Genomic DNA, 58,262 nt, shown 5'->3' on the forward strand with positions numbered 1-58,262 from the left:
TTTGATGCCGCACCCATGTTGGATTCTCCAAAAATACACTACTTTTGGCGAATCCAACACGCACCGTTGACATTTTTGAAGAGTCCAAGCAACATACCTCATATGTCTTACAGGTTAAGTATGATTTGATACTAGTTACCTTGAAGCTCTTCTTAACTCTGATTCTCTAGTTCATTCCCAGAGAATGCCTTACGACGATCACACCTAATGAGCAAAGGATGAACAGTGATACCTTCTAATTGATGTTAGTGCAAATCATTCTTATGTAAAATTCTGCAAAACATAAATAGCAAATCTATAGCAGAACAGAGACAGTAAGGTAAAATATTCCTCTTTTCAAGTTATCTTGCATGAACCTTCCCAGCTAAATTGGTACTGCTGCGGCAGGATTTTATGGAAGAAAACATTGAAAGATTATAAATCACTTATGCTTGAAACAAAATGACATTTCTTCCTATGGATAAGAAAGGTATTTACCAAATTAGCGACAAAGCAAGAAGCAGGGTGAGGAGGCCTACACCAAACTACAAGAAACCTGTAATCAAGCATCATCTTTAAAGAACAAAATACAATGCTCCAACTCTCTAACCACTCAATATCAATGTAATACATTATTACTAGTAAAAACTGTTCAAAATCGAGACAATAACATCATCCACAAACATCTGATCAACATTTACAGACATCATGCTCAACTCTCATAACCCATACATGTCTCCAAAACAGTCAACAAGAAGGTTTCAAATGTGTCATCAGTACTTACCAGAAAAGATAGTTAACACAGGGTGAATTAGCTCAACAAGATTATGTGGCTGCCTTCTATATATTACACAAGCTAAAAGCCATCAGAAAAAGAAGATTCTTCTACATACCCCTTTGTGTAGGAGAAGCCTAAAAATGTAATGTGAAAACTCATCAACGCAGCAAACTTCTTCCACGCAGTATGCTGCAAGTACAAGTATTGAGGAACTAAAGTGTAGAAACATCTATCTTCTCAACAAAATCAAGGACCAGCATCTTATTTGCTAAGAGAGAAGCCTACATGAATTACATACTCAAATGAAAAAAAAAACAATTTACGTACATGATCGTTTTTTAGTGCTAGTATTCCACAGAGAAGAAAAACAAACAAGATAGGAACCTTATTGAAAGAAGAACTAGAACTGAACTCACCCAACTAATCTGCAATAAAAACTCAACATTTACCTAAAGCCATATAGCTAATGTTACAAGTGAGGCAATCCCTCAAACAACGACCATAAGTTACAAAATATCATCATAGGCAACGATTTCCCTACCCTTGTAAGGCTCAACCAGCCTTGTACTAACATGTGCACGAACATTACCGCCAGCATTATCATTATCCTCATCTCTGGGGTTCACAATTGCTGATCCCAGTCGATTACTTCTTCCGTGCCTACTTAGTGGCACTTCTGCTTTAACTAGCTTTGATGCAACCGTTGATGTGGATAGTTCATCCTTTCTCATCACACCTTCTTTCCACTGCGATGCATGGTCAGTTGCCCATATTACCTGAACCTGTCATCCCCAACAAAAGTAATGCCGCAATACATGAGCTCTTAATTTTACTTTAAAAAATACATCTTGGATGGAATTTAACATGCTACAATGTGTTACTCTACCTTGATTGTGCAAAAATTATATAGATTGTCTGTGTATACATGCTACAACCTTACATTGCCCATCTATATAATTTAAATCAATTATACCAGCTAAAGTAACACCCACATGCCAAAATTCTTGGCCGAGCTATGACCAAGAATTTAGCTAGCGTTTGACCATAGATTTTGGGACTAGTTTTTGAAATTTTATCTTCAAATATCCGTTTGATCATGAAACTATAATCTAATCTTCAACTATTTCAAGTTCCCAAATTTTTGAATTTTTGAGACTTCCACTCACATAACTTCAATTTTTTCCCAAGAAAATTATGTCCAAATTCAATTTCAAATTCCAAAAATGACAACTTTTTTATGACCGTGATATCCGGCTGACTAATTTCACACGGGATACTTGCCACCTCCCATTAGCAACTTTCACATGGGATACGTGCCACCTTCCACTAGTAACTTTCACACGGGATACGTGCCACCTTCCACTAGCAACTTTCATACGGATACTTGTCACTTCCCACTACCAACTTTCATACGGATACTTGTCACTTCCCACTACTAGGTAACTTTGTCCACCAAAGCTAGGACTGATGGAAACAATCACTACTACCGGTTAACTCTGCTCACCAAAGCTAGGACGATGAACCAACCACCTAGTTTTTATTATCTCCATGCTGAGATTTGAACCTAAGATCTCACCGCTCTCAACTACATTAATGACCACTAGGCACACCCTAAGATGCCAATAAATAACAAATTCAAAAACTCAAATTTGCAAACAAAGACTCAATTTTGCAAACATCTAACAGACCCAGGTGAAATTAACACAAAAAGAAGCAAACTTGACACAAATTTCCACAATTAGAAGATATTAGAAAAAAAGAGGAGAAAGGGACGTACAGGCTTGGAGTGGAGAGTAATGGGAAAAGATGAATCTTCGGCAGCTTCAACAGCAGATTGAGCAAAATCATTAGAACGGTAAGTGATATGAGCAAGACCATTAGGGTCCATACGAGTTCGAGAGATGGATCCGTAAATCTCAAAACGAGATTTAATGTCGAGCACAGAGCATTCAGAAGGAACACCAATAACCACCACAGTAGCCGGCTGTTGCTTGTTGGTCGATGAGTTGTCTTCCGGCACCGGCAATGGATCGTCGGTGATCGGTGTTGGACGGCGGCGCTTGGGGAAGGAGTACGGTGCGTGGCGATTGAAGTGGCTTCTCTCTCTCTTGCGGCCCATGATTTTGGGTTCTAATCGCTTTTGGAGTCTTCGACTATTTATTCTTTCGTACGATTCGTAAATCATATTAAAGATGTAAATTGTATTAAATAAGCTTGTCGAGTTTTTTTGAAATAAATTAAAAAGGAAATTACGTTAGAAACCTAAAAAATGCTGAAATAGTATAGATTTATTTAGATTCATGGAATATTTGATTATTTATGGTAAAAGTTGTGTATAACTATAAAGGTTATTTTAAATAAAGATATATTATTAACAGTTGAAGTTCATTTGTTTTTATTGAGATTATTAAATTTAAATTTTAAATATAAATTTATACATTAAGAAAATTTAGATACATATTTAAATCTTAAAAAGAATGTATTTAAGATTTGAATTTGACTAATTAAGATGATTTGTGTTTCTTTTTTTAACATTTTAAGTGTTCTTGAGTTTTGGTTGGTGAGATTTTTTAAAATTAACAAAAATTATATTCGCGTGATAAATTCATTCATTTTCAACTAAATATTTTGAATTTGAGTTATAAATACAAAGTTATTTTTTAAAAAAGACCTACATCAACTTGAATTTTTTTTAAAAGTAAATTCAAATTTAATATAATCACAACATGAATATATATAAACTTAATAGATAAATAATATACATACTCCTAAAATCATTCTTCTTCTTCATAGACAAAAAAAAAAATAGGTGTATCTCATAGGGGAGACACTCATCTAGTATAACCCTTTACTTAAAAAATTTTGTACTAATTGTTTCTTCAATAATTGTTGATGTTAGCTTATTAGGGGGCACAAAAATGAGTTGACTACTAGACTCTAAATCAATATATACATTACATAGATTATCAAGTAGATTTATGTAAACTCTTTTGTCCTAATGAATATCATGTGAACATCCAAAAAAAAATATTAAAATAATTAAATTAATTGAGCGACTTTTTAAAATATTAATTCCGTAAAAAAAAAAATCGATTGTACATAGTTTACTCCCCCCTAATGATATTTCCTATGCTTAAAATCTTCAAAACCCTATCAAAATACCAAATCCTAAATTCTCCTCCTTTTGTTCATTATTCACCATGAAAATGCACCTCAATAGTGTAAAGAAATGAGCTAAAATCTCTGTATTTTACACTTTACAGTACATTTTTCATCCCAAAATGGCTATTTCTTTATCCCACTCTCCACAGCTATGGACTTTCTCTTATAGAAACACTAACCCATCTTTCTCATTCCCCAAGATTCATTCTTTCTTGCATCAAAATCCAAAAATTCAATTAAAGACTCAATCTTTTCCAATATTACAAACTTTTAGCCATCTGGGTCGTGTTCAAAGGTTAATTAGAGCTTCTTCTTCTGATAGTTTTCTTGAAGTAATTGAAGAAGAAGAGGGTTTACTGGCTAATGATGAAAAACCATTGAAATTCTTGTTTTGGGTGTTGTTATGGGCGTCTGTGTCTGTTGGTTTGTTTGCAGTTTCTGGGGATGCTAAAGCTGCTGCTGCTGACTCTATTCGGGCTTCAGGTTTTGGTGTAAAAGTTGCTAATGCTTTGAGGAGTTCAGGATGGCCTGATGAGGCTGTTGTGTTTGCTTTAGCTACACTTCCTGTTATTGAGCTTCGTGGGGCAATTCCTGTTGGTTATTGGTTACAACTTAAGCCTAGTGTGTTGACTGTTTTATCTGTTCTTGGGTAAGTTTTTCAGTTTCTCTTTAAATTCAGTAATTTGAATGGAAGATTGCATTTTGCTACAGTCCTTGAATTGAATGTTTTGTTTCATCCTCGGAAGTATTCTTTTACTTGCTGTTCTGTAGTTTGAATTAGACATAATAAACATACGCTCGAACTTGGTCTCAACTGGCAAGTAGCACTCCAATTTTGAAAGTGCATATATAGTCTCGACTGATAACTAAACAATCCAACTCGTTCCCATTGTGTCTTGTGGACAATCGATGTTGATGTGGCACGTACATATTGGAGGTGTATAGATGGTCATTTTGTATGTTGGAGTATTCGATTGAGGGTGGAAACGAATTGAGGTGTCTAGATGTCTATACTGAAAGTTGGAGTATTTACTTGCTAACTCAGGCCAAGTTCAAGTGTGTTTTATGAACTATGCAGCATGAAATATGTTGCTTGCAATTAAAAGGAGTATTGTCGTGCTGTAACTTTGAATATGGCTACTGGTACTTCAGATGTTATTTAAAAATGTATATACAAGCAAGATCGAGTTGTTATTTACTGGTAATTGGAGTATCAATTACTGTGAAAATGATGTCTATTAATGATTGTTTTTTGGTAGTTTAGACTTCAGAAGCTATAATCTTTATATGAGAGTGAAAGGTAGTGTTTTGATGAGTAGCTAATTCTTGAAAAGAGATGTAACTTTAGTTCCTTGAGACTTGTTGGTCAATCCTGTTTTCTATAGGGACAGTTGACAATTGAATCCGATTTGACTATTGTCACCTGATAATCAAGTTGTTGTTGCATTGACGAGAACATAATTTTTGGAAGTTTGATGCCTGTGAAAAACATGAAGGTGAAGAATGTGTCCCAATGACTGAGGGGTCGTTTGGTAGGATGTATTAGAGAAAACAATACCTGTATTAGTTGTGGGGTGTATAACATGTATTAGTTATACATCCCATCCACATATCCAGTATTATAGGGTGTATAACTAATACATAGTAAATCATGATATTAGCAATACAAGAGTTACTAATTCATGGTTATGTATGGTTAAAGACAAAACTTCAATCAATACACCGATAAGAAATAATCTCAGCATTACTAATTATACTCTATGAATACTCGTCTATACATTCTACCAAACAAACCCTAAGTAACTATCAAACAAGCTCTATAGCCATTGTTTTACATTAGTTAGACTTCAGAAGCTATACTGACCATGTTAACCTGACATGAGTGGAAATGGTAGCACTTGGAGTGTGTCTTATTTTCTGTTTGCTAATGATCAAGAACTGGTGCTCAATCTGTAGGAACATGGTTCCGGTCCCCTTCATTGTGCTCTACTTAAAGAAGTTAGCAATTTTCCTTGCTGGAACGAACAAATCTGCATCGAAGCTTTTGGATTTGTTATTTGAGAGGGCCAAAGACAAGGCAGGTCCTGTGAAAGAGTTTCAATGGCTTGGTTTAATGCTCTTTGTGGCAGTTCCGTTTCCTGGAACCGGAGCTTGGACAGGAGCCATTATAGCTTCTGTGCTCGACATGCCTTTCTGGTCTGCTGTTTCAGCAAACTTTGTTGGTGTTGTCTTGGCTGGCCTTCTAGTGAACTTGTTGGTGAATCTTGGACTCAAGTATGCCATTATAACCGGCATAATACTATTCATTATTTCGACGTTCATGTGGAGTATCCTTAGAAGTCTTAAAAACTCTATGAGCTCATCAAGCTGATATCAAATTCTGTTGAAGTTTTGAGGCGATCAGTACAACCCGTTATGGATAGAACAGAAATGGAGAAGAGAAAGAGAAGTCCTTTTTCTTTCTTTGCACCTCGACTAATTCCACGGGGTACCTGGCACCTCCCACTAACAACATGTACCAGGTAACTCTGTCCACCAAGGCTAGGACAGGACGGATTTAGTACAACAATTTTCCTTCACATACTGTTATTATTTGTATTGGGATCCATCATATCATCTCTTCAATGAAAAATGGCTCAACAAGTCAAATTAAGTTGTCTCACCCAATTCTTCTGGTTATGGTTTTTCCTCTTTACTTTCTATATACATTGATAATGATGTATTCACTACACAAAAAAATCATCTTTAGCGGCATTAATCAACGGTAATAATAGTTCAATTGCCGCTGAATATGTTTTTTAGAAGCAATTACTAGTGACAACTACATGTTAACACTCTTCGTAAATGTAAGCCTAGTGGCATAACAAATCAAGGACCTGATACCAACCACCTGATGTTTCTAATTTTGTGTGTTGAGTGTTTGAGACTATGTTGCTCTAGAGTTTTCAAAACTGTTGTCGAATCTGTGTTGGACCCTTCGAAAATGCACTACAAAATACACAATCCAAAAAGCTTCCCCCACATAAAACTTTTCTTGTTGTAACATATATGTGAGTCCAAATAAACACATGAGTCCAATGTCCATCCAATTTTATTAGACACCTTACAATAGTTTATTTAGTCAAGAAAAGAAAAGGGAAGTTTAGAACCAAAATGATATAAAGCAGGATAATATTAAACTCTTTTGTTAATCTAATCTATAATTGAAGATAATTTGCTTTTAGAATTTCGTTTTATTCTTAATAAAGTGATTTATAATCACTCGTCAAGAAATATCTTAAATCGCAAATTTCAAAACTCTTTCGAGGCGTTTGGCTATAAGTTTGTTTTTACATTACTCCAAGAAATACAGTTTGGTTATTCGGTTGGTTGATAAAAAAAATTAAGGTACTTATGTATTGATTACGACCCTTGATAGATAGAAAAAAATAAGTTATTCGTGTATACAAATAATACGAATCGTATTATATGATATATTGTTGACAATTTAAAAATCAGCTATCAAATAACTTTGATGTATAGAATGTTTTCTTTCTTTGTGACATGTCGTACGCACGTGGGTAGTGGTGTCCTTAGAGATGGCAATGGGAGCGGATTGAGCTCGACCCGCAAAATCTTTACCCTGTTCCGCAATACTTTTTTAATATTTTCCTTTTTTAAAAATTATGTTTAATACTTCAAAGAAAATTAATAAAAGTAGATTCATATTCACATTAAGATGTATTAATCTAATAGATAATGACTTAAAATTTTATTTTTTAGAGGTCAATCGGGAAGCATGTAAGAAACTATATAAGTTTTGATTAAACCATTTTTATCTACTGCCTTGAATATTTTAGTAACTTTAAATAAACTATCTTAATAGATAATTCTCTACTATTCTTGTAACATGTAAAAAGTTAAAATTAAGTTTGAACCTACGTGGATCCACAATCTGCCCTGCACCGCATTAGTTTCTAAAAATATCACTTCAACCCACCCCACATCCCTCCCCGTCCCGCACGACCTTAAAACCTCCCCTCCTCACATTACTTTAAACCCATTCTACATCTGTTCCGCCCCATTGTCATTCCTAGGTGTCCCACGAAAACGACCTTATACGTGTCACATCACACACACTTCCTGAATAAAAATAGGCCCTTCCACTTTTGGACACTTCCCCAATTTTGTCAAAACAAAAGCCCAATTTCTTCATCAATTATGGGCCCCCAATTACATGCTTATCCACATAGCCTTTGTAAAGTAATAATTGAAAGCGACTTATTGGGCCCAAATGGGCCCACTATCTCCATGTGTTCCCCGCCACGTTGCTCGGCCCATCAACATCAACTTATTGGCATCTTGTGATGGGCCCATTGGGCTTTCATTTATTTATGTGGCATCTGACTGAGGAGAAAGACACGTGTAACATCCTGTTTCCTACTTGTCGATATTTTACTTGTCGATATATAATGTATACAGATATTTTTGGTTTTCCCTGTTCATTTTTATTTGTCATATATTTTGCTAATTTAACTCTATGAGATAGTGATAAGGTTTGTATATATTTTATCCTTTCAGATTTTACTGAGTATTTTATTGTCATATTGTTTTGTTTACAAGAATCCGTTTAACTAAATTTTTAAATTTATTTAATTTAATATAAACATAACAAGTAAAAGTGAGCGCTTGAATCCTCTGTCTTCTACTCCTTCCGTTTAATAATAATTACTATTCTATTTTGGGATGTCGAACAATACTTATTCAATTTATAAAATTAATAGATAATTTTACACTTGATTTCTAATTTATCTTCATCACTAATTATAATTATTTTTTAAGTTATTGCATTTTTTATATTCAAAAAATGATATAGTAAAATTATTTTTTGAATCTATAATTTTTTTTTTGAAAAAATATGTAAAATCAATAGTAAATAACTATTATCGGATTTAAGAATATCAAAGTCTTAATACATAAAGTTCTAGAAACTAATTTTAAAATTCACTTTTGATTCATGTCCTTAAGTCTATGACTCGAAACACGTGTAATTTTTTTTTTATATAACTAACTTCAAAAATATATATTCAGCTTAATATTTTAAAATTAAAGATATCTTTTCTATTTGGAGCTAAATTCTAGCTACTAATGCAACACAAAGTTATATTTATATATTCAAAATATTTACTGGATATATATAAATAATAATTAAATTAATTTGTTATTTAATCAATATCTTATCTCTTACTTTACGTAGTATTATTTGATCTAAGATTGATATTTTAAAACTTGTGATCTAAAATAAATCTTAAATATTTGTGTGACTATAAATCATTTTATTAAGAATAAAATAGAAACCTAATGTTAAGTTTTCTCTAATTATGGAAAGATCACATTCTTTTAATCATTATGCTATTTGATAAAGTTTATCATTTCAGGTGCAGTTTTTTTCCGAACCCTGCTAACATGAAATGCTCTTATATATTGGCTCACGCAAATACATATACATTCAATGAATCGAGTCATCATCTTAAAATAAATCACATACAATTTATTTAAACTTCTAAAGTTATCATTTAGTTACGATCCTTTTTCAAACCCGACTGATATTAATTTTAGTTTCCCTCATAATTCCACATGTTAGAAGTTCTTTGAACATGAAGCCAAAAGGGCCATTTCATGATATTCTTTAAGTTACGCAAGCTCTTAAATAAGCAAATTAGTACAAAGTTGTTCCTCATCCACAAAACTTGCATCAACAAAGAAAGATAACTTGTTGATTTGAAGTAAACAAATGCAATTAAAAGATGTCTTAATTTGCTTAATCAATTAAGTAACTTAAGAGCCACATATTTGAATAAAAACAATGACATATCATAAAAGTATATAGATATGATATATGCCTAATGCAAGTAGTCATCATGAGTTGCAACTATTTCTCTATCATATTTAAAATCACAAATCTCTTCTAATGTATCACTCTTTTACTTTTTACGGAGAGTCAAAATTTTAATCTAAAAATTTATATTTTTATTAATTTTTTGAATTTTATTTATTGATAACACAATATCTTAATCTAGTTAGCACATATGAAAATTTTGTCACGTAACAAGCATTTTGTATTTTTCATTCCAACTTAAATAGTCTTATCAAAATTTATTTAAACTATTTGTAATGACGCTAAATTTAATTTCCTTTCATATCGAGTGTTAGTGAAAATTTACAAAATAACAAAATCAACATCGAATCTGATTAATCATGTTAAATATTTTATTAAAAAGACAGGGGAAAATAAATATAAAGAGGACTACACAAAGTACTGATCAAATCTTAAAAGACTACTAAATATTATCATGTAGTTTGTCTCTAAGTTATTGGTTTATCTAAAAAGTAAACTTGATTCCTCAAGAATTTAATAATTAACACTACAAGCTTAGTGTTTGGTTAGTTTCTAAATAGAGGCCTTAAAAATTAGCTTATAAAAATATAGCTCGATGGATAAATAGTTGATTTTCTATTTATTTGATATGTTATTTAGTGTTATAATAGAGAAAAAAAGTTTTATTAGATATAAACACAATTATAAAAAAATTAAAACACAATAATTAAACAAGTTGAATTCTGATCAGTATTTTAGCTCAAATAACCTTTTGGCGAATCAATAACCTATTCATTTTTATCCTCTCAAGTTTAATCCAACACATTCATATTTTACCATTTAAGTTTAACTCAATCCATCTACTTACGCCTCGAATTCATTTGATTTTAACAAAAAAGATAATGAACTTGAGAATATAAATATTTCATTTGATTTGTTCCTTCGAAGCAACATGATTTCTATCTTTTTTTTAAAAAAAAAATATTAAAATAAACACCATGATTAAATTTTAGCAATTAAAATATATTATAACAATTTTTTTTTTGAAAAAGTCAATAGTACAAATTACACATGTTAACATGTAACAAGAAATACATCATCAAAGATATTCATGTTTTAAAAAATGGTTGATTCCTTTAATTAAAAAATATTAAACTTATGGGGTGTGTGACAACGTCCATTTTATAAAGTTAATTAAAGTAAAAGAGATTGTCAACAAAAAAGTCATTGCCTATATTAAAATACACTTTTGAATCCAATCATCCACAAAATTTGACTTTACAAGGGTATTATCTTGTCTTTTACTTTTTTTTAAGCTATAATACGTGAGATAAAAATAATAATTTTAATATAGTTTTTTTGAAATATTGATTAATTTTAAAATTATTTTATTTATTATCGCAAAATATTCTTATTTTATCTTGTTTTGCGGTTAGTTTTAACTTCTTTTTGGTGTTTTCCGTTTCTAGAAATTAAATAATATATATATGCTTGGAAGGTTTAGGGAGAAAATAAAATACTAATATTTTCTGTTTCATTGTTTATGAATATAATTTTTTTGTTATAGTTTATTTAATACTGATGTCTTTTTGTAATTATTTTGTATAGTCCAATTGATTTCATTATAATTATAAATTACGAAATAAAATTACATATACAAACACCTATTAAATATTTTCAAATTCAAAAAAATACAATCATTAAAGTGTGTACGTACTTATTCAATATTATATAAATTTAAGCAGATTTAAAAGTGTCTACTTAAATATATATTCAAAATTGAATGTCAGATATAACAGAATTAAACATACATATATACACAAATATGTTATTTAATTTGGTTTCAGCTGATATTTATACATTCAACTTTGGATATGCACAAATAGGTACTTATCCGAATTTGTATAACATCGAACAAGTAGACACAAACGTCGTATGTGACATAATACATGCATCATGACAATCACATAATTATACAAAATTGTGATCTAGGACACCACATAAGACACAAAATAGTCATGTAGAACGAATGTGTCAATTGATTCAGTTTTATACGAGTTTAATTGCGTACTTATCCACACTCAAAGTTAGAAAATATAGAAATTCAACTGAATTAAGTCAAGTTAAAAGATATATTTATGTATTATTCAATTAAATAATATGTCAATTCAAACTACAAATTTTAATAACCCTTTTTAATACATTATCCAAATTTTTTTTTCTAATATCTTTTTTAATCAATAGTCAAACAAGATCATATAAAATGAACTCGATTTATTAGACTAAAAGCAAAAAACTTCTTAAAAACTATACTTTTATTTTTTTATACATGACCAATACCTAATATAATCCAATGGTTTTTCCCATTGTAGAAGGGGTTTATTTTTAGTCCATAGTTTTCTATTCAAAACCCCTTCTTTTCCCACTAGAAGAAAAATGCACATGCTTTTGTTTACTTTTGTACATATACTAGAAAATGACTTGTCATGATATAACCTTTTCTAAACAAGGCCAAAGGATCCAATATAACTTTAATTTTATTTTTTTTAGAAAAAAAAAAGTAGTAAAAACAAACTAAATCACTTGTTGTACCTATGTTTAATTCATCATAATTAACTGAAAAAGAAAGAAGAAAAAAAAAGGCAATAGTACAATTTGTTTTTAAGCTAAAGTAAAAATAAAAAGGCCAATCACAACTTTTTTTTTGGGAACAAAGCTAATAAAAGAGTCTAAAAGACACCTCATATAGTCAAACTAGTAGTACTTAGTAATCCTATGTACAACATATTATTGTTCAAAGAAACTTAGCAAATGCCTTTGGAGTTTGGACAACTAGAGTCGTACGAGATCTATCAGAAATAGTTTCTCTACCTATACAGGATAGAGACAAGACTGTGCGCTTGCTTGTGTACGTGCGTACATATAATTATCTTCAGACTCCACTTGTGGGATTTATACTGATCTAAAGTAGGATCGAGCCAAATCTTGTAACCTAACAACTCAATATTGCCAGAACCAACAAGGTTGATCTTCAATTTGGAAACTCAAATTGCATGAATTCGCTTGAATTTGATCTCCGATTTCGGGGAAATATAGAAAGTTCTTGCTTAGGTTGTCATCTTCATCTCGAGAAAAATCAGATGGCTCTTGTTCAAATACATTTGATGAATGATTCCCATCAGTGTAATGTGGGCTATCTGAATCAATAACATCACTTTTTGCTGATGTTGCATCTTCTTGTTTGCACATTAACTTTGGTACATTTGAGGTAACAACAATTGGAGTTGTTGCTTTTTGAGCCTCTTGTGTGTCTATTGGACTAATTGGTTCACTTTGCTCTGAGTTTTCCTTTCCTTTCTCCCTTATATGCAATTTTTGTGTAAGCAAATGGACCTATTCAACAAAATCAAAGAATATATTAGAAACCCCGCTAAGAAAATGGACGTTATCGGTAACTCAACTCAACCCCAGAAGCTATCTCTAGAGGTGAAGATTGTTGAAACAGACCATTAGGAAGACAACAAGCTATTTCGTTATCTTATAACGCTTAACACGCCTACGAATGAGTCTGGGTCTAATACCATGTTAAGAAAATGAAGGTGAGCCCTAACTTACTCTAATAACTAGCTTCTCGAGCGAGGATTGTTCAAAGACCATTAAGGAGAGAACAAGCTATTCACTCTAACTTTTATCACCCCGGCATGCCTATGGATAAACCATTAATAAGGATGAGTCTGACTCTAATACCAAGTCAAGGAAATGATGTTGAAGCCTAACTTAATCCCAGAAGCTAGCTCTCGAGGTCAAGTTTGTTACCATTAACAAGACAACAAGCTATTTCCTCAACTTTTAACACCCCGACACAACTAGGTTGGACAAATCAAGAACGAGTCCGACTCTAATACCAACTTAAGGAAATGATGTTGAAGCCTAACTTAATCCAATAAGCTAACTCTCGAGGTGATCGGATTGTTTAAAGACCATTAACAAGACAACAATCTATTTCCTCAACTTTTAACACCCCGACACAACTAGGTTGGACAAATCAAAGAACACGAATGAGTCTGACTCTAATACCATGTAAGCGGCAACTACTCATTTCCTCAACGATACATAACAAACCCCTTGGAAGTAACTCTAATGCTAATGAAGAATGAAGTATGATCAAGATACCTCATTTCTCAAATCCTCGTTCTCTTTGAAAAGGGTGTCATAATCAGCTTTAAGCTTATCAAAGCTAGCTTTCAAAGCATCATAATCCTTCTCAAGTACTTTAGTTTTGTATCGAGCGCGCCTATTTTGAAACCAAATAGCAATTTGTCTAGGCTGCAAGCCAAGTTCATTAGCCAATTGAACTTTCCTCTCTGGTTCAAGCTTGTTATCTACCTCAAAACTCTTCTCAAGAAACTGAACTTGATTAGGCAAAAGTCTTCTCTTCTTCTCTGGCTGATGATAACAGCTATCATAATCATCATTGCTAGTTTCTTCTTTGTCAATTCCTGGGAAAAATGACCTCTCTTTAGACACTTCTCCTCGACCAACATCTTCGAAATTAACCATTGATACAGAACCTAAAACAGAGCATTTCAAGAAAAGAACAAGGTCACTAATGTATCAAAACCGTGTAGCGTTCATTTATCAGATGATCACTCAACTAATAGTTATTAACTCAATAACGTAACCTTTCTTATTGATTCCAATTTTTTCAACAAACGAAGTAACTTTCTAAGACAATAAATATTAGTTGAGCGATCATACGAGAATCTATAGCCAACCAAATCAAAGCTATTATACTTCTAAAGTTAAAAAAGACTCAAACTTTAATAAAAAATTGAACAAAACAAGTGCCCAAAATCTACTCATTCAATTGAGCAAAATCTGATCTTTTCAAGAGAAAGTTAAATAATGTTAGTAACAAACCATACACTTGTCATCAAAAATACAACTTTTGAGCTAAAATAAACAAAAAGACTAAGTACTATAACCTTGATATAACATTTAAAGTTCAAAAGACACAATATTTGTATTAAAAATCCACTTAGTAAAAAAGGGTTACGGTCGAAAATTCATAAAATTACATGAAAAAGAACATATTTTTTAGAAGGGTGGAGAAGAATTCTTTACCATGAAAAGATGGGGAAGAATTGGACATCCAGAGACAATGAGAAAGTTTTTCATTAATAACCCTTCCAACTTCCATATTTATTTTACTTTCAACCCTTAAGTTCTCTAAGGTGCAAGAATTGTGAAAACAAAAAAACTATGTGGGGTTTGTTTAAGCAGTGGGAAATGGGGTTTTTTGATTGAATCTTGAAATTTGGAAAATTTTTATGTGATAATTAAGGGGAGAATGAAGAAGGGTCAGTGCCATTATCCAAGAAAAAAAAAAGAGTTAAAAAATTGAGTGAAGAAAATGAGTATGCATAAGTAGATGAAAGAGGAAATAAGTGAAAGAGAAAAGGAGATTCTTCCTTGGGAAGAGGAGATTGATGGGGTTTATAAGCAAGCTAGTTGAAAGGTGGAAGATGGGGCTCATTTTGAATTTCCTATTTTGCCCTTGAATTTTTTTTTTTTTGGTTTCTCACTCGTGTCTCGTATTCATATTTTTATTTTGGGCTTGTAATATAGTGATGGATATTTAAATGTCACGATGTAAATTCACTGGGCCGTGTAAATACCTACTCGAACATCTAGATAGGAGAATACTTATCAAACAAACTTTTAAAGCGGGCAACGGGGGAATAAATAAAAATAAGGAAGCTCTTTAATAATTAAAAGATCTATCTATCTATATATATATATATATATATATATATATATATATATCAAAAATATATTCATTGCATATATACATATCAAAAATATATTCATTACATATGATTGACAACATCTTTCGCTTCACATTATATCTTTCCAACTCCTTTACTCATATAAAATGATACAGATTTAGATATTCAGGATCGATCACAAACACATCATGAAGATCACCTTCATCTAATTTTGGTGCGATCTCTTTACTTTCGGAGGGCTCTAATCTATATTGAGAATTAATAGTTTGTTTATATCATTAGTAAAGCATTCAGGTAGCCTAAGGTCCTGTCCCGATAACCTATTTTCGGTATGTTAAAGGCTTTATAGACAATATTCAGATGAGTTACGACCTTGGTTGTTTTATAAACATATGCATATTACATGCTATGAAGTTATTGCATTGCATGCTCATATTTATAAACTTCCGCATATGTTTTGTAGCCTCCGGACGCTTGAGACTTATGATGGTTCGGAATGTCGGTTACGCATAGAGTATAAGCTCGAGATATGAAAAACTTGACATCAAAACATATAGTTCAAGTGTCTTAGAGAGTCTATGAAGTTGTGTCATTGGCAACTTATTTATGATTGTTAGAGTCCACTTCTACAAATAAGATACTACAAACATTTAAGAAAAGTTTTCCATTTTTGTATTGATACTACTCTTATTATGTACTGGATTCAGATTGTTGATGATGTCTGCCAGTACATGTTGATTGTATAAATGCTACTCTTGCTATGCCACTTGACAAAGTCTGACGCAGGATTCAATAATATTTCATAGGTGAAGACGATGGTAATCTCCAACAAATTTTACTTGTCTCTTCCTTGTGTTGGCGAGAGTTGTTTTTGTTTTCCTATTGTTCATATTCTTAGAAGCTACTGTACTTATTGAGACTAATTCCTATAAAAGGTTTTCATGGCATTCTCAAAAAGCTTTCATTGTATCTTCAAGGATTTTATATTGGAAATTGAGGTTGAGAAGTTTTCGGTCATTATTTTATATTTTGATTTTCTTCCACAATATTTATTTAAAATCGAATGGTAAGAGTTTTCTATCTAAATATTATAGTAGGTATTTGCACGATTCGATCGTGGATAATGGATAGAGAGCTAAAATCTACCAATTTGGTAAGTAATTAATGTAAGACTATAAATATTACACATAAACTTAAACTCTAGGCCATTAATAAAAATTAGCTAAAACAATCGATATTTTTTTGCTAATTTTAATGTATTAACTTGGTGTACGTGTTATACACCTAAATAATTTGTGACTGAATAATAAATTATTATATAAAAGATAATGTTATATGCGTACCTAATACTATATCAAGTATTAAAAAATAACATATATTATTAAGCAATGTATTGAGATATAAATAAGTTCTTTATTTGATGTCATCTATGATAAAAATTGTTTTACTAACAAAGTGTAGATTTGTAAAACGAATTCAGATTAATCAAATTTTAAAGCAGATATTGAGTACGAGAGAAAAAAATAAAAACTAATTTATGATCTAAAATTATGAATGATGTATATAGTCGATTAGGACTTCTCATTATAAAGATAAGGTCAATTGATGTATTAGAACATCGTACGTTAAGTAATTTTTGTTAAACTAATATTCTCTTCAAAATTTCATGTGATGTGACGTATGTATTATTATTTATACAATCTTTATTGCTTTATTTTACTAACATTACGTAACTAGCTATTATTTGTTTATAGATTTTCCAAACTTGTTAGTCAATGAAATCCTTTATTATAAAGTTGATTTTTTTTCTAAGTCGGTATTTTTGAATAAATTTCACTCAAATATGATAATCCGTAAATCACATTAAAAAGGTAAACCGTATTAGGCATTAATATCCTCCAAATACAATATAATTTTAGTGATTCTATTTGAAATTAAAAGTGTTTAATTTGATAAGGTTTGATTCTAACCAAATACTAAGCATTTGTTCTTGTACTTCCTAAAACCCTTAGCTTTTGCCACGAAAAATTGAAAAAAGATCGATCACATTTTGTTTTGTTTGGATCAAATATTCGGTATTTGAAAAAAAAAATCGTTTAATTTGAATTCGTATCGCATAAGACAGCCTTTGCATGCGTACATTCATCATACCCACATACACTACATAAAGAATAACTTTTAGCAACAATAAATAGACACATTAATAAAAAGTACGTGTTAAAGTTATTATCGGCATTAGTTAAATGTCATTAGATCAAATATCGCTAAAGCCTTTAGGGACATATACAAAGAGTGTTAATTGCCGCTAAAAACACATATTTAGCAGCAATTACTAATTAATTGCTGCTAAAGCTCATTTTTTATGTAGTAATACATGTTTCTTTAACTGTGAGTATGAATAAGTATACACTTAAATCTGTATAAAGTTGAATAAGTAGACACAGACATTCTGCATGAAATTTCTTGTGAGAAGTCACGTAAGCAGTGTGTATCTACTTGCATTCGAACTTCATATAAATTTAAGTATCTATTTGTGTACGCCCAAAATTAAAAAGGAACATATATATATATATATTAATTGAACTCAAATTAAAATGTAAATTTATGTGTTATGATAACGAACTTCACCTCAAAAACAAAAATAAAAAATACTTACTATCCGAACAACAACTCACTTTACCGCCCACGCATACATAAAATATCACACATAAAAGTAATTGTGCCAAACAATTATTAGTAAGGAATGAAAGTTCCATATGCCTAAAAAAGAAAATCTCCATAAAAAGCCTAGCTAAAAGTTTAAAAAAATGGTAGGTATGAGAAGGTTCAATAAATTAAATATCCACTAAAACCTTTGGTAAAGAAAAATCCAGCTTTTAAATTCTGAAAATTTTGCTGGCATTTTTGTACTATTATTGAGAAAAAAGAATTAAAAAAAGATTTGCATTCCTTATTCATTGAACTATATACTAAAAAATCATGTCATTCATTGGCTACATTGTGTGGTTGATTTACAATATCTCAATTTGCCCTATATACCATTTTTTAAAAGTTAAAAAGCAAAAAAGTTTGTGCCCTATTGATGAGACTTTCATTTTCCAAAATTGAATACCACAATTTTTAAAATATCTCCCATTCCTTTTTTATTCTTATAAATTTATTACTCCCTCGGGCTCTTTTTATTTGTCTATATTTTCTTTTATATTTATTTCTATTTACTTGTTCATTTTAACAAAATAATAAAGGATAATAATTTTTTTCTAATATGCCCTTATTTAATTTTAGAAAATTTCTAGTATTACTAAGTTATAATACACTTTTGAAACCAAAAAATACATTTATTATAATTGGAGAGTTGCATTTTTAAGTTAAAGATAAAATTGTAACTAACCTATGATTTAATCATTAAAGTCTAGATATGTGTGCCACTTCTAAAGTGGACAAGTAAATAGGGACAGAGGGAATATTATGATTTGAATCATATTGACAGTTGTTCGGGATCAAAATAACAAGGTGTTATATATTTATACGTCTTTCTTATTTTAAAATAAGTAAATTGTTGAGCTAATATATAGTTATTTAAAAAATTAAGATATAAAGTGAATATCATTTTTACTTTGCCCTTTTAGTTATTTTCAAATTATTTTGAAAAATATAAATATTTTAAAGTAAAATTAATAAATAAAAAATATTTAATGAACATATTATATTGTAAGAGAAAAGTAAAAACAAAATAATCAAATCAATCTTTAATAAATAATTCTCTTAAAAGAGATATATAAGTAAATAATTACGATAAATATTTTAAGACAGAGAAAAACACAACTTTTTGGGCACGCAAGATTTTGATATGTACACTGCACGTTACGACCTAACAATTGAAAAGGGAAAAAGTTATAAGCTTTTATAGTTAAATTAATTTGTTATGGTTGTGATTATTATAATTAGAATTAATAAGATAATCTAAAGTTTGTGTGTTTCAATTTTTCTTTTTTCACGAGGTTGAATGTTATAAGCGTACGTGATGCATTGATACACTTAGAGATGATAGTAGAGCGGGATTGATATTATTAAATATAGAATGGAGCAAATTTTTATATGTGTGAACGGAGCGCATATGAAATGGATCTGAATTAAAATCTTTAAGTTGATAACATATACTCGAACTATTTAATTTCATCTTAGAATTTGGGATATAAATTTAAAGTTTTAAAAAACCTTATGGTAGTGTATCACTGTATTTTTGTTATGAATTATGATTTGTTCATTTTGAAAGATTATAATTACTTATTTTTTAAATATAATTTTCATAAAATATGTGATTTTTATGTTAATGGAAAAAGTAAGTTTTGAGATTCAAATTGTATGTCCATACAAAATTTCAATTTTAAATCATGTCCAAACACAGACCCTAATAGGGTTACAAATTTAATTCTATTCCCTTTGTTCATCTTTACTTATCGTCGAGTATTAAACTTGACGCGCCTTTTAAGAACAGTAAATAGAATAACAATCTATATAAAATTTCTCTTTAAATATAATAAATTCAACGCTTTCTAAATATTTTAAAAATTATCATAATTGATATAATAAAAATAACTAATGAATAATTTATTGAATTTCTGAATTGAACAAGTAAAATTAATATATATTTATCAAGTATAGTGACAAATAAAAAAAATTTGGAAAGGAGAAAAGGGTAAATGAGGTAGTAAATATAGATGAAAGAAGAAAACCTTCTATACATATAATCGATTTTATTATTTTCATACTCGTCTAATTAAACATTATATAAATTATGATATCAATTTATTAGTTTAAATCAATCCAAATTACATACATAGTATAATGAGATGTCTGTCTTAGATCAAACGATCCCTTAACGTTATTATCAGATAATTAGATAAAATAAAATTTAAATCATCAAAACTATAAAATGTGTAAAAAAAATTATGATATATAAGAAAATACTCTATTTAAAATAATATTTTTTTTATCAAAAGTTATTAAATTATTAATATTATTTTTTATCGAATCAACTCACTGAATATAAGAAATTGAGATCACATCATGGGTGATAAATATTTGATGAATTTAAGAAACAAACAGACTTTGCCTCCCATATTTGATACCTTTTATTAATTAAAATAGCAGATCTTGTTCTCAATATACTATATACTATAAAATAAATAATAATAAAATTACTCAATTTTATAATCATCTGCCTTTTCTGCTTATTTTTCAGACTCATAATATAACTTGTATAATGATCAGTAACTTGTTGGTATTGGGTTTCTAAACTTTTACAGTGAATCTGTGATCCTTTAATTTCAGGTGTTGTACATTGTTAAAGTCATATATCGATTGTTCTCGATTTATATGATATTTTTATTTTTAAAGATTTATATTATATTAAATTTAAATAATATTTAAAAATAATTTTTTAAATTTTATTGGTACAAGAGAAAAAAGTCAATGTATGTTACACTATTTTTTGAGTGTGTACGTGATAAAATAAAAGTAATTTGTATTGGATAAGTCCGGTATAACGAGCTCGATCATAAGACAAACTTTTTGCTTTCGCTAGTAAGATGTTTCGAACTTGAGACCTCCAACATGCATGGAAGTCCTAAGCTCAAATCATAAGTGACTCCAAAGAGTAAATTGTTTTTATTTAATGACTTCTAAAATTGGTCAAATTGGCTATGATAAATAAAAAATATCACATGAATTAAAAAAAATATATATAATTACATTGTTATTTTTGAGTTTACCCGATGACAGGGACCGAAGGAGATTTCCTCCTAAGCTTTTTCATCGGAAACTTGTGAAAATTCTGACTCCATTACTATCGAGCATATTAGATAGTAGCAAAATATGAACAAGAAATTGGTAAAACTATTTTTCTAACAATAATATATTTAATGAAATTGAAAAGAATAGAGTGTGTGCTGACTTGTTTTTATTACTGCCCTTCATTTCAAAAAGGATGACTTAGTTTGACTTGGAATGAAGTTTAAGAAAAGAAACACGACTTATTAAACTTGTGGTGCTAAATTAAAGTTATATCAAATGTATCAAAATGTCATTTAATCTTGTGGTCTTAAACGTGTCACTGTAGAAAATTAAAGTTAAAAAGTTGCCAAAAAAAGAAAGGGATTATTCTTTGTGAAACAGACTAAAAAAGAAATAGAATCATTCTTTTTTAAACGAAAAAAATATTATTTTTTTGAGATAAAGAGATTGTTTTAAAAAGACCGTCGTAATGTGTAATTAACTAATCCTTGTTAATATAGACATTTGTCTGTGAAAGAATCTTCAGCTAACCTTTTTCATAGAAAAAATTGCTAGATAAAATGTATATAGAAATAAATACATCGTATTTAAAGACAAATAAAATATATCGAAAGGTAACTTTGACAAGATATAGTAATTACTAATTAAAAATATCGATACATCGAATAATTAACACATATACTAGCGTATTTTATGAAAGTTATTCATACTATATTCTCATTGCTATATATAGAGGCCCAATGGCCCAGTTATCAGCAGAAATTGGATCCATGAATTGTGGCCCAATAGCCCAATAGATGATGATCGCTAAAGGAAAAATTATTTGGATGAGTGTCTTTTAATAAGTAATTACAGATCTCAGCGATACTTTTTATTTATTGTCATTTATAGCAATACTATGTTCGATCTGCAATATGTATGAAAATAAATTAAGTATGCAATATATATATGTAATATAACTGTTTTTAAAATATATTATGTTTGGTTGGTAAGAAGTGTATTAAAATGTGTGATTCATCAATAAAACTTGTATTATATGTGAATAATAAATTATTCTTTGTAATATGAATTAGAAGTGTATTATAAATATATTAAAAGTGATCAAGTGAGAAAAAAATTATTAATACAATAAATCATAAATATTTTTTATTTATAGTATATTTATGTAAGTTTCCTATTGCTAAACAGTATTTGTTTATTTAAGGCCTACCTGCAACACTGGGCCATTCTTTCTAGGCCCACTAAGATTCTGATCCAATGATAATTTTTGTGATACATTAATTTTGTACTAAATTTCTTCTAAGATTCTGATACAATGATAATTTTTGTGATACATTTATTTTGTACTAAGTTTCTTTTCGTATTAAATCTTATTGCAAGCTTATCCATAGGAAACAATTAAAAAAAGGGCAACTTTCACATATAGCAAACAAAAAATTCATATTTGTATGCTATAGTAAAGTTTGCATAATTGTGCTCCATAGCAAATATATAATTGTATAAATCGCTATACATATACAACTGTATAATTTGCTGGCCTAAATTGTATAATTCGCTGGCCTCGCTATACATATACAATTGTATGATTCGCTCACGTAAATTGTATAATTCGCTGGCCTATTTCGCTGAAATTGTATAATTCGCTGGCCTATTTCACTACAATTGTATAATTCGTTGGCCTATTTTGCTGCAATATGTTTATAAAATTTGCTTTGCATACAATTGAATCGAAGTAAAATGTTTTTATATTGAATAATTATAAGTGTATAGGAAGAAGACATATGTTTTTCTCTCTTTTTATATAAAAACAGAAACAAATACACTTTTGTTGTATAAAGCGAGAGAGAATTGTATTTCACTGTAATTGTATAATTTGCTGGCCTTTTTCGCTGCAATATTTATATAAATTTGCATTTGTATACAATTGAATCGAAGTAAAATGTTTGTAAATTGTATAATTAAGTGTTTATCACAAAGATATATGTTTTTGCATGTGTATATACAATTTTCTCTTATTTTATACAAAACAGAAAGACAATTTATACACTTCTGCTGTATAAAGCGAGAGAGGCGAGCAGAGGGAGAGTGGCGAGCGAGAATGAGAGAGTGACGAGCGAGGGTTTTGGGAGAGAGGCGACTGGCAAACTTTGGCAAATGTTTACTATGGGGCACAATTAAATCTAACAGTAGCTACTCTATTTATTTTAGGTTATTTTTGCTATTATATACAATTATCCCTTAAAAAAAGGGATTCTTACATAACTGTACACGTCACAAAATGTGTAATATAAATTAAAAATTTAAAGTCTTGAATTGATCTAATATAACTTAATTTTGAAGATTAGTCAAATCGACAATATTAAAACGAATTGAAACGTGTTGAGTAAAAATAAATGAAAGGAGTATTTGGAAAATCAATTTCTGACCTTTTCAAACAAACCGTATTTCCTATGGTTTACTTTGAAAATATATGTTAATTAAAGAATTAATCACGATATTTATCATATCTAATTAACGTGTGCTAAAGTGATCCTAACAATTAATTGATTGATAATGACTTATCTTAGTGTGTGAAAGAGATGACAAAGAAGACCTTTAATTCTTAATTCAGATTTTGTCTCATGTATCCAATTAGGTAAGATTTCTTCAATCTTTTTTATTTTTTATTTTATATTTTTGCATGTAAATAACAAAATCAGGTTCCTTTAACCATCTAAAGATTATTTGTTGACTTAAATCCGAGACGAATACAAAATTTCAATATAGGTGTGTTAATTTTTTTTCTTCAAATAACATAAATATATCAATTATTTAATTACTACAAAGTTTGGGGTGAAACTCTTAAAAAACTAAAGAAAAAGAAAAAGCAAACAAAATAGGGGAGATAATTACGACTCTAAATACTTCCATCAACTAGTTAAAGAAATATATAGTTTATACTAAATATATACACTTCAAATGTGGTTGGCATATAATGGAGGGGAAAAAATAATTTATTTTTATAATAATAAATCTCCTTATCAATAAAAGAAAAAAAAAAGAGGAAGAACTATCTAGACATTTGTTGACCATAAGTGTATATTTCTATAAATCTTAGTTAATCCTACTTTATTATCATGGTAGATTTCCCACTAACTTATGTACCTATCACAACAACCATATATAATACATTTTGACAAATCATAAATATAATGAAAAAAAGAAAAGCTCTGATTATTTTGCACCCTTTAAAATGAATATGACATTCTACACTTGATTAAAAATTTAGAGTTTAATTTTTAAAAATATATTATAATTAGTTTTTTTTTGTAAGAAACAATTTTTATATGGATCAAAATACGAATACTCAACACTGAATAATAAAAATAAGTTCCACATAGAGGTTATAATTAGCATTAAATGAAGGGGCGGACCCACCCTTATCTTAGTACTTTCAAGTTATACTATTTTATCGAAAAATTATATATATAAATATATATATATATATCAAGTTAAAGGTTTAGTATAGCTAGTAATTAAAGGTCGCGTGTTTTCATTTTACTAGCCCTATAATTAAAGTTTTATTATAATTATTGACACTCCTTAATGACAATTCAGAATCTGCTACCTATTAAATAAAATATACTTTGGTTTGTATTAAGTATATATATAATGGTAGATTTAATTATTTGCACTTTCAATGTGGCCCTCAAATTCATTCTTCAGCCAGTAAAATGAAACTCCACTTACAATAATTTTACAACTTTTTTCTACATTTTGTTGATTAGTGATCCTATCTCTATCAAATGATGCCTACCTTTATATATTTGTCAAGTTACACATGAATTAAGAATATCTTCAAGTCCTTTTCTCATATCTACTTTTAACTTAAAACATAATGATGCAAGGATTTATGTTTTGGTATTATTATTTCAAACATGTGTTGATAACATGACAAATGTTTTGCAATTTGTGGCGAATTGGATTTTTTTTTTTAAAGGAACACAACTTTTCTTGTGGTCATAATATTTCTATTTTCCAAAAGTAGGAGCATTCAAGTATTTTTTAAATGTGTTTAATTAAAGTATATTTATTCACAGTGAAAAGTTTTACATATATTTAAATATCTTAATTATTTATTTTGTTTCAAATTATATCTTTTTTAGTTTTTTTTTTTTTTAAAAAAAGGGATGTTCCCATCCTTAATTAGCAACTTTTTAATATTTTTTTTGCGCCTGACATGTTTAAGATCACAAGATTGAAAGATATTTGATCATATTTTTGACGTATTTTTAATTTTAAATTATCTCAAGATTCAAATAAGTGGCTGATGGTATATTGTATTAGTTAAGATGGTAGAGGTGATTGTTGGTATATGAATGTAGTGTTGGTGAATTGTCGATGATGGTAGTTGATAGTGGTGGTCTTGCTTGACATAGTTGTTTGTGATAATGAATGACAATAGTGATATAATTCTAATCGTAAAAATGATTAGATGTAGTAGTGATTAGTAATGTCAGTTGGAAGCGAATAGTGATTGGTGATGATGGTTGAAAGTGATAGTGATTGATGGTGATTCTGATTGTATATATATCTAGTGATAGTAATGGTTGATAATTTGTGATGATCGATGGTGATTTATAGATATATGGTGGTGGACGGTGGTGGTTGACGGTGATTTATAGATATATGGTGGTGGACGGTGGTGGTTGACAACTTTTATAGTAATTGTGTAGTGGCAGACATTGATGATTATGATAAGAGTGATTGTGAAAGTTCATTTTAGCATCAAAGACGGATTTAATTTTTGAAGTTTATATATTTCTATATCAATCTTTAACTCATATTGTAATAATAATAAACTTTAAATTAATATTATAATAATAATTATATTCAGAAAACTAACATTTTTTACAATAATAACTTCTTAAATATATGTAAGCAAATTTTTTGAATATCCTTTTAATAATTTCAAGATTTTATTTAATATTTGTTAAAAACCATTAACTTGTCAAATTTTATAAGAATACAAATAAACCTTAATAGTTTGTAATCTATTTATTAATTCTTGTCACATTAGCTAGCATTTAGTGATCCTTTATACATTTTGGAGAAAAAATAGCTCTTAAGCTTGATAAAAAAATAGGAATTCATAAATGACGATATCATCTAATCATTACACATAAAAAAGAAAAATAAATAAATATATATCCGAATTATCATAAATAATATGCAGAAATTCTCCATCATACTTTAGGGACATTGTTGCTTTTGTCATCCATAAACTAAACCATATATGGCCGTCACTCTAACCAAACACTAAATAGAACACGTGATACAATTTCATCTGTCGATCCGATATTTAATAAATATCGGGTCGATGGATAAGATTATGACATGTTACGTCTGTTAGCATAAAGGGTATATATAATCTAGTTTTTGAACGGCAGAGGCACCAATATCTCAAAAATATGACGAAAAATATCTTGCAAACTATTTACGATGGTTTAAATATATTTGTTCGTTTTCCCTAACAAATATATATATAAATGTCACTGTTAATTTAGATATAGTGAATACCTCTTTTTCTTCTTCATAAAGGTTGGTTAATTATTCCTTTCATGATCAACGGTATGAATTTTTTGTAACATGATCATTATTTAAAGTGAAACTATAGAGTAAAACAAAATAAAAATAAAAATAAAAATTGATAGTCATCATCCTATATTTGAAAAAAAAAAAAGTGTAAGATGCTAGCGTGCTTCTCAATAGCGTCTGAATATGACTAAAGACAAATAAAAAAGATAGAATAAAGTTTTATACCAGAAAATACGTTACGATGAATAATTTGAAATAAAGTTTTACACGAGAAAATACGTTATGACGAATAATTTGAGATGAAAGGAATAGTTCTTCTAACACTAATTATGATAAGTATTTTCTTAGAAGATAAAATTACTATTCTCTTTATTTCAAAATAAATATTGTATTTAACTTATTTTATACACTTACTTATTGATTAGATGTTTCTTGAGAATTAAGAAGTTGCTATGATAAAATAGATATTTCGTAATAATATATTTTTCTTTTAGTATTGCCACAAAAATATTTAGTAGCAATTAAATTAATTATAATTTTACCTAGCATTGTTAAAGCCTTTAATAGTAAAATTTATATTATTGTCATTAAATATTATATAACGAGAATTATCTCTTATATTATTACTACTAAATAATTGCCACAAAATTTATTTATTGCTGTGAATAGTACGTACATTCACTACAAAAAAAATGTGAATTATATAGATATTTTTCTAGTGATCAATATGAAAATCCGTAGGAAACTTATTTTCCTGCAAATAGTACTTATACTAATCTCCAGGAAAATCTACATGTAATTCATAATTTTCTTATAGTGATCGTTGAAATAAAGATGCAATTGGAGATCATTTTTCTTAAATTTCTAAAACGTAAAACGACACTTATTTTGATACTGGCTTTGTATGGTTATTAGTTGACTTTTAAACTTTAACATCCACAATTAAACAATTTATAAGCTACATAATCATTTTTTAATCATTGATTAGTTAAAACAAATTAAATAAGCTGTCTTCTAGGTGAACACTCGTAATCCTAAAAACTTGTTTAGTTGACTTAAACTTTATTAATTATAGAGAAATTGTTAATTAAACCTAAATTTCCTCAACATTACTTAACCATCAAACAAAATCAACATAAATTGAGTTATAATCCACCGGCATGATTGAATATTAATTGTTAATCTTAGGATTAATAATAGTTGTATTATATGATGGCCAATTTTTTTCAATAATAATAATAATAATAATAATAATAATAATAATAAGGGTAACACGTTCGATTTTTTTTTTTTGATGGTAAGATTATAATATTTTAGAACATTACATTATTTTGAGACCTATTGGTCTCTACATTTTCACCGTAATTTGCTAGTACAGCTACATTTCTTAAACAATTTAATTTTTTAATGATTTATAACCATTAATTGTTTTAGATTTTAAATTATATAAATTTTAAAAACCTTCATTTATTTCTTCAAAGCTCTATGCAATCAAACATATTATCAAATAAACTAGCAAATTTGTTTCAGTCTTGAGCTATGATAAAAGAATTAATTTTTCTAATGTTCAATTATTTTAAGGATCAAATAAATCAAAACAAAATGAATATTCTTTAAGCTTACAACTTAATTAGTCAAACTAAAAAATTTAATCGTTTTATCAACAAGCTTTTAAGACAAAATTTGTTTGTTGAAAGATCAAACTAGGTTTTTGAAAATTAAAAATAAAAAAATTTGGGTGGTGGGAAAGAGGAAATAAAAGAGGCAATTACTAAAGAATCGAATCCTACCAATAAAAAAAATATCAGATAATCAATCAGCTATACTATTAAAATTCTCTACGTATAAATTTAATTTTAATAAAAGTAAAAATATCTTGTGGGACAAATTCCAACGTTATTCTAACCTTAGCCATTGCCCATTTATTTAATACTCTATATTCTAAAATGATGATATTATTATTGCATATAGAAGAATCGATTTTTTATTCTATTTATTTCGTCGAATAAAGAATTTAATTTTTCGGCGCCAATTATCTTGGATAACTATACGTATTTTGTGGACATCTAGTCAAGTTATTTTTAACCACATGGATCGTTATATATTTTCATCTATTCGATTTGGTCTTTGATATTTATATTTGATGTTCGATTACTTTATATTTAGATTGAAAAATAAATTTAGTTGATAAAAAACTTAATCAAAGATAATTGGGATAATGCCTAAGTACCCTTTCAACTTATGCCTGAAATCTCAGAGACACACTTATACTGTATTAAAGTCCTATTACCCCCTGAACTTATTTTAATAAATAATTTTTTACACCTTTTTGACCTACGTGACACTATCTTGTGAGCCCAATGATGATTGACTTTTTTTTTAAACTAGTGCCACGTAGGCTAAAAAGGAGTAGAAAATTACTTATAAATAAAATAAGTTAAGAGAGGTAATAGGACCTTAGTATAGTATAAGTGTGTCTCTGGAATTTCGGGCATAAGTTGAGGGGGTACTTGTGCATTTTCCCAAGATAATTTCATGTTCAGAATTCAAAATTGAAAACTTCAATTAATTAAAGATGTCGAAAAGTCCTTTCGTGGGTAAAATCCTCTGTATCAAAGTCAGTTTTATGGTTAGAGTTCGAACCTGAAAACTCTAATTAAAGATTAATAAATATATTATATCACTCTATCATTATTTTTGATGATTCAAAAAAAGGTCATAAAACATAACTATAATATTTCCTTCATCACAATTTATGTGCATAATATCAAATATAATTTTATCTGTACAATTTATAAATCATTTTATTAAAAATCGTAATATAAAACCCTACAAATATAAAGTATGTCCAATATTTAGGAACACATTAGCTAGAGCTGAGGCTGTATAGTTGATCATGGCATGCTTTAAGGCGTGTCTATTGGGACTCTCATGTTCCAAGATTCATAAATAGAAACCATAGTCACTTTATTTTACTATACATGTTAATTAATTTCGATTTCGAGTCTTAGAAAAGAATTATTTTTTTATAGAAAGCATCTTTTTGAATGAATCAAATCTTACGTATTGCGAATTCAAATTAATAGGACTATGATATAAATATGGAAATATTATATAATTATGTGACGAACAAAATAAGAAAGAGGGGAGCGAAAAGCCAAAAATTATGTTAAAGAAGATTAAAGAGTATGCCTCTTTATACTATATGATTGGGGTCTATATCTTACGTTATTCGAAGCTGTCTTTCCCTATTTCTACGCACGTCCAATTCATTTATTCCAACTTACATTTATTACAACTCAATCATCATCCCTTTCGAATTTATCGAGAAGGATGATACGTATATGATTTTATTTTTACGTTCTGACTTATGTTATAGAGTTTTTTTTATTTTTTTCACAGATTTATGACTTGAATAAATTTACAGTGTAATAAATCAAATATGAAAAGATAAATATAAGAATAAAACAACCATATTAATAATTGTAAAAAATTACGATAGATAATCTCGAAATAAATAATAAGTAAAACTAAAATGAGTACAAATCAACAAGTATATGGTTTTCTTGGACAAAAATTTGGATAGACATATGCTTTATAGAGATATATGACTTAGTTATTCTTTTCAAAATCAACCAATGCATTGCTAATTTCAAGCAAGTGGATAACTTTATAGACTTTTTATACACATATTATAAGGACATGTAAATCAAAAAGAGATTCTAATGAAATTATTTTATTTTTTCTCATCAAATTGACAATATATATGTAAATCAAAAAGAGATTCTAATGAAATTATTTTATTTTTTCTCATCAAATCGACAATATATGAATTACGATTTTTATCTGTCTTCCATTCATACAAGATAATGTTAACGAGAACATCATTGGTGTTAATATTCGATATTTTATATTTATTGATGTGATGTAAAATATATTAATCTGTCTTCCATTCACACAAGATAATTTCTTAAGGAGAATATCGTTTATGTTAATATTTAATATCTTATATCTATTGATGTGATATAAAATATAAATATCAATTACAAAAATAAATTCTTATGTCACTTTTTCAAAAGAATTTTAAATTTTGGGATATAGATATGTTATATAATGACTATAATTAAAATTATTGAAAGTTGACTAAAAAGATGAGACCTAAATAATGGAAAATAAAAAACAAACGTGGGGGTTTGTTTAGGCAGTTGGCTTAGTCAGTTAGGATAATATTAAAACGTATAATTCTTTATTATAATCCCTATTTTATTATCTTACATTATCACAAATATTTTTCCTTTTCATGATATGACAAGAAAATTTATATTATATCAAAACGTAGTTCAATTATTCAAATTTCAAAGTCAAAGCATCGAACAAACTATTAAAAAAAAAACAAATCTATATAACAAAAAACAATTTAATTAATATATCATATGACTATTCTTTTGAGTTAAGTTTATCACATAATTTTTTTTTGTTGAATTTATATTTCTTGTACGATTAGTAGTTTATTACGAAATGAGATTTACCTAGAAAATGATCACTCAAAAAATAACAATTGCTGTAAAAATTATAGCGATAATATATTATCATGTATTTCATTTAAGATGAAGTAAGTTATAAATATATGCTATAATAATAATAATAATAATAATAATAATAGTAATAATAATAATAATAAAATTATTTGTATCAAATATAAAATAAAATTGCCCACAGGATATAAGGTTGTTACTATCAAACAGCTAAAGCATTAAGTAGTGACCTACTCGATTTTTTTAAAAATTAAAATAAAATAAAAGATTATGATTCTTTCAACAAACAAATCAATCTCTTTTTCTTCTGAAAAGGAAAAAAAAAACTTTATACAATCCTTTAATGGATAACCAAATTATTAAAACTTTATTACTTATTAATGTGAAAACTCAATCTACTTGGGTTTTATTTTATTGGAACTGTTACAAATATATTTTCAGAATTAGTATATGTAAAAGAACACGATATAAATTTAGTAATGATCATAGCGATCTTCTTTGATATATGATTGTAATATGTCAAGATTTAATTGATCGGATATCAATGGCTGATTCAAGTGCTTTTGAACTATGTAAAATGATAGTCTATTGCATGATTCACTAACTCTAACTGGAGTGTGAATATTTACTATTAGTCTAATACTTAAAATTTTTCGTATTAGTTTAAAAAAGAATTACACTTCAAAAATATGAATACGAGATTTGTACATGAAGTAGAATTATTTAAGTTTAAAATTTATAAAAGGTTTACTTTGATAATCTCAAATGTCTTAAATTTGATACAATATTTACCAAGTCTAATAATTTATAATAATCAACAAATCATAGCTAAACTACCGACAAATGTTGCGATAGAGTGGTAGTACTCCATCATTACTAATCAAAAATTTCAAGTCCAAATCCTCTTCAATATAAAATCGTTATTATTAAAAAATATTTTGCTTTCAATATAAAACTTTTCGACACAATTCTATATTTTATATGACTTTAATATAAATATCAGATATAAAATAAAATACCATATCTAAACTAACATCATATCAATATCTCACCTTGTAACATTTCCCCTCGAAAAAAGGCAGGGTGGAGGGGAAGTCAATTGCCCAAGAGAAAATATGTCATAATTGGAATTTAAAAAAGAACAAACATAGAAAACAAAAAAATAAATAAATGGAAATTCATCTATAATTTAATTATTCTATAAGACAAGCTAGGATGAGTTTTTGGCATACATTACATACTTTCTTTTTAAATTAAATCAATTAATTTCATTTGTTAATATTATATTAAAAATGAAAGTGGTATACACAAGAAATTACTTCAATATTAAAGGCCAAAAAGATCCGATCAAAATGATATTTTATCTATATTATTTTATTTTATTAATATTTTTATTTTTTTAATTTTAATATAATAAGAAAAAAAAATCAATTTATTTTAACATAAAAAATATTATAAATGTTTATTTAATTTTTTTAATTATTTCACATTATCAAATGTAGATACACAATTTTAAAATCTTTAATTAAGAGTGAAGTCAGTCTTTACCATTAAGTATTCAATAATTTCAACTCAAAAATTAAATTAAATTTAAAATTACATAAATTAAAATTTTTGACTCCGCTTAAATAAATAAGCATTGCATTTTTCCAAAAAGGGTCCACACTATTCTCTTCTAACTCTTTAAATACCCCTAACTTTGATAACTCTCATTTCTATATCATTCTTCTTAAATTCCTCTACAATCTTAACCCTCTCAATTTAAACCTCTACAAAAATTAAATTGAGATTAAAATTCACACAAAAATAAATTTTTTAAAAAATGGTATGTTTCTATTTTTCTCCTCTTTAATTTTTAATTTTCTTTCATATTTTCATAATTAAACTCTGTTTTGTATTACAGGACACAGAGAACCAAAGCCAATTAAGCACTTGGCCTGGTTATGTTGATTGGAAAAATAAGCCTGCACTTACTAATAAACATGGTGGCTTAATTCCTGCCTCCTTTGTCTTAGGTAAAAAAATTCTTATAATCTTCGATTTTTTTCGATATAACTGATAAAGTTATTGCTATCTGATCAAAATAGAAAAAATACAAATAGATTTTTGTTGTCTGACTTTTTCTTAGACACTGCATATAGCAGAAGCTTAATGTATCGAACTGTAATTGTATTTTTTGTTTTTTTTTTTTATAGTTGTGGAGGTGTTGGAAAATTTGGCATATTTGGCTAATGCAAGTAATTTGGTGTTGTATATGTCTGAGTACATGCATTTTTCACCATCAAAATCAGCAAATTCTGTGACTAATTTTATGGGCACAGCATTTTTATTGGCACTTCTTGGTGGATTCTTATCTGATGCCTTTGTCACTACTTATTACATCTATCTCATCAGTGCACTCATTGAATTTCTGGTATGTTTTTTATTCCTCGTTCAAAGTTTGATATCAGTATTGAATCACTTACACCTCAAGTTAGAAGGTTATATCAATATTGAATTACTTACTCCTCACGTTAGAAGGTTAAAATTCGCTATAATAACATTAATCGTTGATATTTAGAGCTTAATAAAAAATATTTATTACTCTGTCACGATCCTGATTAATTCTGTGTCCTACCACTAGGTATTGGAATTTTTTTTACTTTTAATAATGTTATGATCATGATAATTAATTCAGAACATGTAAAATGGTACTTCTACCGAGAATGTTATAGTTTTATGATTAAATATAATTTGATTTTTGAAATTATTAATTATTTTATATTTGAGATAATTTGTAAATATTTTTTTTTAATGTATTAATTTATAACTGACTGAAGAGCAGGCACGTGGATTTTAATTGGGTGAGACACAAAATGAGCAGAAATTAAGGCAAATGTAGCCAATATTGAATGAAACAAACTTGGGAAATGTGATCAAATAAAGGCAATAACGTTGCCACATTATTTATGCTATCATTTTTAATTTTTAGAAATAAAATAATTTTAGAATCTTTACCTTTCTTTTATTAAATTTATAAGTTTATTGTTTTTTTCTATGGAGTATTCAAAATATAAATGATAGCGTAGTACTTTGACAAACAAAAAGGGAGAAAATAAAAGTCAAATATATTATGTATGTTTACTATTTTATTTTTGTTCTTTCAACTATACTCTATAATCACATTATTTAATTCGTAGAAAATATGAAGGGAGATAGTTTTCAATTAATTAAAAATTAAATATATTTAATATACGAAAATAGTAATAACATATGCAGTATGATGCGTGTACAACGATCACTAAGGGTTACCTGAAACTAGATGAATGAGAAGTCTTGAGTTTAGATTTTGAAAATAAGAAATATCTTAACGAGTCATGTGCTTTGCTTTCTATTGAGCTTTATGATTGTGAATTCAGATTAATCGGGACATTAAACATTGTTTGGAAACAAAATAATTATGTCCTAGTCATCATTCATTATATACTTTAGTTTTATTTATTTTTATGGAGAGATAGTAATGATAAAATTAGTGTTAAAATTGCAACAATTGGTCATGCAACTTGCTTGCAAAGTGATGCAAGTTGACAATTAGTATGACAAAAGATACTTGGGAATTGGTTGCTTTTCTTCTTTTCTATCTTCTCTTGTCTGCTTCTTTTCTCCTCCACCTCTAAGTGGCGTAGCCACGTATAGTTCAGTATGGTCAGTCGAACATTTTTCGTAAAAAAATATATTATATATATAAAATTTTGTATGTAGTATATGAATCAAAAAATTATCTTCGTACATATATATTAGATCTTGAACACCCTTAACGAGATTTCAGGTTTCTTATCGCTGATAATCCCCTCTCCCTCACCCACCCACCCACCCCCACATAGTCCCATCAATCAAACTTGTTAACGAAGAAAATATGGGGAATTAATATTAACCCCATAATGGACCTTTTTTCTTGGTCATTTTTATTCTTTAAAATTCTAAAAGAAATCCCATGAACCATGACTTTGAAAAGAGACCACTTTTGATATGATTCGATTTGTTTTTCTATTTATTTTTATTTTTTTTTAAAAATAAAGTTTAATTTTTTGGCATCGTGGAAAAACTAAAGTTTATAGGATGAAAAAAGATCTTTGTCGAATTAGAATCGATTTTTAGATATTACAATTTTATTTTTTATTTTTTTCTAGTGGAAGATCATATTAAGAATCTAACCTTCCCCACATATATTATTCATGCAACGTACCTAGTTTTGAGTTTGCATTTTCTAGGGTCCCATTACATATATAACTTTTTTTTTTTATTTAAACTACTTTTTGTAGCACTTTACGTTTGTCACTATGTAATATATGGTGACATTAGACTAAGAAATGTATTGCTTTGCCCCTAGGTTTTTAAATTGGCCTATTGGGAAAAAAAGGCGATGTCTGATGTGTATGTCATGCGTTTGAATTTGATTATATAATAGTCTGATATTTAAATCGAGATGTGACGAAAAGACTTATATTCATCGAGTTTTGAACCACATGAACTGGCTTTTGAGAATTTTCTCAATTATGAAATTATAGACTAGAAAAAGATATTAGATAGTATTTGAGGATTCAACGTCGTTAAAATTAGAAGTGGTTTTTAATATAAGGGTATAGTTAAAAATAATTAATTTTTTTTTGTATTGAATCTTTAAAGCGGTGCTTAATTTTGGAGCAATTTATTTTTATAGAGTAAACACTTATTTTAGGACGGAAAGAAAATAAGTAAATTTTTATGGAGAATTTATGTATAGTAGGAAAATTTTGAATTAAATTAGGGGTATTTAGCAAAAAGACAAAAAGGAAAAACTATAAATACAAATAACTATATATAAAAAAAAATGTTGGAAAAGAAATGTAACAACATTGTTTGTTGCATTCAAGTTGTTATTTCATATTAAAGGCAAATACAACTTGACATCTCACATATTACCCTATATATGACTATATACATATATCCTTTTTTTTTATTCATTTTATCAATAAATGGCAAAAAAAATCAATCAAACGGTTTAACTGAATCTCGTTTGTCAGAAAATTATATTTAAGTGAACTTATTTCATGTGTATGTATACAAATTATCGTATCCACTAAACACAAAAGAACATCTTTATGAATTTCTTGAATGCATGATTCAATTCCTACCTCCGCAATTACATTTTTTATGGTACGTAGTAATAATTATCTTATACGTACATATTTTCATTATTTCATCTGATACCTGTTATTTTTTTCGTTCTTCTAGGGATACATCATACATATTTCATGATATATGTTATTTTGGTTTGGTTTGATATTGCATCACCTTTGATTGTAAATATATTATATAGTGGTAGGGCCAATGGAAGTTTTGGATCGACTCTTTCCTTTTTTGGTGTCAATGCCCCATTTTGTTAACTCTATCTCTATGACATGGATTGCAAAGTACAACAAATATTCAACTAGTACTACAATTTTAATTTTAATTTTTTGACTAGTACTACAATATCATACATGTCTTTTTTTTAAAAAAAAACCTAGTTTAGTTTTCCATGATTTTTAGATAAAATCATTTATTTTTATTCGGTAAAAAGACAAAATTCTATAAATAGCATTTATAAATAGTAAACTATAAGCAGACTTTACCTTCAAAGAGTTGTTTCTCCGATAGAACCTGAGCTCATAAAAAATAAAGAAGGAGAAAAGCAAATTAAAGAAGGTACAATAATCGAAGTATAAAAAATAAACACTTAGATATATAACTTTGTTTTATGTAGGTCATGTCTTTATATTACTTACAAGTTTACAACTCACAAACATATCCTTTTGCAAATTTTAAATTAGAAAATTTTCATAAATGGTATTTAAAGTAACAAATGACAATAGGGTTTGCTTCTTTTTTTTTTTAATGGCTAACACTATGGAATATTAACCATAAGTGGTGATAAAAAATAAATTAACTTTTAGGAGGCCTATGTAACAGGTGTGTGGTTTTTAGTAATGTCAATTTTATATTCATTTGGTAAAAGTGCAAAAGAAACTATTAAACTAAACTTATTAATGCTTGATTATACACCTGTTACAAGTAAAAAAAAAAGTGCATAGAATAGTTTAGATTTTGTTTTTTAATGGCCCAAATTATAAGGGGCCACCAAACCTTATATTTTTTTAGGGGTGGGTGGGGTTTTACGTCTGATATTATATTGAATTTTGATTAAAATTCGATTCGCACAAAGAAATCTAATATAAGGGGGTGAATGCGATTTCTAACAAAGATTACTTTGTGTCCAATAGGTTTTAAGTTCGAGAATTATGATTAAGAATGAATATCGTATATCATGTGAACATATTTTTGTCTTATATTTTAATTTTCATTTTGTAACTTTTTATATATATCTGAATTTGGAATGTCAATAAGTGGAGTTAAAAGGAGCAGAGTGTCTCTTTATTCCTGTGACAGCTAGAGAAAGTTCTCCATGACTTTTTTTTATGTGTGAATTGTAATCTAAATTACTCTTATACGCGGAGGTAGGATTTAAAGCTTATAGGTTCGGAACTAAAATTATTAGGTTCGAAATCAATAATTTGTACATATAGGGTTTATGAGTTCGGTGAACTCGTAACCGAAGTGCTAGCTCTGCCTCTGATTGATTCTACTTAGGTCTTAGCATTAATAACATTTGAAATACATATCCTTCCTCATAATGTTCAACCTAACAAATAAAAGGTACCTATACCCGAGGCAGAGTCAGTGAGCCGTGTAATAGCCGATTATTTAGGGACATGACTTGAGTCCCGACAACGTCTTGATCTCTAATTCCACCTTCGTACTACCTAAAAATGAGATTCTTGTCTAATCCGAGTTTTTCCTAAAACAAAATATATGCATAACTCAGGCTGCATTTTGCAGGGGCTAGTGGTGCTCACCATACAGGCTCGTTCGGGGTCGTTGAAGCCACCAACGTGCGACCTTCAAGCAACTCCGAACGTGCCTTGTGAACAAGTTCATGGTGCACAAGCTGCAATGTTGTTCATAGGACTCTACCTAGTGGCGTTAGGCGTTGGAGGTATAAAGGGATCGCTGCCACCCCACGGTGCTGAACAGTTTGATGAATCAACACCACAAGGAAGAAAACAAAGATCAAGTTTCTTCAATTACTTTGTGTTCTGTCTCTCCTTTGGAGCTCTCATTGCTGTCACATTCGTCGTTTGGGTGGAAGACAATAAGGGTTGGCAATGGGGATTCGGAATATCAACGTTAGCTATATTCTTATCGATCCCAATCTTCCTTGCTGGTTCGTCGTTCTATAGGAACAAGATACCTAGTGGAAGCCCTCTCACAACAATCAGCAAGGTATAGATAGAGTTTCATATCATACGCACTTTGAAACATGTTGCTCGAACTCTTTAAACTTACTCCTAGTGTGTCGGATTCTCCAAACAACATTACTGCAGAGTCCAAGCAACCTAGCTTTAAACTGTACTTTTCTAAACGAGTAATATAATGAATTTTTTTTTCGTAGGTTCTTATTGCTGCCTTGGTGAATTCGGGTGCATCAAGAAACTCAACTAGTGCTATAGTAAGTATGACTTCAAGCCCTTCTCCTCCAATTCCAACGGGCAAGGAAAATGGCGAAGATTCAAATAGAAAAGACGTTGGATCAATGCACACTCCATCGACAAGTCTTAGCTTTCTTAATCGAGCTGTTTCAGATACACCAGCTTGTAGTAGTAGTGCATTTGAATGCACAGTGCAACAAGTGGAAGAAGTTAAGATTGTGATGAAAATCCTCCCGATTTTCGCTTGCACCATCATGCTCAACTGTTGTCTAGCTCAACTCTCAACATTCTCAGTCCAACAAGCAGCCTCGATGAACACAAAGGTCGGTTCTTTAAAAGTCCCTCCGGCTTCCCTCCCTGTTTTCCCCGTAGTATTCATCATGATCTTAGCTCCAGTTTACGATCACTTCATCATCCCATTTGCTCGTAGAGTAACCAAAACAGAAATGGGAATCTCACACCTCCAACGTATTGGTATCGGGCTGTTCCTATCCATCGTGGCAATGGCAATCGCAGCCCTAGTTGAAATCAAACGTAAGAGAGTAGCTACTGATTCAGGACTCATCGACTCTGCTCAACCATTGCCTATAACATTCTTTTGGATCGCGTTTCAGTACTTATTTCTCGGGTCAGCTGATCTTTTCGTTCTAGCAGGACTACTAGAATTCTGTTTCTCAGAAGCACCAGTGAGTATGAGATCATTGGCAACATCTCTCTCGTGGGCTTCTTTAGCCATCGGATACTACCTCAGCTCGGCGATTGTGTCTATTGTCAACCGTGTAACAGGCATTTCAACGAACAAGCCATGGCTCGCGGGTAGCAGCTTGAATCACTATCATTTGGACAGGTTCTACTGGCTAATGTGCATACTCAGTGCATTAAACTTTATGCACTACTTATTCTGGGCTACAAAATACAAGTATACATCACTCAAATCTAGCAAGTAACACATGTGAACAGAGTTGTGCTGAAGAAATTTTGGAATGTTAAAACAGACGAAATATATGCATAGAGGGACGGCCCGCGACTTATCGGACCCCCTCTTGTGTGACTCGAAGCAAGGGATTTCAACAAGGGAATTCGAAAAAAAATACAAGAATGTCATACCAATGAGTGATCAAACGATGTTAAGCAATTTTATCGAGCCATCCTTTGTCGGTACACTTATATGTAAAGAATGTTGAACAATATATAATATTTAACAAATTTTGTTTTACTATTTATACGGTATAATTTTCTGATGATATGTTTGATAGTGAAAATTTTGAAGGGTTTAAGTATAAGAGAATAAAAAGGGCTGCCCTTACATATTCCAACATTATTCCAACATTGCCCAAACGAATAATCTTTTAATGTAGATAAAATTAATCATTTTTTTTTAATTCTACGTATGGTGGAAAAAGAATTTTTATAATTATTTTTGAATAATCTTTTTGGTGTTACTTTTGCTAAATCCTTTCTCTTTTTTACTTTCCACTTGGTACTTGCTCTAAGTTTAGACAATATTTTTTTTTTCTTTTCTTAATTTTCAGCCACAAAATGGAAGAATAATTCTATTAATTCTATCTTTCAAAAATATTGTGCATCATCACCTTTTTTAAATCTCAACATTCATATTCTACATGTATTCTCACTACTAAAAATATTAGGTTTTCACCGGCGAATCGCTGATAATTTATTGTTATACAAAACAAATTTTCTACTTATTCTTTTTTATCAAACTAGCTTACTGTGAAAAAAAATGCATGATGAAAAACATATTCTCACAGAAATAGCATTTTTTTTTTCCATTGATTAAATAAAAATATCTACTGAAATAGCCGCCGAACGTTTTAGTAGTATCAATTGATTTATTTTTTTTGTGTGCGTGTGTGTATCCAAAAATAAAATGTATGTTTCCTCTTTGTAAAACGTACATGACTTCAAAGCCTCATCCTTGGAAGAATATATCTATTTGTCCCATGAAGACACATTTTTTAAAATTATTATAGACACATTTTTTTTATTATTATTTTGACTTTTGAAAGAAGAAATATTTTTTTAAAAAAAGACATGATTTGATTCGAGACTTTTGTTTTGTGAGAAAAATTATGTTCAATGTTTGTATATATGTACATTAAGATATTGGAATTTAAACTTGCTTGAGAATTACTACTTTGAGAATCTTATTATGTGTATCAAAATATATATTATTCTTCTCCACATAATTTGGCAACGATATCAAACAATAGCCATATTTTTGGCCACCAATATTCTACATACCAAAAAATTCTTAAGGTTAGCCTCACCTAGACAAGGTATGATGTATACTATATGTATATCATGGGCGTAGCCATCTTAAACGAAGGGTGATTTGATACTAAATTTCGTTATTAAGATTGTATATTTAGTTTTGCATACGTTTGATAATGAAAAATCATATAATCTCATATAGTGTTAACAATTAATTATATCATATCCCTATATTTTTTTCAAATTAAAAAAAATCTCTTAAATTTATAAGATCTCGGATACATCAGGAAAACCTACGGATACATAGCACACTAATTGCGAATTATACATTACTTAATGGGAAGCATGTATTCAAGAGGGGATAAAGATGTATCTGAGAGGGGAGTTTAGTAATTTTTAATGATAAGTTTCATATACATATATATTGCCTATTTTCTGTTCGAATCAAATAAAATTGAAGTTATATTTTTCAGATGAATTACTCAATATATATTATCGTTCTGGAACCTATGGGGAGTGTTGTTTTCAGATAATAATAATTAATCGAGTAACTATCTGAAAAATCAACTCAAATAATATATTTATTATATTCTTCTAGAAAAATAACATTGTCTACGGAGTTCTAGAATTATAATCAAATTTAGAATATTTGATACGAAAGATACAACAAGATAGATATTCTCTTTTCTTTTCCTAAGTAAATATTGAAGATTAAAGGAATGTACTTTAAATTATGTGTTTAGGTAAATATTAGTAATATTTGAAGGGTGGAGAAGGGCTTTCATTTCCACTAACTAAGTTGGTAGGTATAGACTAATTTCATAATAGAATTAAAAATCAATAAAAGAAAATCATAAATAGTTATTCATTTTAGCTGTGTAATTAAAAATAATAGAGCAATTGTTATTAAATTTCATATTAAAACTCCAATATTTAATTTAAAAGTGATTATTGATGTTATTTTTATTTAGGTGACCAATCTTCTTATAGCCAGATTTAGAAACTCATCACTATAATACTTTAAGTTGAAAAAAACTAAATTTACCCAAAAAAGTAAGCAAACCAAACTAAATAAATTTTCCAATTTGAGATTATTCTTTTTTTTGTGTTATATTTTTCATTAAAAAAACCAAATGATTCTTTCAACAAATCAATTTCTTTTCTCTTCTAGGGAAACAAATCTTTTAGTGGCAACTTTTAAATTGACAAGATTTGCATCTAATAACTTCACCAAACTTAGTGTTTCAATCATAAATTCTTAAATAATTTTTTATTTGGTCATAATTTTTCAAAATATATTGCACTTTTTTTTTCTTTTAAAAAATGAAAAAAATTAAGCAAAATAAATAATCTGATGTAAATTTATACGAATCAATCAATAAGTCGATTTTTTTAAAAAAAAATCCTTCTTACTTAACAAACAATAAATAAAGGTCCACTTAAAATACTATGCATGTCAATACTCAATATTGATGTAATTTCTTGATGGGCCACAATCGAGGTATAGCATTACATGGTTAATTTAAACTTAAAAAAAGATCGATACGTTTTTTTACTTCAGGAATGTTCAAACTCATTATGTCGCGGTCTATTCTAATCTTCCTATTCTATTAATAAAAGTTATGATTGTAGAAAAATATTATACCAAACATGCTAGGAAACTAAACTTTTAATGAGGGTTGGCACCATAAGCTAAACCTATTATTCTTGTTAATTAAATGTGTTAATTGGGAGTGCAATTCTTTCACAACATAAAAAAATGAAATAATAATAATAATAATAATAATAATAATAATAAACAATTGTTCATTTTTAATATATCGAGATTGTAGGGGAAAAAAGAGTCAAGTTCTACTAGATTTAGAGAAAAAAAATTCTCATTTTAATATTTTTAATTTGTAAAAGTCAAAATTGTAGAAAGAAAGTCTATTAAAAACGGAAACAAAATTAACCTTTAGTGAGAATTGACGTATTAAATTAAACCTATTGATTATGTTTAGTTTAATAGTTGAAATTTGAAAATATTTTTAGATCAAATTTTGAAATAATAGTTGAAGAGTCTAAACTAAATTTTATGTTTGACAAGATGCTTATTTGGTCTAACAAACGCACAAAAATTAAAATCATGTAATTTCACCTAAACGTAAGTTTTCATTTATTATAAATATTTTTTACATTATAAATGATAGAACATTTAAAACATTTTTTGCTTTTCTATTTTATTTCTCCCTTCATTTACTTATATTATTTATTATTATTTTTCCTCTTTTAGAATTATATTATTTTATTTATATGCTCTTTTATCTTCCTCCTTTTATAGAAATAAAACTATTTAAAATCAACCAAATTCTAATAAATTTTGACTAATATTTTTAGATGAAATCTTTTAAGTACATTAACATAAAAATTATTATGATACTTTTCATATAATTTTTATATCTGAAATTTTATTTTAAAATATTAAATTAATATAATATAATTAACCTAGATAACATCATTATCCATCTTTTCTCCTTTTTCATTCCCCCTTACAAAGGGGACTCTAGTACCTAACTATGTCATAATAATTATATTACAAAAAATACAAAATGAAAATTTTTTTTATTTAAATTCTCTCTATTTTCTTTAATTTCAAAGTCTTATTTATATCTTCCTCTCTTCTCACTTTCTCTCAACTCTTTATAAAATCACTATTATTTCATCATCTTAGATCTCTACAACACTTTCTTTCAACTTAACTAATGGTGAGTTCCTCTTTTATTTTTTCTTCTCTTTTTTTTTTTTTTAATTAACAAATTCTAATTTTTTTTTTTGTTTTAAATTTGTTATAGGAAATAGATAATCAAAACAATTGGGATAGCTATGTTGATTGGAAAAATAGACCAGCCATTAACAATCGTCATGGTGGCTTGCTTGCTGCCTCCTTTGTGTTAGGTACATAAATAAATTACTAGCACCATTCTTGAAAAAACAAAAAAACACGATCGATCGATAAAATTATTGTCATGTGACCAGAATGTCACGAATTTTGAGATGTGCAAACAGTTTCTCGTAGAAATATAAGAAAAGACTGTTGTACAATAGATTCTACATAACAGGAGCTTAGTGCATTAGGCACAAGGTCACGAATTTCGAGTTGCATAAACAACCTCTCGCAGAAATGTGTTGTACGATAGATTCTTGTGGTCTGACATAATAGGAGCTTAGTGCACTAGATTGATCGTATCTTTGTCAAAGAATAATTTTTTCCAAATTTTTGAGTAATTTATTTTATTGATGATTTTTTTTTAAATTTTATGATTAGGTGTTGAGGTGTTGGAGAATTTGGCATTTTTGGCAAATGCAAGTAATTTGGTGTTGTATATGTCTGAGTACATGCATTTTTCACCAACAAAATCAGCAAATTCTGTGACTAATTTTATGGGCACAGCATTTTTATTGGCACTTCTTGGTGGATTCTTATCTGATGCCTTCTTCACAACTTATTACATTTATCTCATCAGTGCACTCTTTGAATTTCTGGTAAATCTCAATTTCGATTTCTTATAGACGAAGTCAGGATTTTAATTTTATCAGTTCTGAATCTTTCACATAGACTACTTTAAACGATCATAATAGGTTATAAATAAAACTATTACCACAAATATACTGTTTGAACAAAAATTTACTATAATTCAACCGACAAACACATGTAAGGTACTAGCTCCGTCAATAAAAACGTGAATGGAAGAAAGTCGTAAAATGTGAAAAAAGAGACCACTTGTTTTTTGTGAACTTTGTTTCGTGTCCAATGATTTTTGAACCCACTAAATAAAATTTGATATGATTCGATTTGGTGAAAAAAAAAAAAAAGTTGGCATCGTGGAAAACATTTTTGTAGGATGAAAAAAGCAATGGTTATAAATAGGTGGCCAATTATGTAAGTTAGGATCAGATTTTAGACACATTTTTAGTGGAAGGTTCACACCAATCAAACCTCAACCACATTATTGGTGCACCTAACTAGTTAGGGGTATTTTGGTCTTTAAATATTTCGTAGAAATTATAACACGGAGATTAAATAGTAAAAGAAGTTTTTAGTAAAAATATAATATAATTCAGTAGATTGATGTTTGTTTTGGATCAACAACAGACTAATCCATTAGTAATATAGTCTGTTTTGGTCTAGGTTTTGCATACCTTTAAAACGTATCACTTGAGCCTAGGGCTTCTTATGTACTTAGCTCTCCGTGTTTTATCAACGTGGGATTCACCTGGGGTGTTACATCACCCCCACCCCCACGAGGGATTGATTACGCTCGTGGAAGTTTGTAACATTATTGTGATATATGAGCTTAATTAGTCTGATAGTGATATTGTCGGTTTCGAATATAGATTCACACGATTTTACAACGTGTCGATAGAATCTAAGACTTGCTTTCTTATATACTCAGTGTCACTTTAGATAAATTTTACATATTCGAGCAACTCGAACTTCAGATTTAGGTTCAATCTTAATCAAGTATGTTAGATTCAATGAATTCAAATGTATGAGCTAAGACTAGGAAATCAATCTTAATCAAGATGAGGAGGTAATTAACAAGAAGTTTGACTCAAATTTCAACTACTTCATTTTATCTTCTTACGTCATGCACACATTTCATGGTCTATTTTTATTCGACTTTTTTATGTTTGATATCTTTACTGAAATACCGTTATTTCGACTTTATATCGTGGGGAAATACGTTCTCTATAAGGAATTTTTCTATTATATTTTAAGAAATGAATAGTCTTATCCACTACACCATATTCTTTGATGGTCCGCACCCAGCATCTAATTTTGTTAACGATGAACAAATTCTATGATTAAACAACAATTTAATTTTTTTTGCAAATTCTATTTAGTAGTGGATTAGCATAAAGTCATATTAGTTATAAGTAAATTAACGACTAAATTCATAGCTAAGTTCAAATTTTTTTTTTTTGTGGGTGTATATATAAGTGGATATCAAGATTTAGGATGTCAAATCTTTGACCTAGCAAATCATTCCAATGGATCATTTTTTGAGATCTTAAAATAATACTAAATTTACATAAAATAGTATTCCCTTTATATTATTTTACGTGACACATTTTTTAATTTATCTCAAAAAGATTGTCACTTTACTTTAATTAGAAATAATTTAACTTTAAAATTTTCTTTTACCCTTAATGAAATGAATCTCAATCATATAAAATATCCAAAAATCTTTTTTTTTTTAATATCATATCAAGTTAAAGAATATCACATAAAATAGAACGATGGAACAATATGTTGTACCAAAGAGCTAAAAGGTGTCACTGTTTCTACTTTTTATGTGTAACCCCAAGGGAATATTAACCAAGAATAGTGATTAAAAACTATATAATAAAATATTTTATCAGGACCATGACACAGGTGTGTGGAGTTGAGTATGTGGTGTTAGATCTATGGATTTCTTTAAATAGCCACATACTTTCCATTAAGAAGGAATGTATACACAAAACATTCCATTTTTGTATTTGTATTTTTAAAAAAAGGGCACATGTCACTAACATAGAATTAAGCACAATATATTATTATACACATATCAAAAGTAGAAAATGTGCACTAAAATAGTTTATATTTGTTTGTATATATCACAAGCTTACATGTTGGAAGTGCCATGAATAATGTCCACTATATATGGCCACTTATTCCCTATCTTGGATTTTTTCTTTTTCAAATCCTAGTTTTGTCTTTGTTGCATGTCATGTAAAAATATGTGGCTTCAATTTTTATTAAAATTTGATACAACATAATACTATATCTGTTCCAATTTATGTAATATTTTTAGTTTTTTTGATAGTTAAATAGTGGACTGGAATAACTCGAACTAAATCTAATCACGTAGATCCTTTTCCTCCATGTGCTTTAGTGTTTGATTGATCCACGTGGAAGAATGCCATTGGCTGAGGGCTCTGTTCCTCTATTGTCGCGCACTGACCACTGTAGTCGTGACAGTTATGGCAGCTTTACAGGTCCTCTATCAGATCTCATAGTTTGTTAAATCGTCAAAAGTTCATAATTTAACAAATTCCAAGAGATTATAGGTCTTTCTGCACAACTTCCTACCACGTGATTTTTAAGCTGTTTCTCGTCCCATTTTACCTCCGATTATCATGATTTCACACATGTATATCTGTGCATCTAGAAGTCGATAAATAATATGATCAAACCATCTCAAGTGATATTCAATCTCACCTTATTTTATCCTCGCTCTGAATGAATGTGATCAATTTTTATCTTAGTCGAATAATGTATGTCTTCATCGTGGATACATTGGACTGGAATGACTTGAACTAAATCTAATTACGTAGATCCTTTTCCTCCACGTGCTTTAGTGTTTGATTGATCCACATGGAACACCATTGGTTGAGGGCTCTGTTCCTCTATTGTCGCGCACCGACCACTGTAGTCGTGACAATGGTGGCAGCTTTACAGGTCCCCTATCAGATCTCATAGTTTGTTAAATCGTCAAAAGTTTATAATTTAACAAATTAGGTATTTCTGGACAACTTTTTATCCCATTTTACCTCGATTATCATGATTTCACACATGTATATCTGTGCATCTAAAAGTCGATAAATGATATGATCAAACCATCTCAAGTGATTGAACTCACCTTATTTTATTATGAATGTGATAATTTTTTTTATCTTATCGAATGATGTATGTCTACATCGCGGATATATTGGACTTTAGAGACACAACATTTGCTTCTTATAACATTATTTGTTCTATATAACATGCCCTTTAACTTTGGTTGAATATTTATGATGAATTCATATACTACAAAGTAGTTGATTCTGAAACTTTGAGTGATTACAGGGACTTGTAATACTCACCATACAAGCTCGTTCGAGTTCATTGAAGCCACCAAAATGTGATCTAAACAAGCCTTGTGAACAAGTTCATGGTGCACAAGCTGCAATGTTGTTCATAGGACTCTACCTAGTGGCGTTAGGCGTTGGAGGTATAAAGGGATCACTAGCACCCCACGGTGCTGAACAGTTCGATGAATCAACCCCTCGTGAAAGAAAGCATAGATCAACTTTCTTCAATTACTTTGTGTTCTGTCTCTCCTTTGGAGCTCTGATTGCAGTCACATTCGTTGTTTGGATGGAAGACAATAAGGGTTGGCAATGGGGATTCGGAATCTCAACTTCAGCTATATTTCTCTCAATCCCGATATTCCTTTCTGGTTCATCATTCTATCGGAACAAGATACCTCGTGGTAGCCCTCTTACAACGATCAGTAAGGTATATAATTTTCAAATAAATTTCTATATCAAGCACGCGTTGAGGTTTATAAAACTCAACAACTTAACCTCATGTTATAATGTGTAGGTTATAATTGCAGCTGTATTAAATTCTAGTTCAAATTCATCGAAAAACTCAAGCACAGTCATTGCAAGTATGACTTCAAGTCCTCCTCCTCCGGTTCCAACTAGCAAATCAATTGAGACAGCTCCATCGAGAAGCCTTAGCTTCCTTAATCGGGCTGTTTCAGACACACCAGCATGTGGCGCGTTGAAATGCACAGTGCAACAAGTGGAAGAAGTTAAGATTGTGATGAAACTGTTCCCGATTTTCGCCTGCACCATTATGCTCAACTGTTGTCTAGCTCAACTAAATACATTCTCAGTCCATCAAGCAGCCTCGATGAACACACAGGTCGGTTCTTTAAAAGTCCCACCGGCTTCCCTCCCTGTTTTCCCCGTAGTATTCATCATGATCTTAGCTCCAGTTTACGATCACTTCATCATCCCATTTGCTCGTAGAGTAACCAAAACAGAAATGGGAATCTCACACCTCCAACGTATTGGTATCGGGTTGTTCCTATCCATCGTGGCAATGGCAATCGCAGCCCTAGTTGAAATCAAACGTAAGAGAGTAGCTACTGACTCAGGACTCATCGACTCTGCTCAACCATTGCCTATAACATTCTTTTGGATCGCGTTTCAGTACTTATTTCTCGGGTCAGCTGATCTTTTCGTTCTAGCAGGACTACTAGAATTCTGTTTCTCAGAAGCACCAGTGAGTATGAGATCATTGGCAACATCTCTCTCGTGGGCTTCTTTAGCTATCGGATACTACCTCAGCTCGGTGATTGTGTCTATTGTCAACCATGTAACAGGCATTTCAACGAACAAGCCATGGCTCGCGGGTAGAAACTTGAATCACTACCATTTGGACAGGTTCTACTGGCTAATGTGCATACTCAGTGCATTAAACTTTATGCACTACTTATTCTGGGCTACAAAATACAAGTATACATCAGTCACATCTAGGCGTTGAGACGCGTAGATAAAACTTTCGTAGTTTTAATATATGGTTTCTTCTCTAGACTTCAATGTACAATGTGTCTGATGAATTGCTGGATTGAGACCAGCAAAGAGGTCAAAACAGAACTAGTTGTTGATCAATTGATTTTAATATCTTAAAGCTATTAAAATGCTCTTCTTTGTTTGATGATTTGTAATCACAAGTATTGTAATTACGGACTAAGTTGTTCTGACTCTTCAAAAATGTTGATCGTCACTACTTGTGGAGGATTCTACACTCGTGATTGACATTTTTGAAGAGTCTGAGCAACATAGATTACCGATATGACTGAACTTGGAAGAGAATGAAAAGTTTATGGGTTCATTTTTTGGACCTATTTACTCTAATGCATTCATCAAACTGATGATTTTTTTCTACAAACTCAGTAATGTGCTATTAAAATTATTAAAAACATGTGATTTTTCCTAGAATATAGGCAATCAATCAATGTTTTTCAATAATTAGTTAAACATATGTAATACTTCTCATTTTACAAAACCAACACATAAATAACGTTATTCTTCCTATTTTATCTTCGAGAGTTATTAGTATTGAAAATATGAATTTGACCGGTATAAGAAAACTAAATGATTAATGTATGTTCGTTTATGAAAACTTGACTTCAAAGAGAATATTAAATAAGGGTACAATGGTAAACTTACGTATTTTCTTAAGCGACGTAAAATCTGAATGACGACATATAAATAGGAACAGTGGGACAGTATCACTTTAAAGACTCAAGACAAAATAAATGTGTTTTTCTAACTATAGCCTTATACTCAATTTCTTGATACGGTTTGATTCGCGAGAGACATTTATTAATTCAAGATAGTTTATAGACCTTTTTTCGAATTTTCTTTTGATAAATATTTCGTAACATATAAATTATGCAGACTATTTAGGACATATAGGGGATGTAGCTCAGATGGTAGAGCGCTCGCTTAGCATGCGAGAGGTACGGGGATCGATACCCCGCATCTCCACTCTTTTTATTTTGCCATTGGTTGTCCGTATTTGTTTGGAGCTCGACTAATTTAGATTTGGTTGGAGCTCGACTAAGTCCGCTTGCTCCTTTTTATTTGTCGTTGGTTGTCCGTATTTTGTTTGGAGCTCGACTAATCTAGATTTACTTAGAGCTCGACTAAGTCCACTTGCTCCAATAATTTCAAAGCGAAGCATTAAAATTTAGTAAAAATATTTTCTTAGGTGGTTATGGGTATATGATTATATCATATTGTGACGATAATTTAATTTTTATGTCTATAAAAGAAAATTTCGTGAAGAATAAAAGACATGAGAGAAAAATCTAAAGAAGTTTTTCTTATAGAGGCCTTAAAAACTTTTCCCAATATTTACTTCTTACTCTATAAAATATTTTTTTTATTAAATCGTGATCTTTGACGTCTTAGTCAAAATAAAAACAAACCTAATCGAATTTAGTTTATTTCTTTTAATCTAGATAAATTCTCCTATAAACCTTACTCCACATTATAATTTTTTTTTTGTATGTCCAATCAAATAATGATCAATCATCCACCTAAATCAAAAGGGAGGGGGGTAATTTTGTTGATTTATTCTTTTACTACTTGTGGGGTGATGAGTAATGAGTGTAGACTTTTTTCTTTCTTAAGTTCATCACTTGTACCCACAACAATATCACAAAGGTTTACTTATAGAAAATCATTTTGGCCGGAAAATTTAGTTAGTATTTGAACGAAATAATATTCATCTTTGTTATTTTACTGTTAAAAATATTTTTACCTTTCTAAACTTAATATCTTTTAACTAAAAATGAAAAAATTACAATAAAAATGACCATTTACGATATTTAATCCTTAATTGCCGTTAAATATATATATATTTTTAGCGACAATTGTCACTCTTTGTATATGTCCCTAAAGCCTTTAACAAAATTGATTCTAATGATATTTAACTAATGCCGATAAATACTTTAGCATTTTTTATTAGTGTTAATATTTAATGCCGCTAAAAGTCATTTTTGTTATTATGAAAAAAAAGATCAATTTGATTTAAAATAAAAAAGTTTACGATTTTAAATTTCTTTCTAAATTTTCTGATCATTTAGTACTTTTTCGACTATTTAATGGTCCAATAGAGACACTTGCCCTCTGACAATTGTACTATCCAATACAAACAAAAATTAGGGGGCTCCCCTTTGTGTTTTAATCTTAGGGTCCCATCTCCACCTGCTTTACAACTTCCGTATTAATTTCACCAGTCTGTTAAAGTTTCATTACCAAATCAAAAAAACATGCATATAGCATTGAACAATGACTTGTCAAATGATGAAGGGTTATCAAGGGCGGCGAGGGGTTCACTCGAATCTCCTCGATAAAAAAAATATTTGATATATATATATATAGAGAAGCTATAATTGAGACAGACTGTACTATCTAATATATTGTTATTACTGATACTTTCAAAATATTATGTATCTTACTATTAACTAAGAGTTTTATACTATATATTAAGGAAGATACACTTAGATAATGTATTTTCTACCACAGACTAAAATAGGGAGGGGGAGAGCGAAATGGAAGGAATGCGAGTGAGATTTATTATGTATCTCAGATACATGTGAATCACACTAGATACATGTATGTGTATGTAGTTGGTGTGATTCGCATGTATCTAGTACCAGATACATTAGGAGAGTGGTGAGCGATATGAAACAGAAATGAGGAAGACGAACAAAATTTGTTATGTATCCTAGACACATGTGAATCTACTTAGGTACAATGTATCTATAACAAATAACCCCTAGATTAACCTTATTTATCCTGAGATATATGTAACTGGACACGCCAAAATCTGGTAAGATACATAATATTATAAAACTAGAGTGTACCTAAGTAATTAACTTTTAAACTAGAGGGATTTATGCAAATTTCCGTTTATTGAATGATTGCATGGACTATCTTTATCACAAGTAAATATATCAAAATTCATGCACATAACTAATCAAACCAATAATCATATATTAACAACTTTACATCTTGACAAAACATATAGTAATAATTGCTAGAAAGAAGGAATTTTTCCTTTTCATTGTTGGGTATTTAGGTCATCTACATGCCCTAACTTATTCTTAATTTGTATTCTTAAAACAATCACTCACCTAGGCCTTTATAGTGAAAGCTAGGCTACTATACCAACAAAAAAAACACAATAAAATAAAATAAAATACACCAATCTTTTGTTTTTCTTCTTTGGGAGAAAAATGGTGACCTTTAATCAAATGATACTTCAATTTCTATTCCAACTACCAATAGTGAAATAATAATGCACATATTAAATTCTAAACTACCAATTCCAACACCAAAAAAAAAAGAAAAAATGTACTAAAAAAAAATTACTCCATTTTTACCCAAATTGAGTGTCCAGGAACGCCCTGGTGAACCACAAACACCATATAATAACCAGGTGGTGCAATGTTACGCGATGGAGGGGCGTACACCGTGATCTTTTGATCAAACGACGATACTTGTTGAATTTTCACGATGTCCAAAATCAACAGTCGTTGGTTCATCGCGAACGAGTGCGTGGTAAATGAAGGTGCAACCATTGTTACCATGACCTCGTTTGTATCCTGAGAAACCCCGAGTGTGAATGTGATGGAGAATTCCTGACCGTACGATACGGGTCCTTCAACGGTCGTGTTTGATGGACGGAGATTAGAGTGGTGTGGGCTTAAGTAAGGTGGCAAAAATGCTTCTAAGCTTAACTCTGTGGGGTACTTTACGCCTGTGAAGTTGTACCTTATATGTGGATTACTCCCACCCACTAATATCCTGCCATCTGGCATCAACGTCGCTGATGAGTGGTACATTCTTGGTATACTAGTGGGGTCGAGTACACTAAATCTTTCATTCGGGTCGGGTTGACCCGGTTCGTATAAAAACGGGTTCAATACCGGGTCAATTGCGCTTTCCCACCCGGCCGTCCCTTTTGATGCTCCGTTCAATAAAATCACATCGCCCGTAGGCAATAATAACATATCCAGCATAACCCGACCAGAAGGCATATCCTCCATGACCCATTTAGGATCCGGATCGGTAATTTTAATCCGCCCACATGTCCTCGAAGCGGGCATAAACCCACCCACCGCCGCGTGTAGAAACGCGCCACCATTAGCACCACCACAAACCATCACCTCCACCGCCGGTGAAAAATCTCCGGCGACTAATTTCATCGGTAACATTACCGATGATCCAGTCGCCGGATAACTCCTTTTTTCACCGGGAATCACCGGAAACTCCCTAACGACTTTATTTTTCGCGTAATCTAACGAAATCGATCGTTGATTCGCGAAAATATACACATTTCCATCGGGTAAAAGATATAAAAACGGATATAAGTTGTTTTCTTCTTTAGGATCAGTCGTTTCCTTCAGAAACGGAAGGTGAAAAACGACGTCGGTTTCAGAACTCTGTGGAAAAAACTCGTAACTATAAGCGTTTCTTCCGCCAATGATCATAATACGTCCGTCGGGAAGTATATGATCAGTTGAATACCACCGTTTAACGGTGAGATTCTGTTGAAGTTCCGTCCAATCACAAGTTTCTTCATCAAAACACGGTGAAAATAACCGTATTTTACGTTCACCGGCGTGGTATCCGCCCGTTTGTATAAGGGTGCCGTTAGGGTTAACGGCACCCGAGGAACACCAAACGTCCGTTTGAACGGTGAGCGGACGGTACGTGTTGGTGGCTACATTGTAAAGGATAGAGTGAGCTGTGCAATCTACCTTGATTGCTTCGTCGTTATACCTGTTTGAAAATATAATTAAGTAAATAAATAATTATATTTAATTACAAATGATTTTTGTATGTGCAAAAAGTCATGTTGAGTTGTTGAGATGAGATGATCAGACAGTTCAGACGTACCTGCATTTGTCGTGAGGGAGGGAGAGGTTAGAAGAACCGAAATCAGTGCGATCGAAGATGACGACTTTATTATTATGGAGAAGTTGCATGTGCATGGCTGAGATACCAATGGATTTATGAAGAAGAATCCATTTACCATTTGTGTGATCTGAGTTTTTTTGATCAAATGATGATGAATTATGTTGTCGGTGGTAGTTTTTGTGATGTTTGTGTGATGAATTACATGAAAAAGGGAGTAGAAGGAAAAGAGCAAAAATGAAAGAAAAAGATATAATATTGAATGCCATAATAATAATAATAATAATAATAATAACAAGAGGAAGAGTGCTTGAAGTTCAAATTTATGTGTTTTCTTGAAAATAAATAAATTGGGAAGTTGATACAAGTAATACAAAAGAATAGGTTGATAGGTTCTTAAAGGGAAGGAATAGATTTAATTAGTGTGAAATTTAAAAGTTTAAATTATATTATAATTGTGTAAAAAAAGCGAAAGGCTGAGTCTGTTTGGATTGATTTTTCATTTATTTTTTTTTCTTTTATAGAAATTTTAAAGTTATTGACTTCGAGTTATTTTTAAAAAAAAAATCATTTTTAGGTTAAAATTGTATAATATAAATATTTTTTTTTAATTTTCTCAAACACTTGAAAAATACTTTAAAAAACACTTAAAATAAGTCAATTCAGATAGACGATGGGAGGTGAGAATATGTAAGGAAACCGATAAGAATTGTGATGGATTGATAAGTACTTTTTTCATCCTTAATTTAGAGGTCTCAAGTTCAAGCCTCTTGGTTATGAAGTCGCCTTTATTAGGAAGTGAAATTTTCCAGCATGAATGTGAATTTAATCGAACTTTAATATAAATATAGGATAGCGAATTATGAGAAAAAAACATATAGGTTGAGGGGGTGGGGGTGGGGGTAGGGGAAATGCATGCATAAAGATTGGGTGGTTAATCAATTAATGCTAAATAAGTATAAGGAGAGCCAGAGAGAAAGTTAATGTAATTGGTCTATGATCATTTTGACTTCCACCAACAATTATTACTATTATAAAGTGTTATTTATTTAAAGAAAAAAACATAAATCCTTTTTTTTTTTTTAATATATCCTTAAATGGAGTGATTATGACATTTATGAATAATGTAAATATTGTGGTTTTGATAACAAAGTTACGTAATCCTCTAAAAATATTGTTCTTCTAAGAACAAATCTTTTGCTCAACAATTCAATATTAACATATTTTTTCAACTTGCATTATTACTATTATTATGAATAGAATGATACAGTTATAGTATTATACTGAAAGAAAATATAACATAAAAATTAATTTTTAAAAAAATCATTATAATGAGTAATTGTTATAATGTTTTAATATAGTACTTATAAGTTACCATACTCTTAGTTATTTGCCTTAATTAGAAGTATTGACCAAACTAAGTCATTATATTAAGTAATTCGTTAAAATAATATGTTTTTTTTTTAAATCTTACAAAACTAATATAAATATATTTCACAGTAACATTTTATGGTATATTTTATTTTTTAAAAAGCTGACAGCGTTAGATTGATACTCATAGTAATGTTTTACTCCTAAAACGTTATTGTGAGTAACGTTTTAGGAGTAAAACGTTACTCACAGTAACGTAACCTAACACTGTTAATTTTTAAAAAGTGAAATATACCCTAAAATGTTACTGTGAAATACGTTTACTAGTTTTATAAAATTTTAAAAAATTATATTATTTTGATAAATTATTTTATATAATAGCTTAATTTGATAAAAAAAAATTCCCTCTAATTTAAGTAATTAAATGCCAATTTCATTAGGTATTCTTAGATAGTACAATACCTAGCTGTTTGATTTTGGATGAAACAAAGAGAATTTATTGTACAAGTTTGCTGATTTAACATTTCACCTTCTAAATTATTATACTATATATGGGAGTGAGAACGAATCGATTCGATTTAATTCAATAACTTTAAGATAATTTATGGTTTAACTTTTTGTGTTCCAAATTAACTATTTATGGGAATGAGTGTTATATTATATATGTAGATTGACTTGATTTAGTTCAATAATTTTAGAAATGCTTTTTTAAATACATTCTACGTGACACAATTTAGATCGATCAGTCTCGTGAATTTTTTAAATATCAAATAGTCCAATAATGGGGAATTTTACACAAATTAAATCTCATAGAGTAAAGAATCAATTACATTATAATTCTGTTCTTTTCCAAATTACAAAAATTCCTTAAAATTGGCGGAATCCGGATACATACCTGTACACCGCGTCCCGGTTTCAGATACATCAATCAACATTCTGATACATCGCGTCTTAATTTTGATACTTCGTTCAATGTTTCAATATATAGCATAAAGTGATGTATCTGACTGATACATCGTGTAAAGTTATGTACTATCCCATCGTAAAGTGACATATTCATTCGATACATCGCGCAAAATAATATATCCAATCGATAAAGTGATGTGTTGAAAAATAAGAAAGAATAGAAATTTTTGTAATTTTCTCGAATTAAGAAAAAAAACAATAAAAATAAATTATGTATTTAAATAATTTTTCCAATAATAAACGTCATACTATATATATATAAAAAAAAGTTAATTAATGCTACAATTGTCCCATTGCTTTTGGTTTTCTATCACAGTCTCTATTAACTCCATATTATTTTTTGTCCATTAAGTAACATAAAATATCTTATAATAAAAGTAACCATGATGACATCTCTTATCCATGCTCACACGAGCACGAAAACTAATTTTAGATGATATTTCCACAAGACTCATAAGTTAAAAGTCCTAAAGTTAGCACTAGTGAACTTTCACAATCAAAAAAAGTTTTTAAAAGTGTTTGGACGATTGGCGGATTCAAGATTTATAGTTAATAATGTTCGTGTCAGGAAGACGGGAAGTCTCACGATTTAAATGTAAAGCTTTATCTAACAAAACGGACTCTATATTAAAGTTCAAACTCAATATCTGTGATTAAGAATGAATTAACAATTATCTTTCATCACAACCCTTATTTTGAAAATCGACATCAAGTTAATATATATATATATATTCTAGTGTTATTAAAACAAGACCATTATTTGTCATATTTGATTTGAAAAATCTTCGCATCTTCTTAATGTTATAGAATTATAAGTTTGAAAAGAATAAAAAAAATTAAAAAAGAGCTAGCTCGCCTCAGCCCTCAGCCCTTCAAGGGTTGGATTGGGTTGAACATATTCAAGCTCTTCCGAATGAAGGGTCAGCCCACCACAGCCCTTCAAATAATCCTTGGTCAGCGAGGCTTGCCCTTTTTGACAATTCTATAGATAACACTACATGTCATAAAATCAACTCTTAATGAATTTTATATGGAGTTAAACGTTTGAATACTCGATCATTCTATTTATATTACAAAGTTATTTTTATTAAAAAGCATTTGCTTTCTAACTTTTGAACTTTTCAACGCATATTTTAAATTTAGTCAAACTCCAATATCGTAACTCTTTGTTTGATAACATAACTTACCAATGATATTTGTTAGAGTTGTGTAGGTTTAAATAGTTTTAAGAAGTCCATAAATGGCATGATTAATTTTGACAGTTTTAAGTCAACTAGTCTTAATTAAATTTTTTTTGTATAATTAGGGGCCACTAAAAACTTTAATATTTTTTTGTCGGTCAGCATGGTTATTAAAATTGTTGAATTAAATGCAAGTATGTAG

The 58,262-nt window shown here is 29.5% G+C and overlaps 6 protein-coding genes and 1 non-coding gene across 7 annotated transcripts; 4 read left to right on the top strand and 3 right to left on the bottom strand.

Annotated features, from left to right (window-relative positions):
- Positions 1 to 991: 991 nt before the first annotated feature.
- LOC138337111 (uncharacterized protein At1g27050-like) lies at positions 992 to 2,931 on the bottom strand. The gene is made up of 2 exons (XM_069297738.1): positions 2,535 to 2,931; positions 992 to 1,539 (listed from the first exon to the last, which is right to left on the bottom strand). Exons 1-2 carry the CDS (start codon positions 2,874 to 2,876, stop codon positions 1,264 to 1,266), a joined length of 618 nt encoding a protein of 205 aa, XP_069153839.1. The 5' UTR covers positions 2,877 to 2,931; the 3' UTR covers positions 992 to 1,263.
- Positions 2,932 to 3,735: 804 nt separating this feature from the next.
- LOC101255587 (uncharacterized) lies at positions 3,736 to 6,586 on the top strand. Its single transcript, XM_004238715.5, has 2 exons — positions 3,736 to 4,568; positions 5,876 to 6,586. The coding sequence occupies exons 1-2, from the start codon at positions 4,039 to 4,041 to the stop codon at positions 6,288 to 6,290; spliced, it is 945 nt and encodes a 314-aa protein (XP_004238763.1). The 5' UTR covers positions 3,736 to 4,038; the 3' UTR covers positions 6,291 to 6,586.
- Positions 6,587 to 12,430: 5,844 nt separating this feature from the next.
- On the bottom strand, positions 12,431 to 15,361 carry LOC101255883 (homeobox-leucine zipper protein ATHB-54). Its single transcript, XM_004238716.5, has 3 exons — positions 14,901 to 15,361; positions 13,950 to 14,347; positions 12,431 to 13,169 (listed from the first exon to the last, which is right to left on the bottom strand). The coding sequence occupies exons 1-3, from the start codon at positions 14,974 to 14,976 to the stop codon at positions 12,777 to 12,779; spliced, it is 867 nt and encodes a 288-aa protein (XP_004238764.1). The 5' UTR covers positions 14,977 to 15,361; the 3' UTR covers positions 12,431 to 12,776.
- A 17,774-nt stretch (positions 15,362 to 33,135) lies between these two features.
- Positions 33,136 to 40,239, top strand: LOC101256179 (protein NRT1/ PTR FAMILY 4.6-like). Its single transcript, XM_004238717.5, has 5 exons — positions 33,136 to 33,298; positions 33,377 to 33,488; positions 33,669 to 33,886; positions 38,371 to 38,814; positions 38,984 to 40,239. Exons 1-5 carry the CDS (start codon positions 33,296 to 33,298, stop codon positions 39,965 to 39,967), a joined length of 1,761 nt encoding a protein of 586 aa, XP_004238765.1. The 5' UTR covers positions 33,136 to 33,295; the 3' UTR covers positions 39,968 to 40,239.
- Positions 40,240 to 43,870: 3,631 nt separating this feature from the next.
- Positions 43,871 to 49,780, top strand: LOC101256483 (protein NRT1/ PTR FAMILY 4.6-like). Its single transcript, XM_004238718.5, has 5 exons — positions 43,871 to 43,996; positions 44,084 to 44,186; positions 44,557 to 44,774; positions 48,121 to 48,552; positions 48,640 to 49,780. The coding sequence occupies exons 1-5, from the start codon at positions 43,994 to 43,996 to the stop codon at positions 49,588 to 49,590; spliced, it is 1,707 nt and encodes a 568-aa protein (XP_004238766.1). The 5' UTR covers positions 43,871 to 43,993; the 3' UTR covers positions 49,591 to 49,780.
- A 747-nt stretch (positions 49,781 to 50,527) lies between these two features.
- On the top strand, positions 50,528 to 50,600 carry TRNAA-AGC (transfer RNA alanine (anticodon AGC)). The gene has a single exon. It is a non-coding gene; the product is annotated as a tRNA-Ala (tRNA).
- Positions 50,601 to 52,592: 1,992 nt separating this feature from the next.
- On the bottom strand, positions 52,593 to 54,940 carry LOC101257077 (aldehyde oxidase GLOX-like). The gene is made up of 2 exons (XM_004239329.5): positions 54,525 to 54,940; positions 52,593 to 54,407 (listed from the first exon to the last, which is right to left on the bottom strand). Exons 1-2 carry the CDS (start codon positions 54,809 to 54,811, stop codon positions 52,991 to 52,993), a joined length of 1,704 nt encoding a protein of 567 aa, XP_004239377.1. The 5' UTR covers positions 54,812 to 54,940; the 3' UTR covers positions 52,593 to 52,990.
- Between the last annotated feature and the right edge of the window lie 3,322 nt (positions 54,941 to 58,262).

Source organism: Solanum lycopersicum, chromosome 5 (genome assembly GCF_036512215.1).
Source record: "Solanum lycopersicum chromosome 5, SLM_r2.1".
In the NCBI taxonomy this organism is placed as follows: Eukaryota; Viridiplantae; Streptophyta; class Magnoliopsida; order Solanales; family Solanaceae; genus Solanum; species Solanum lycopersicum.

Excerpts from the sequence above, each read along its gene's own strand:
- LOC138337111 (XM_069297738.1), bottom strand. The coding sequence starts at position 2,876 with ATGGGCCGCAAGAGAGAGAGAAGCCACTTCAATCGCCACGCACCGTAC. Across the intron at positions 1,540-2,534 it reads TTACTCTCCACTCCAAGCCT|GTTCAGGTAATATGGGCAAC; the intron begins GTACGTCCCTTT and ends TGGGGATGACAG.
- LOC101255587 (XM_004238715.5), top strand. The coding sequence starts at position 4,039 with ATGGCTATTTCTTTATCCCACTCTCCACAGCTATGGACTTTCTCTTAT. Across the intron at positions 4,569-5,875 it reads ACTGTTTTATCTGTTCTTGG|GAACATGGTTCCGGTCCCCT; the intron begins GTAAGTTTTTCA and ends CTCAATCTGTAG.
- LOC101255883 (XM_004238716.5), bottom strand. The coding sequence starts at position 14,976 with ATGGAAGTTGGAAGGGTTATTAATGAAAAACTTTCTCATTGTCTCTGG. Across the intron at positions 14,348-14,900 it reads TTCTTCCCCATCTTTTCATG|GTTCTGTATCAATGGTTAAT; the intron begins GTAAAGAATTCT and ends GCTCTGTTTTAG. Across the intron at positions 13,170-13,949 it reads ACGAGGATTTGAGAAATGAG|GTCCATTTGCTTACACAAAA; the intron begins GTATCTTGATCA and ends TTTGTTGAATAG.
- LOC101256179 (XM_004238717.5), top strand. Across the intron at positions 33,489-33,668 it reads TCCTGCCTCCTTTGTCTTAG|TTGTGGAGGTGTTGGAAAAT; the intron begins GTAAAAAAATTC and ends TTTTTTTTATAG. Across the intron at positions 38,815-38,983 it reads CTCTCACAACAATCAGCAAG|GTTCTTATTGCTGCCTTGGT; the intron begins GTATAGATAGAG and ends TTTTTTTCGTAG.
- LOC101256483 (XM_004238718.5), top strand. Across the intron at positions 44,187-44,556 it reads TGCTGCCTCCTTTGTGTTAG|GTGTTGAGGTGTTGGAGAAT; the intron begins GTACATAAATAA and ends TTTTATGATTAG. Across the intron at positions 48,553-48,639 it reads CTCTTACAACGATCAGTAAG|GTTATAATTGCAGCTGTATT; the intron begins GTATATAATTTT and ends TATAATGTGTAG.
- LOC101257077 (XM_004239329.5), bottom strand. The coding sequence starts at position 54,811 with ATGGCATTCAATATTATATCTTTTTCTTTCATTTTTGCTCTTTTCCTT. Across the intron at positions 54,408-54,524 it reads CTCCCTCACGACAAATGCAG|GTATAACGACGAAGCAATCA; the intron begins GTACGTCTGAAC and ends ATTTTCAAACAG.